General features: G+C 46.6%; 1 protein-coding gene across 1 annotated transcript; it reads left to right on the top strand.

The window, feature by feature from the left end:
- Positions 1–15,339: 15,339 nt before the first annotated feature.
- Positions 15,340–46,632, top strand: ZNF512B (zinc finger protein 512B; the record flags this gene model as incomplete). The annotated part of the gene is made up of 16 exons (XM_081326038.1): positions 15,340–15,463; positions 17,398–17,477; positions 19,850–19,978; positions 21,287–21,465; positions 23,073–23,329; positions 26,257–26,328; positions 27,444–27,599; positions 31,635–31,759; positions 32,889–32,981; positions 34,789–34,890; positions 36,784–36,954; positions 40,267–40,458; positions 41,478–41,579; positions 43,022–43,084; positions 44,647–44,745; positions 45,466–46,632. The coding sequence occupies 16 exons, from the start codon at positions 15,340–15,342 to the stop codon at positions 45,754–45,756; spliced, it is 2,235 nt and encodes a 744-aa protein (XP_081182164.1). The 3' UTR covers positions 45,757–46,632.
- Positions 46,633–71,202: the final 24,570 nt, after the last annotated feature.

Here is a 71,202-nt window from a genome sequence, read left to right as displayed (position 1 = left end):
GGAGGATGAGAGGGAGGGAGGGAGGAAGGAAATGGGAGGAAGGAAGGGGAGGGAGGAAGGGAATGGGAGGAAAGGAGGATGAGAGGGAGGGAGGAAGGAAGGAAGGAAGGAAGGAAGGAAGGAAGGAAAGTTGGCTCTGGAGTCAAGCCAAGCTATGGAAGCCCAACCCAAGTTCACCCTTAGAGTGGACTAACCCTGGCCAAAGCAACCACTGGGGCTTATAGGTCGCCCCTAACCTGTCGTGGGAACGCAACCTCCGACTTCTCCTGCGCTGCCGATCCGAGTTAAGACTATCCGAAGACCCAAGCCCTCCTCTCTCCCACGCGCCTCCCTTTTCCCCAAGATGTGTCTGTGTGGGAAACACCTCCCCTCCTCCTCCTCTTCCGAAACAACCCCCCCCCCTCCCGGGAATCTCTCCCACCGACCACCCCCACCCCACGTCCCCGGGATCCCTTCCCCGGCTCCGGAGGGGCCGATCCCCGCTGGCCGATTAAAATAATACCGCGAGAATTGTCAGCGTCGAGGGCGAAACTGTCAAAGGGAGAAGGAGAGGAGGAGGAGGAGGAAGAAGGGAAGGAGGAAGAAGAAGAAGAGGAGGAGGAGGAGAGAAGGAAAGGAGGAGGAAGGGAGGGGGGTCTCCGCGCATGATCCGGCGCTGCTTTGGCCGGGCGCGTCGCGGCGGCTGCGGGCTGGCTGGGCTCGCGGGAAGCCCCGCGCGTGGAAGAGGAGGAGGAGAGCCGGCCCCGCGCTCGGAGGTAAGCCAGGCCGGCCAGCCGCCCTTGCTCGGCCAGCGTCGGCCCTTCTCCCCCTGCCCGGGCCGCCCGCTTCTCCCTCCCCGGCCCGGCTCGCCTTTGCCTGCCTGCCTGCCTGCCTGGCTGCGTCCCTCGGCGCCTTCCCTTGCAAAGCCGCTCTCCTCCTCCCTTCCTCCCTTCCTCCTTTCCTTCCTTCCTTCCTTCCTTCCTCCCTTCTCTCTGCCATCCCTCCTTCTTCTGCATTAAAAAAAAAAAAGTCGCCATTTTGCTTCATTGCTTTCCCGGGGCGTTTCAGGATCGAGTTGGCCCGCCCGGGTTGCTGCTGCTGCTGCCCCCCCCCCACCACCCCCCCCAACCTCCCTCGCCTCGGCCCGAAGCCCTCTTTTTTTTCCTCCTCCTCCTCCTCCTCCTTCTTCTTCTTTTCACCCACTCGTGTTTTTGTTTTTTTTGGGGGGGGGTTTGCACCGCGAGACACCCCCCTCTCCCGCCGGGGCGGGGTATTTGTGGAGGGGGGGGGCTGCGGGGCTGGTGCGGGCGTGTTTGTTGCAATACGGGGTGCAAGGGGAGGTGGGGGGGGGGTCGGGTTGTTTGTGGGGTGGGGGATGCCCCCCCCTTGTTTTTTTTTTTTTTTTTTTTTTGCAAGGGAGAGAAACTCGGCTTCTCCTCTCTCTCTCTCTCTCTCTCCCCCCCCCCGTTCTCTCTCTCTTTCCCCCCCCCCTCCCAGCTCCGGCCACCTCCGTTTTCCTTTTCGGAGCGTTTGCAAAACGGAGGGGGGGGGAGTTGGGGTTTGAGAAGAAAGGGAAAGGGAAGAAGAAAGCGAAAGTGAGGGTCGGGGAGAGGGGGGGAGAAAGCACTTTTAGGAAAGGTTAGGGAAAAGCCGGGCCCGGGGGGGGGTAGGGAAAGGGAGGGGCTTTCCCTTCCCCTCCCCCCCCCCGGATCGACCACCCGCGTCCCTTTCAGCGACAGGTGGTGGGGGAACTCTCGCCCTCTACTCCTCCCCCCCCGCCGCGCCTGGCACGCGCGTGGAGCCCACCCCCCCAGGAGTGTGTGTGTGTGTGCGTGTGTTGGGGGGGGTTCAGAGGGACTCAGAGACACGCGTGGGCCTGTCTGAGCGGGTCACCTCGAGGTCAGCGGTGGGGGAAAGGCTCTGGCCGAGCAGTGTGGTGTGTGTGTGTGTGGGGGGGTCCCAATCAAGTTTGTCAAAGTTTGGGGAGGAATTGAGACCCTCCGCCTGGGAAGGCAGGAACTGCTGCCCGGGGGTGGGGGGGTGGGGGGGGGTTTGCTGGATATCTTGGTGATGCCCTGCCTGGATATTGGGGTAGCCCCACGGACAGCAGAGGCTAAGGGGGAGGGGCCCGCAGGTAGAGGGGGCTGTCGAGAGCCTTTGCAGGTAGTCCTTGACTTACGACCGCCACCTATGGAGCCCGGCATCTCCGTTGCTAAGCGAGATGGCTGTTGAGGGGGCGGCGCCTCGTAGACGACCCTGTTTTTCGCCCCTGCCTGGATATTGGGGTAGCCCCACAGACAGCAGAGGCTAAGGGGGACGGGCATGCAGGTAGAGGGGGCTGTCGAGAGCCTTTGCAGGTAGTCCTTGACTTACGACCACCACCTATGGAGCCCGGCATCTCCGTTGCTAAGCGAGATGGCTGTTGAGGGGGCGGCGCCTCGTAGACGACCCTGTTTTTCGCCCCTGCCTGGATATTGGGGTAGCCCCACAGACAGCAGAGGCTAAGGGGGACGGGCACGCAGGTAGAGGGGGCTGTCGAGAGCCTTTGCAGGTAGTCCTTGACTTACGACCACCACCTATGGAGCCCGGCATCTCCGTTGCTAAGCGAGATGGCTGTTGAGGGGGCGGCGCCTCGTAGACGACCCTGTTTTTCGCCCCTGCCTGGATATTGGGGTAGCCCCACGGACAGCAGAGGCTAAGAGGGAGGGGCGCGCAGGTAGAGGGGGCTGTCGAGAGCCTTTGCAGGTAGTCCTTGACTTACGACCGCCACCTATGGAGCCCGGCGTCTCCGTTGCTAAGCGAGGCGGTTGTTGAGGGGGCGGCGCCTCGTTGTAGACGGCCCTGTTTTTCGCCACAGGTGTGAAGCAAATGGCTGCAATTGTTAAAAGTGAGTCGGGCGGGTCGTTCAGCAAGTCTGGCTTCCCCCACTGAGTTCGCTGGGTGGAAGCCGGCTGGGAAGGTTAGGAAAGGTGATCCTGTCACTCACACACACACACACACACACACACACACACACACACACGGACAGCGCAGCCGTCGTAAGTACACGCCTGTTGCCAAGCGTCCGAATTCTGATCACGTGACCGTGCGGATGGTGCAACCGTCGTTAAGTGTGAACGCTGGTCATCAATCGCCTTCTTCAATGCCGTTGTAACTTTCAATGGTCACTCGCGTCCGTGTGTCCCCCCCGGATGATGGCATGTTCCCAGGAACGGGGCCGTGGCTTCCTGATTGTAGAGAAAGGCTGCCACGTGAAATTGTGAATGCACCTTGCTTGAAAGCTTCTGGACAGGGAGCATAGAGTCATAGAGCTGGAAGGGGCCTTTGAGGTCATCTAGAGCCACCCTTCTCTGAGGCAGGCAGGGGATGCTCTGGTGGAGTCTGCCCGGCTTGGCAGATTAGGTGACATGAGGTCACTTTGAGGGCTGTGCCATCTTTGGATTCCTGAACAGTTAGTCCGCGACTTACGACCGCAGTTGAGCCCAAATTTTCCATTCTTAAGTGAGACATTTGTTAAGGGAGTTATGCTCCATTTTACGACCTTTCTCGCCACGGTTTTTAAGCGAATCACTGTAGGTGTTAAGCTAGTAACCTGGTTGTTAAGTGAATCTGGCTTCCCCATTGGCTTTGCTTGTCAGAAGGTCACAAGGGGATCACGTGACCCTGGGACGCTGCGACCGTCATAAATAGGAGTCAGTTGCCAAGCGTTTGAATTTTGATCACCCTGGGGATGCTGCAATGGACGCAGGTGTGAAAAAGTGTTAGAAGTCACCTTTTTCAATGCCGTTGTCACTCTGAATCGTCACTAAATGAACTGTTGTAAGTCGAGGACTTCCTATATAGGTAACATGTTCAATGGACAGGAAGTCATGTTGGGGGGGGGGGTCAAGCAAGGGAGAAGAGCGACGAACATCCCTCTCCCCAACTTTCCAGCATATTTATATTTTGGAAATGGGAAAGGAGTTGGCCTGCGTTCACACAACCGGGGACTGGATGGGTTTCAAAAGGGCTTAGCTAGTTTGTGACTCTGTTGCCTGCATTCACACAGTACGGTTAAGCTTGTCAAGTGAGGATCTAGCCAAGACATTTGAACCGCATACTGAGCTAGGTGTTAACCTTGCTTAGGTTTTTGCCTGGCTTTGGATGAATCCAGCTTGCTTACTTTGGTTTAAGGTTCAGTGTGTTGTGTGAATCGAAACACAACTGGAATTACAATATGGATGGCTAGGTAAACTCTCATTCAGTTAACCAGGGAAAATTTATAGGTAAACCCAGCCTGGAAAAATACAGGAAGTCCTCAACTAACAACAGTTCATTTAGAGACTGTTTAAAGTTATAATGGCACTTGAAAATAGTGACTTATGAACATTTTTCACACAACGGTTACAGCAGCCCCAGGGTCGCGTGATCAACATTCAGACACTTGGCAAGTGACTCGTATTTATGACGGTCCCGGGGGGCGGGAATCACGTGATCCCTTTTTGCGACCTTCTGACCAGCAATGGGGGAGCCAGATTCACGTAACAACTGTGTGACTAACTCAACAATGGCTTCCCTTAACGACTGTGGCCGGGAAGGTCATAAAAGGTTGCAAAAGTAGAAAAGAAGTTGGGAAAACGTGTAGATTTTAAACCTGAGATTTTTTTTAATTAGGTATTATGCCAGAAAAGATCGATAAGCAAAGTACATATTTGATTTTACACGGGATAACAGCGGCAAGAATCGTATTTGCACACTATTGGAAAAAGGAAGAAATGGCATCTGAGGAAGAAATAATTTTTTTAAAAAATACTAGAATGTGTAGAAACGGGCAGACTAACTCTGAGGTTGAAAGAAAAAGAAGAAATACTTTCAAACTTGGGACTTGTTTTATCGATGGCTGGACAAAGGAATAAAGGATTAGGAATTAAATTTCTATTAGTGAACGATAAACTCAGACAACATGTTGTTGGTTAAGTGCGATTGAATTGTATGGGGAAATTTTTTTTTTACAAAAAGGGGGGGGAAACCCCTGCACAGCTGTCTTAGCAACGGAAATTTGGGTCTCGATTGTGGTCGTAAGTCGAGGATTACCTGTCCTTATATGGTCTGATTGCCTTTGCCCTTTCGGGAATCAACGAACGGAAAGGCCACTGTGGTTTTCCGTTTCGCAGGCCAAGTGGATTTAAAAGAAACTTGTTCCCAAATTGCTGGGGATCTGTCCAGAAATTCTTGACAAGACTGATGTCTCCGGACTGAAGACAGCAGGAGTGAGGGGGCCGTTGCTGACGTTTAGGGGCTTGGAGGAAAAGACCGGCGGGGAGCATTTAGCACCCTTTCAAAGGAGGAAGGCTTGTGCAGTTCACGTTTGCCCTTAACGCCCGTCGGCAGATGGAGAACAGGAGCGTCGTTAATCCTTTGCAATAGCAACCTGCCGATTGCCCTGGCGGTGGGGAAAGTGGAATTTATCCTCGGCAGCAACCTGATCCCGTTTGCCGCCAAAATTGTTCTGAAAGCCAGCTTGGTCTGCAAGGTAGTCCTCGTCTTAAAAAACGGTCACTTAGTGAGCGTTCAAAGTCAGGGGTCCCCAACCTGTGGGACACGACTCACTGCCAGGTCACAGCTTGGCCACTGGGCCGCGGGAGTGGCTGGCTGGCGCGCAGGTGTGCGTGCGTGCAGAGCCCCGCTCGTCGCGAGGATTGTGGGCACACATGGACCCACCCGCGTGAGCGTTCATTTCACCACAAAACCAGCCCTTCTTTCTCGCCTCGCGCTGCTGCTCCGGGCCATCAATCCCGACACTTTTGGGAACTGTGTTCTAAGTTACGATGAGGCGCTCCAACGTTGTGGTTACAACTTGGTTGTGAAGTTTGGATGCCCTCCCCCATCCATGGTTAGGGGACCGCATTGGGGGTGCTCGGCCGCCGGACTTTGCCGTGTCCCATAGTCACGAAACTGCACCTTCTGTTGTTGTTGCTTACCAAAAGCAGCAGCATTGGTTTGCTTAAGGATTGCGATATTTGCTTAACAACGGTCAACAGAAATAAAATCAGGTTAATCGCCTGCTCAGGCTCCATTATGGTTCTCAACTGAGGACCACCTGTAGGGATTACGGCAGTACACCAGGTAACAGGAGATGGTGAGTTTTAATTCTGGTTTGAGCCAATCACCATCAACGGTGAGTTCTAGTCCCACCTTAAGCATGAAAGCCGGCTGGGTGACTTTGGGCCAATCCCCAGGAGATGGTGAGTTCTAGTCCCGTCTTAGGCGTGAAAGCCGGCTGGGTGACTTTGGACCAATCACCAGGAGATGGTGAGTTCTAGTCCCGCCTTAGGCGTGAAAGCCAGCTGGGTGACTTTGGGCCAGTCACCAGGAAATGGTGAGTTCTAGTCCCGCCTTAGGCGTGAAAGCCGGCTGGGTGACTTTGGACCAATCACCAGGAGATGGTGAGTTCTAGTCCCGCCTTAGGCGTGAAAGCAGGCTGGGTGACTTTGGGCCAATCCCCAGGAGATGGTGAGTTCTAGTCCCGCCTTAGGCGTGAAAGCCGGCTGGGTGACTTTGGGCCAATCCCCAGGAGATGGTGAGTTCTAGTCCCGCCTTAGGCATGAAAGCCGGCTGGGTGACTTTGGGCCAATCACCAGGAGATGGTGAGTTCTAGTCCTGCCTTAGGCGTGAAAGCTGGCTGGGTGACTTTGGGCCAATCACCAGGAAATGGTGAGTTCTAGTCCCGCCTTAGGCGTGAAAGCCGGCTGGGTGACTTTGGGCCAATCACCAGGAGATGGTGAGTTCTAGTCCCGCCTTAGGCGTGAAAGCCGGCTGGGTGACTTTGGGCCAATCACCAGGAGATGGTGAGTTCTAGTCCCGCCTTAGGCGTGAAAGCTGGCTGGGTGACTTTGGGCCAATCCCCAGGAGATGGTGAGTTCTAGTCCCGCCTTAGGTGTGAAATCCAGCTGGGTGACTTTGGGCCAATCCCCAGGAGATGGTGAGTTCTAGTCCAGTTTAAGCAGGTGATTTGGGCCAGTCACTCCCTCTTAGCCCAACCCACCTCACAGGGTTGTTGTGGTGGTGAAAGTAGGAGGCAGAATATATGTTGGATATCCAAATATATGTTGGGTACATATTTGCTGCCTTGAGTTATGTATAAAAAAAATAAGAAAGGTGAGATTTTTTTTCTCCTGTCTTTTTTTAAAAAAATTGAATTCTAATGCTTGCAACAGCAAGATGAGGGAAAGTATCTGTTTTCACTTAATCCTCCTTCCTTAATCCTTGTACCGGGGGCGTAGGAATACAGCTTTTCAAGTTTGGAAGTGGGAGAGGTTTGCTGTAGAAAAATTAACAAAAAAAAACGAACCTCCCTTTGTACAGAAAGAGAAATGTAAAAAGGTTGGTCGATGCTGCGCTGAGGTGAATGCAACAACAAAAAATGTAGGGCAGGGGAATTCTGGGAGTTGAAGTCCGCAAGTCTTTAAATTGCCAAACCTGGACACCCCGGATTATAATAATATAATTATGTATTATTATAACATTGCAACGGGGTTGGGAGAGATTCCTTTGCCTGATGATTCTAATTTGGGGGTGTTTTTTCTTTGCAACTAATTGACTGCCCAGCTGTTTTTTCTTTTTCTTTTGTAAAAGCTTTTATTGATTCCCCCCCCCCATACATTCAGCAATAATTTTTCAACAAACGTGCTGTCTGAGTTTACATTCGCTAATACGGATCCCAATCCTTTTATTCTTTCCTCTCGCCATCGATAAAATAAGTCCCAAGTTTGATAATATCCCGTTTCTTCTTTTTCTTTCAAGTCTCCTAGTTTGGATGCACAAATCTCTGCGCATTCTAGTATTTTTTTTTTAAAAAAATTATTTCTTCAATCTGATGGTGTTTTCCAGAATTGTACAAATAGAACTCTTGCCGCTGTTGTGACATGCAACATCAAATACAAGCTTTGTTTCTTAGCCTTTTCCGGCATTATACATTATTTTTTTTAAAAAAAAAAAGTTCAGGTTTAAAATCTAAATGTTCTCCCAACTTCTTTTCTAGCCAGGTATGTATCTATTCCCAATAACTCTTTACTTTGTCACATGTCCACCAATTATGGTAATAAGTGCCTGGCTTACGTTTACATTTCCGACATCTATCTGACCTTTTTTTTTTAAACAAAATAAAAAGAAACGCTTCCTCACTCAGCTTGTTTGTATGTTGTGTTCATAGACACGCTCTTTCCAACCATGGGGATCTTGCAGCTGGTGCAATAATTCCTTCTCTCTCCCTTTTTCTTCTCCTTCTTCCTTCCTTCCTCCCTCCCCTCCCTCCTTTTCCCTTCCTTCCTTCTTTCCTCCCTCCCTCTTTTTCCCTTCCTTCTTACCCCCTCTCTCCTTCTTCCTTCCCTCCCTCCCTCCCTCCCTCCCTCCCCTTCTTTCTCCCTCCCTCCTTTTCCCTTCCTTCTTTCCCCCCCTTTCTCCTTCTTCCTTCCTTCCCTCCCTCCCTCCCTTTCTCCTTCCTTCCTTCCCTCCCTCCCTCCCTCCTTTTCCCTTCCTTCCTCCCTCCCTCTCTTTCTACTTCCTCCCTTTTCCTTTCCTCCCTTTTTTCACTTCTTCCCTCCCTCCTTTTCCCTCTCTCCCTCCCTCCCTCCTTTTCCCTTCCTTCTTTCCTCCCTCCCTCTTTTTCCCTTCCTTCTTACCCCCCTCTCTCCTTCTTCCTTTCCTCCCTCCCTCCCCTTCTTTCTCCCTCCCTCCATCCTTTTCCCTTCCTTCTTTCCCTCCCTTTCTCCTTCTTCCTTCCTTCCTTCCCTCCCTCCCTCCCTCCCTCCTTTTCCCTTCCTTCCTTCTTTCCTCCCTCTTTTTCCCTTCCTTCTTACCCCCTCTCTCCTTCTTCCTTCCCTCCCTCCCTCCCCTTCTTTCTCCCTCCCTCCCTCCTTTTCCCTTCCTTCTTTCCCCCCCTTTCTCCTTCTTCCTTCCTTCCCTCCCTCCCTTTCTCCTTCCTTCCTTCCTTCCCTCCCTCCCTCCCTCCTTTTCCCTTCCTTCCTCCCTCCCTCTCTTTCTACTTCCTCCCTTTTCCTTTCCTCCCTTTTTCACTTCTTCCCTCCCTCCTTTTCCCTCCCTCCCTCCCTCCTTTTTCACTTCTTCCCTCCCTCCTTTTCCCTCCCTCCCTCCCTCCCTCCCTCCTTTTCCCTTCCTTCTTTCCTCCCTCCCTCTTTTTCCCTTCCTTCTTACCCCCCTCTCCTTCCTTTCCTCCCTCCCTCCCCTTCTTTCTCCCTCCCTCCATCCTTTTCCCTTCCTTCTTTCCCTCCCTTTCTCCTTCTTTCTTCCTTCCCTCCCTCCCTCCCTTTCTCCTTCCTTCCTTCCCTCCCTCCCTCCCTCCTTTTCCCTTCCTTCCTCCCTCCCTCTCTTTCTACTTCCTCCCTTTTCCTTTCCTCCCTTTTTTCACTTCTTCCCTCCCTCCTTTTCCCTCCCTCCCTCCCTCCCTCCTTTTCCCTTCCTTCTTTCCTCCCTCCCTCTTTTTCCCTTCCTTCTTACCCCCCTCTCTCCTTCTTCCTTTCCTCCCTCCCTCCCCTTCTTTCTCCCTCCCTCCATCCTTTTCCCTTCCTTCTTTCCCTCCCTTTCTCCTTCTTTCTTCCTTCCCTCCCTCCCTCCTTTTCCCTTCCTTCCTTCTTTCCTCCCTCCCTCTTTTCCCCTTCCTTCTTACCCCCTCTCTCCTTCTTCCTTTCCTCCCTCCCTCCCTCCCTTCCCTGCTTTCTCCCTCCCTCCATCCTTTTCCCTTCCTTCTTTCCTCCCTTTCTCCTTCTTCCTTCCTTCCCTCCCTCCCTCCTTTTCCCTTCTTTCCTCCCTCCCTCCTTTTCCCTTCCTCCCTCCCTCTCTTTCTACTTCCTCCCTTTTCCTTTCCTCCCTTTTTTCACTTCTTCCCTCCCTCCCTTCTTTTCCCTCCCTCCCTCCTTCCCTTCCTCCCTCCCTCCCTTCTGTGAAACCAGCCAATCCATTCTTTGTACCAACCAGTTCCTAATTTGATCCGTGAAGCCCAGAATCTGAGTTAAAACTAAGCAGTCCGATTTTTCGGACTTTGTGTGAATGGGACGCATGTAAAATAAGGCTAAAGAAAAGTGCTTAAGATTCTGTTACTTTGAAAGCGATGCCTCCTTCCTTGATTTAAACTCTGTTACCATTTCATGTTAAGGTGACCGCACTGAACAATTTGCTAAGTTAATAAAAAGCCAGATGAAATGTGCCAAAACTAAAGCAACGTCTAAAGATTGACTGCATAGCAACAGGAATAGACTGTAAGTAGGAGTGGAGCGCTGGCAATTGTGCGTTATTTTATAGTTAAGTGCAAAATCAAAAATAAAATCCATTTTTTTTATTAAGTACAAAATCAAAAACCTACCGCCGTTATGCACTAGATTCTCCAAGTTGGGTGCAAAACTCCCATCTGGAATCATAGAATCCTAAGGCTGCAAGGGACCTTGGCGGTCCTCTAGTCCAACCCCCTACTCAAGGCAAAGAGACCTTATACCATCCTGGCCAACTGGTTGTCCAGTCTGTTCTTGAAAAACTTCAGTGAGGGACACCCACAACTCCGAGAGGCAAGCCTTTCCAATGATGGTTCCTTGTTCTCAGCCCTGCCTCTGGTTGTAACACTTTACACCCAGGAAGGCAGCCCTGGGCCACAGGACAGAGGTTAAAAAAAATTCAAAATAGTGGCCAGAACCACACGATCACAGCCTCTCCATTTGGGTGGGAAAGAGGCAAGGCTTTGATGACAAGATTGCAGCTGCCATCTTGACTTTTTTGACCGTCCTGCCAGTGTCCCTTAAGGCAGAATGTTATTTTCAAGATGAAGTTGGCTTCCTTCCTTCCTTCCTTTTTTCCTTCCTTCCTTCCTTCCTTCCTTCCTTCCTTCCTTCCTTCCTTCCTTCCTTCCCCTAATCCACTCCTCCTTCCCTCCCTCCCTTCCTTCCTTCCTTCCTTCCTTCCTTCCCAAAAGTAATCCACTCCCTCCTTCCCTTCCTTCCATTTTCCTTGCCATTTTCCTTCCTTCCTTCCTTCCTTCCTTCCTTCCTTCCTTCCTTCCTTCCTTCCTTCCTTCCTTCCTTCCTTCCTTCCTTCCTTCCTTCCTTCCCATTTTCCTTTCTTTTTCCTTCCTTACTCCCTTCCTTCCTCTCTTCCTCTCCTCCCTCTCTTCCATCTCTCTGTTTCTCCTTCCTTCCTTTTTCTCTAATTTTCTCTATTAGAATAATCTCGTTGCAGGTAGTCCTCGACTTGCAACCTTTCGTTTAATAACCATACGACAACCCTGAAAAAAGTGACTTATGAGCATTTTTCACACGACCATTGCAGCATCCCCCCTGGTCACGGTATCAAAATTTGGACTCTTGGCAACTTGACTCGTAGAGTTGGTCCCTTCCAACTCTGTTAACAGGTAGTCCTCGACTTACGACCACAATGGAGCCCAGAATTTCTGTTGCTAAGTGAGACATATGTTAAGTGAGCTTACGACCTTGTTTGCCAGAGTTGTTAAAAGAATCACTGCAGATGTTAAGCTACTAACATGGTCGTTAAATGGATCTGGCTTCCCCATTGAGTTTGCCTGTCAGAAGGTCGCAAAAGGGGATCACATGACCCCGGGACACACTGCGACCGTCATAAATACGAGTCAGTTGCCAAGCGTCTGAATTCTGATCACGTGACCAGGGCGATGCTGCAACGGTCATAAGTGTGAAAAACGGTCATAAGTCCCTTTTTTCTATGCTGAGGTAACTTTGAACGGTCACTAAACGTAATGTTGTAGGTTGAGGACTACCTGGTATTCTGTTAAAACTTTTTTGTGGCAGAGGGACCAAACTCTCAAAATTCCCTAGAAGGTGTTAAAGTTAAACCTCTGCCTCAACTTACAAGGTCTGCAGTATAGGTATAATTCTGGCCGTTCTCGTGCCCTTCTAGTTTGCCATCTCTATGCCCGCTCCAGGAATCAGCTCTAGGAGAAAGGAGTCTGCAGTTTTTGCATAGTTTGGATGCACAAATTTAATAATAATAACAACAACAACAACAATAAAGTTGGAAGGGACCTTGGAGGTCATCTAGTCCAATCCCCTGCTCAGGCAGGAAACCCTATACCATTTCAGACAAGTGGCTGTCCAGTCTCTTCTTAAAAACTTCCAGTGTTGGAGCATTCACCGCTTCTGGAGGCAGGTTGTTCCCCTGGCTAATTGTCCTCACTGTCAGGAAATTTCTCCTTAGTTCCAGGTTGCTTCTCTCCTTGATTAGTTGGCATCCATATTTTTATTTCCCCTGAAATAATTTTACTGCTTGTCTTTGGGTGGCATGAACCTAGTTAAAGGTTTATTTTATTTTATTTTCATCTTTCAGTCTTTAAAACGATGGCTGTGTTCAAACAGTGTCGCCTCAGGTCAGATTGTACCAGATGTATTTCTATTTGTACTTTTTTTTGGGGGGGGAGGGCTTAACTTTTTGTGCAAAACTGGACCGGCTAATTTATTTGCTCAATGTGCAACTTTGGAAAAGGGAGTCAATTCAGAAACCGGGTTAAGACTATTGTGCAAACGTAGGTAATGTTCTCTCTTCTCTGGCCAAGCGCTCACCGTCTGCGGGAAAGGATGCGTTGTGTCGACATATTTAGAATTGAATATTCAAAAAGGAGAATATTTGTAGCTCGGGGGCGAAATGACGGGTCCTTGATGCTCTCTGAGCTTGGATTTTTGTTTCCTTGCAGATCTTTCATTACCTAAACTAGGTAAGCTCATCACTGCGGGAAGGATGGGCGTTTGCTGTCCTTCCATTCTAGCCCTGATGATGTTACCTAGGTTGGTAGTGAAACGTCTGCAAGAAAATGACCCCACAGCTCCCCCCCCTCCTCCTCCTCCTCCTCTCCCCCCCCCTTTCTAGCACTGATGATGTTACCTGGTTAGGGTAATGAAATGTCTGCAAGAAAACAAGCAAACTCAGAGATTACCAGGGACCCCAAAGTCCTCCTCTTCCTCCGCCTCCCCCTCCTCCTCCCCCCCATACCCCCCACTCCCTTCTAGCACTGATGATGTTTCCTAGTTGGGTCATGAAACGTCTGCAAGAAAGCAAGCAAGCTCAGAGAGCACCAGGGACCCCACAGTCCTATTCCTCTTCCTCCTCTTCCTCCTCCTCCTGTCCAAAAGCCCCACTCTCTTCTAGCGCTGATGATGTTCCCTAGTTGGGTCATGAAACGTCTGCAAGAAAACAACCAAGCTCAGAGAGCACCAGGGACCCCCACAATCCTCTTCCTCCTCCTCCTCCTCCTCCTCCTCCTCCTCCTCCTCCTCTCCAAGAGCCCCACTCTTCTAGCACTGATGATGTTATTTATTTTTATTTTTTATTTATTTATTTTAATTCCATTTATATCCCGCCCTTCTCCGAAGACTCAGGGCGGCGTACAAGCTTAGCAGTAGCCTTCATTCTATGTATATGCCTGCTTATTAGGGCTTTCATACACCCCCCAAGCGGCATTATTACAAAGTCATTTTAATTGCCCCCAACAATCTGGGTCCTCATTTTACCTACCTGGGAAGGATGGAAGGCTGAGTCAACCTTGAGCCTGGTGGGACTCGAACCTGCACTAATTGCAGGCAGCTGGTGTTACTTAAGGAGGCATTAGCCCACTGCTCCACCAAGGCTCCACCAAGGTTCCCTAGTTGGGTCATGAAACGTCTGCAACAAAACAACCAAGCTCAGAGAGCACCAAGGACCCCTCAGAATTGAATACAGATAGTCCTCAACTTACAACACTTCACTTATTGACTGAAGTTACGGCATTGGGGAAAAAATGACGGCCTTTTTTCACACTTTGCAGCATCCCCATGTTCACGTGAACAGAATTCAGATTTATATTTATATATATATTTATATTTATTAAACTTACATACCGCCCTTCTCCCGTAGGACTCAGGGCGGTTCACAAGTTTTTTTAAAAACAATACAACAAATTACAAAAATTAAAAACAATTAAAATGATTACATTAACCTTGAATAAATAAAATCCCAATTAGAATCCAATTAAAACCCCAATTAATACTCTCAGTCCAGGCCGGAAAGCTCAAAGAGCCAGGTCTTCAGGTCCCGGCGGGATGAGCGAAGGTCAGGGGCAGTCCTAAGCTCTACGGGCAGCTGGTTCCAAAGGGCCGGTGCACCCACAGAGAAGGCCCTCCCCCTGGGTATTGTCCGCCGGCAATCTTTTACCGGCGGCACCCTGAGAAGACACTCCCTGTGGGAGCGCACAGGACGAAGGGAGCTTGATGCCGGCAGCAGGTGTTCCCTCAGATATCCCGGACCCAAGCCATTTAGGGCTTTATAGGTCATCACCAGCACCTTGAATCTCACCCGGAGGGCAACCGGAAGCCAATGCAGCTCGTGGAGTAGAGGTGTTACGTGGGAGTATCGGGAAACCCCCATCACAACTTACCCGGCCGCATTCTGCACCAGCTGAAGCTTCCGGGTGGTCCTCAAGGGCAGCCCCATGTAGAGAACGTTGCAGTAGCCCAATCGGGAGGTCACGAGCGCATGAGTGACTGTGCGCAGGGCATCTCGGTCCAGGTAGGGCCGCAACTGGCCCACCAGGCGAACCTGGGCAAAGGCCCCCCTGGTCACGGCTCCTATATGGTCTTCAAAACTGAGCCGCGAATCCAGGAGGACGCCCAAGTTGTAAGTTGAGAACTACAGTACCTGTGTATACCTTAGGCCAGGGGTCTTCAAACTTGGCCCTTTAATGACTTGTGGACTTCAACTCCCAGAATTCCTCGCCTTAGCCGTTGCTGGCTGAGGAATTCTGGGAGTTGGAAGTCCACATGTCGTAAAAGGGCCAAGTTTGAAGACCCCCTGCTTGTGGATTTCAACTCCCAGGATTCCTCAGCCAGGCACACTGGCTGAGGAATTCTGGGAGCTGAAGTCCACAAGTCATAAAAGGGCCAGGTTTGATGACCCTTGGCCTTAGGCTTTGCAACTTTCGTGGCTGGAATTCAAGTCCCAGAATTCCCCAGCCAGGCATGCTGGCTGGGGAATTCTGGGAGTTGATGTCCACACATCTTAAAAGCGGCTAAGCTTGAGAAACCCTCCTTCAAAGGGATGCATTAATGCTGACCCACCTATCAAGACTTTTTAGTCTTAAGACACACCAACCTTTCTTGGTTGGGTGTTCAGATGGTCTGGTGGGTGCCACTTTAGAGGAGCAAGATACCTGGTTCTGGTTTAAGATTGATCCAGTGGGGCTGTGACAAGGTTCTGAAGAAGCAGCACTGGGTTAAGGTCCAACTCTTTGATCTCCATCCCAGAAGGTTAAACCCCCCACCCATCTTGTCTGAATGTCCAGGTTCTTTGAGATGACACCCTTTCTTCTTTCTTTCAGCTATGGCAGACCCCTATACCTACAGAGTTGGAAAGAAACTTGCAGGATCCAGCAGGGCCAGCATGGAGAGAGAAAGCAGCAAGGCAGACCTGAAGGTTCATGCAGCCTACGAACAGTCTCACCTGGGTAGGCATTAAGTCTTCCAAGTGGTGTCAAGGGAGGTCAGCATTTGAATCCAGGGATGGGCATTTGCAACCCCCATAAATTTTTACGTGAGACAAGTGGGTCACCAACAAGCAAGTACTGAAGCGCATAACACGGAGGTCCCCAACCTGTGGGTCCCCGACCCACTATTGGTCTGTGGCCTATTCGCAACCGGGCTGTGGGAATGGCTGGCTGGTGCGCCCGTGTGCGCGCCTGCGGGCGCACACAGCCCCACTCGTGCGAGTGTCACGGGCATTTGGGGCCTCACTCGCGCGAGCGTCACATGTGCTCTCGGCCCCACTCGCCCTGCCCCTCCCACAAAAACCGTCCCCTCTTTTCCCCCCTCCCTCCCTGCCGGACCCCCAACCCGAAAAGGTTGGGAACTCTGGCAAAACACCAGCCAGGTCTCTGGAAGGCAAAATCACAAAACTGCTGGAGAAAGAAATGACGTTGGGAAGAATTAGCTGCAAAAGAAAACCAGGCCGTCAAAGAACATGGCGGCTGAACACCATCAATGCTGATACCAGCCAGAATATGTTGTTGTTGGTTGCAAAGTCATGTCCGACCCATCGTGACCCCACAGACAACGTTCCTCCAGGCCTTCCTGTCCTCTAGCATCTTCTGGAGTCCCTTTAAGCTCACGCCTACTGCTTCAGTGACTCCATCCAGCCACCTCATTCTCTGTAGTCCATTCTTCTCTTGCCCTCCATCTTTCCCAGCATGAGGCTCTTCTCCAGTGAGTCCTTCCTTCTCATTAGGTGGCCAAAGTATTTGAGTTTCAACTTCAGGATCTGGCCTTCTAAAGAGCAGTCAGGGTTGATCTCCTCTAGGACTGACCGGTTTGATTGCCTTGCAGTCCAAGGAACTCGCAGGAGTCTTCTCCAGCACCATAGTTCAAAGGCCTCCATTCCTTGGCGCTCAGCCTTTCTTACGGTCCAACTTTCACAGTCATACATTGCAACTGGGAAGACCACAGCCTTGTCTATACACACTTTTATTGGCAGGGTGATGTCTCTGCTTCTTTAGTGTGCTGTCTAGATTTGCCATGGCTTTCCTCCTGAGGAGCAAGCGTCTTTTAATTTCTTGGCTACAGTCCCCATCTGCGGTGATCTTGGAGCCCAGGAAAACAAAATCTGTCACTACCTCCATTTCTTCCCCATCTATTTCCCAGGAATTGAGAGGGCCGGATGCCATGATCTTGGTTTTCTTAATGTTGAGTTTCAAGCCGACTTTTGCACTCTCCTTCTTCACCCGCATCAAGAAGCTCTTTAGCCAGAATGTAGAACAACTCAAAGAAGTACAGGTGGTCCTTGACTTACGAACACAATTCAGCCCAACCTTTTCTGTTGCGAAGTGAGACGGTTGTGGAGTGAACTTTGGCCCATCTTACGACCTTGCTCGCCACCGTTGTTATGGGGAGTCCCTGCAGTTGTTGTTCGTAATACGATTGTTAAGTGAATCTGACTTGGCTTGTCAGAAGGCTGCAAAAGGGGATCACCTGATGCGGGGATACTACCTGTGTGCCTGTTGCCAAGCGTCTGAATTTTGATCATGTGACCGCGGGGATGGTAGAATGGTCATAAGTGTGAAAAACGGTCCCAAGTCACTTTTTTTTCAGTGCCTTTGCTCGCTGTTGTAAGCCGTGGATTAGCTGTAGTGCAAGATCAGCAGATAGGAGAGTCCTGGGCCGTAGAACCGGCAAGGGTCAACAGCACAACTGAATGGGTGTGTCATCACAATTGTCATTCTCAAAACCCTCTTGTGGAACCTCAAGAGAAGGTTGTGTTCCCCAGCCACTTCTTGCCGTGGTGCAGATTGCATTCTCACATGCAAGAAAACCTGTACACATCATTGATCATTGATGCTGGTTTTCAACGGCTTTCTTGTTTCGTTTTGTTTTCTCCCTTTTCTGGCAGGAAACGCAACGAGCGACAAAACAGAAAGCAAACGGAAAGGAAGGCCGAAGGCTGAAAACCAGGCCTTGAAAGATATTCCCGTAAGATTTTAAATTATATTTTCTCTCTTCCCCGGCAACTGGAGGAAAAAAAAAAAAAAGAACGGCCTGGAATGGCTGAGCATTCCTTTTCCCGTAGGATGGCTCAGGAGACGGGGAGTAGGTAGAGTCATAGGGCTGAAAGGGAACCCAGAGGTCTTCTAGTCCAACCCCCTACTTAAAGCAGGGGTCTTTATACCGCCCCAGTTAAACGGTCGTCCAATTTTTTAAAGAGCCTTGGTGGAGCAGTGGGCTAATGCCTCCTTAAGTAACACCAGCTGCCTGCAATTAGTGCAGGTTCGAGTCCCACCAGGCTCAAGGTTGACTCAGCCTTCCATCCTTCCGAGGTAGGTAAAATGAGGACCCAGATTGTTGGGGGCAATTAAGCTGACTTTGTAATAATGCCGCTTGGGGTGTGTGTGAAAGCCCTACTAAGCAGGCATATACATAGAATGAAGGCTATTGCTAAGCACATTGATTTGTGCTTTAGATTGTAAGCCGCCCTGAGTCTTCGGAGAAGGGCGGGATATAAATGGGATTAAAATAAAATAAATAAATAAATAAAATTTTTCCTTGTAAACCTCCAGGTGGTAAGTTCTAATCTCGCCTTAGGCACAAAAGCCTGCTGGGTGATTTGGGGCCAGTCTCCAAAAGACAGTGAATTCTAGTCTTACCTTAGGCATGCAAGCCAGCTGGTAACTTTGGGCCAATCTCAGGAGGAAGGAAGGAAGGAAGGAAGGAAGGAAGGAAGGAAAAAAGGAAGGAAAAGATTGACCACAGTAACCTCCAATGTTCAGAAGAAACACAGACACTTAAGTTTTTTTTTTGTTTTGTTTTTTTTTTGTTTTTTAATCCCATTTATATCCCGCCCTTCTCCGGAGACTCAGGGCGGCTTACAATCTAAGAAGCACAAATCAAATGTGCTTAGCAATAGCCTTCATTCTATGTATGTGCCTGCTTGTTAGGGCTTTCACACACACCCCAAGCGGCATTATTACAAAGTCAGCTTATTGCCCCCAACAATCTGGGTCCTCATTTTACCTACCTCGGAAGGATGGAAGGCTGAGTCAACCTTGAGCCTGGTGGGACTCGAACCTGCACTAATTGCAGGCAGCTGGTGTTACTTAAGGAGGCATCAGCCCACTGCTCCACCAAGGCTCCCACTTGCCCAAACTGTCGTATTCACCCATATGATGGATTCCAATTCCCATTTCCCATTTCCAATTCCAATTCCCATTTCCCCCAGGCAGGATGAGGATGATGGAACTTGTTGTGCACCACTGCTGAGGGAGTCCAGCTGCTTTTAAGCCGCAGCAGAGGAAACACGCTATTTAGATTCATGTGCAATGATTCATTTCATGGATTATGATGAGGCCTTGGATTTCTTAAAGCCTATAGCCGTTGGATGTATTTTTTAAAAAATCTCCTCTTTAACCCATTTTCGTTTATTTGCTCCCTGGTGGAAAAAGCCTGCTTCTCCAGTGGATCTATCACTCATTCCTGGTGACAACTTGAAAACGTGCGGACTTCAACTCCCACAATTCCTCAGTCAGCAAAACAGGCTGAGGAATTCTGGGAGTTGAAGTTCGCACCTTTCCGAGTCATGAGGGTTGAGAAACACTGTCTTTTTATCATTCAAGCCCAGAATCCACCACCCACCCACCCCCTCCCCCGCTAGCATATGTAGACTACAACTCCCAGAATTTGCCCAGCTGTGGAACATCTCAAAAGTTATGAAGATTGAGCTAGGCCGCAGGGGTAGGCAACCTCGGCTCTTTTATGACTCATGGACTTCAACTCCCAGAATTCCTGAGCCAGCATGGGGGAACTATGGCTCCTTCATGTCTCGTGGACTTCAACTCCCAGAATTCCTGAGCCAGCATGAAGGAAGTATGGACCCTTTGTGGCTTGTGGACTTCAACTCCCAGAATTCCTGAGCCAGCATGGGGGAACTATGGCCCCTTCATGACTCGTGGACTTCAACTCCCAGAATTCCTGAGCCTGCATGGCTCAGCTTGGAAACCTCTCCCTTTCCCCTCAGCATGGCTGGCTCAGGAATTCTGGGAGTTGAAGTCCATGAGTCATAAAAGAGCTGAGGTTGCCTACCCCTGAGCTCCTAGGGTGAAGTTTTAGTCGTTCTCTTTCCTCCAGGATTTTAGTTTGCGTAACTTATCTCTGCACGAGTCTCTGTTCTTGGGCTGCCTCTTCCTGTTCCCTGGAACGGAAATATTTACCCTTCATGGCTCGGTGGAAAGCCTTGGGTTAGCTAGAGATGAAGCTGAGGAAGGCACAGCCGCATTATTCTTTAATCTTTCTGCTCCTTTTTTGTCACTTCCCCCCCCCCCCTTCTCATTTTCTGGACTTTCTCCTCTCAGCTGCCTCTGATGAATCAATGGAAGGATGAATTTAAAGCTCACTCCAGGGTGAAGTGCCCTAATTCGGGCTGCTGGCTGGAGTTCCCCAGCATCTATGGCTTGAAATACCACTTCCAGCGGTGCCAGGGGGTAAGCAAACTCAGACCCGCTCTCCTAGTTGGGTGACCGCAACTCGTTGCAACTCTGGGGAGGTGTACAGGTAGTCCTTGATTTACGACCGCAGTTGGGACTGGATTTTCTGTGGCCGAGCAAAGCGGTTCTTAGTGAGACAACCCAATTTTCACCACCCTTTTCTCAAGCCGTGGCAATTTGAAGGCGGGTGGACTTCAACTCCCAGAATTCCTCCGTCAGCTCTGCTGGCGGGGGAATTCTGGGAGTTGAAGTCCATCCGTCGTCAAGTTGGCGAGGTTGAGAAACCCTGCTCTAGAAAGGGGTTTGCTTGGGCTTCAGTCCCCAGAGTTCCCCAGCCAATATTGGGGAACTCTGGGAGTTGAAGTCCACAAACCTTAAAGTTGCCAAGATTGAAAAATGCTGGTCTAGAATAGGCCAAAGGAAAGCTCAGTGGCTTTGACCTGCTTGTTAATCTTCACGTTACCACTAGGTTTTTAACTCATCTCTTTAAGGGTGCTTTATGAATTCATCCTCAAGTAAGGTAGAACGCTATGGATGTCTCATGTTGTTAGCCAAATTGGATTATCACCATTGGACAGCAGAACCGGTGTTTTGTCTACAACAGCTTCCTCCCCCAACCTGGCGGCCATCTAGATATGGAAACTTCAAGTCCCAGAATTCTCAGCAGCAGCAGTAGTGACAGCAGAGGAGAATTCTGGGACTTGAAGTCCACCTGAGGTTACCTAGGTTAAGAGATTTAACCCAATCTAAAAGATGGATATTTTATTTTATTTTATTTTATTTTATTATTTTATTTTATTTTATTTTTTATTTTTTTTATTTTTGCATTGTATTTTATTTTTTATTTTTGTATTGTATTGTATTTTTGTATTGTATTTTATTTTATTTTATTTTATTTATTTATTTATTTTTGTTTTATATTATCTTATTTATATTTCATATTTTCTTAACCACCCATTTCTCTCAGAGAGGGGCTGTGGGCAGTAGACAATGGAATTCATAAAATTACATTAAAGTCAGAATTAAATTAAGATCAGAACGTTTTGAAATTGTAAAAATAACTTTGTAAAATTTCAAAAGGTCACAAATTCCAAAATTGGGGGGAGGGGGTTGTTAGCAGTTATTAATAGAGGCGGGAGCTCGCCGTAGTCGTCCCCACGGAAGTCTGGGCCTCTGTGTTCCTCACCCAAGGCCACACAGCCATGTTTTGACGCCTTTGCAGAAGCCAAGATATATATTGCGTTTTTCCCCCCTCTTTTGCTCTATTTCCACTGCCTTCTTTCCTTTTTCCTCTCCTCCTTCTAGGGCGCCGTTGTTGAGAAACGCACTTTCCCCTGCCTGTACTGTGAAGCTGTCTTCACATCAAAAACCCAGCTGGAAAAACATTGCCTCTGGAACCATTTGGAAAGACCGTTGCCGGCAGCCGGCCCCCCAGCAGAAAACAAAATGCAGAAGGCAACCAGCAAGGGGGCAGGGAAGAAAAGGTAGGGGCCAGGGCCTCTGGAACAAGAGGAGGGGCTAGGCAGGGGAAGCTCCTCCCCCTAACTGCCTGGATCTGGAATGATCACCGGCTGTCAAGCCGTGGTGTAGGTAGGAGAAGGCGCGGTAGAATCTGGGGGCGGAGTCAAAAGAGGTATCAGTCTAGCATCTCTACATAGCCACAAGCAAACTGAATCCAACTCTCCTTGAATTCCATGGACTCTGAGTTATCTCCTAGCAGACGCTAACCCTTAGTTGAGAAGATTCAGTTGATTTGAACCTTCATGGGGATCTGTGGTTGTTGGTTTTTTGCACCTGATAGTTCCAGCCCTAACTTTTACAAGATGGTTTGGCTCAAAAGCAAGCCGAACAAAACAGATTCACCTGAATCTGAAATTCAACTACATTTTTGCGGTTGCCATCTTGAGTTTTTTTGACACTCTCCCCCCCATGCACCTGGTCTCCATTAGCTAAATATTAAGGAGGCGTTGCAGTTCAGCCTCACTTGGGTTTCTGTAGGACAAGAGACTGGACAGTCCCTTGTCTGAGATGGTATAGGTTCTCCTGCTTGAGCAGGGGGCTGGACTAGAAGACCTCCATGGTCCCTTCCAGCTCTGTTCTGTTCTGTTCTTTCTGTTCTGTTCTGTTCTGTATTTCTATTTCTATTCTGTTCTATTCTGTATTTCTATTCTGTTCCATTGTATTCTATTCTGTATTTCTATTCTATTCTATTCTATTCTATTCTATTCTATTCTATTCTATTCTATTCTACTATTCTATTCTATTCTATTCTATTCTATTCTATTCTATTCTATTCTATTCTATTCTATTCTATTCTATTCGATTCTGTATTTCTATTCTATTCTGTTATTCTATTTTATTCCATTCCATTCCATTCCATTCCATTCCATTCTATTCTATTCTATTCTATTCTATTCTATTCTATTCTATTCTATTCTATTCTATTCTATTCTATTCTATTCTTCTATTCGATTCGATTCGATTCGATTCGATTCGATTCTGTATTTCTATTCTATTCTGTTATTCTATTTTATTCCATTCCATTCCATTCCATTCCATTCCATTCTATTCTATTCTATTCTATTCTATTCTATTCTATTCTATTCTATTCTATTCTATTCTATTCTATTCTATTCTATTCTATTCCATTCCATTCCATTCCATTCCATTCCATTCCATTCCATTCCATTCCATTCCATTCTATTCTATTCTGAACTGGGCAATGATGGCCCCTTCACAACTTGTGGACTTCTACTCCCAGAATTCCTGAGCCAGCATGGCTGGATGAGGAATGCTGGGAATTAGTCCACAGATTGTAAAGGAGCCCTGGTTGCCGACCTCTGCTATAGGAGAAGGAGTGGCAGAGGCTGGGGGCGGAGTCAAAAGAGGAACCAGCCTACAATCCCAGCGTAGTCATAGGCAGACTGAGTCCAAACCTTTTGGATTCCATTGACCCGTACCTAACGCTAACCTTAGCTGAGGAGATTCCTGCGAAAGGGCTTTTAGCCATAGAGCAGCTTCACTGGACATGGTTTTTTGCGCCTGCCTCGTGCCCAGCTTGACTTCTCCTTAACTCTGCCTTTTGCCCTAGAGCTGCTGAACGGACCGTGAACCCCTCTCTTCACCCCAAACAAGCAAAGGTGGAGAAGGCAGTCGCCTTGCAGCACCCCGAGAACGGAGAGCATACGGCTGTGAGCCAAGGCATTCGGGTTTTGCAGACCGCTGCGGCTGGCGGCGGGGAAGGGGCTGCAACTCCGCTGGGCCAGACGCCGGGCAGCCGCGGCGCTAAACATCAGGCGAGCAGGCAGGCCTTTAAGCAGGAGGAAGACCCCGAAAGGATGAAGCACAGTAAGATTAGAGCAGCATTTCTCAAACTTTTTTGGGGGGGCGCAGAGGGACCCCTTCCTCTGAGTTTACAATTAGAAGGACGCGTGGTGTGTTGCTTGCGTTGTGGAATGGGACGATCTAAATTCCATTTTTTAATTTTTTTATTGATTTTCTAATGTTAGAATTATATCTTTGAAAAGCAACGTGGCGGCTGAGTTACAATAATTCAGTTACATACAGATATCATTCGTGCAAATCTCAAACTATTACAGTAAATATTTCCTCTCTTTTCCCCTTAATATGTACTGTCTCGTATTTAAATTAATGCACTATTTATTCCATCAGTCAAATGAAAAATAACTTTCTTACATTGATCAAAAAATTTTAGTTTATATGTATCTTGACAGTTTTAACATTCAGTCTTATAGACAATCTGTCACCTAGTGAATTTTTTCCCAATTTTAATTTTCCATCGATATTTAAATTTAACGTGTTTAATATTTTATCATTTCCAAGTTTTAAATGACCCCAGTTCTCTTTGTCACAATTCCTCACAACTTCTGATATATATATATATATATATATATATATATATATATATATATATATATATATATATATATATATATATATATATATATATATATATATATATATATATATATATATATATATATATATATATATATATATGTCAAATGCTTGTTAACTATTTTTAGATTACCTTGCTAGGCCCCAAACATGGGACAAATCTTTATTTCCTGTGTCAGCCTAACCTGAAGGCCATCGACAGGCAGTAGTCACACCGGTGACAGCTCATATTTGTGTAAATTTTAAATTGCTAAAAATATATATATACACACACACACACACACACACACACGTGCATATACATATACATACATACATACATACATACATACATACATATATATATATATATGAATGTAATAAATATGCCTTAACGTAGCGGTAAGAATGAAAATTATTAGCTTACCGTAAATATGATATAGAAGATACAAAGAGGAAGAGAGAGGAAGTACTAAACACTGAAATAAAAGAAATTTTGGTTACGAAATTTAAGATATTTGGAAATTATTAGAAAACAAGAATATTATTTTTTTTTATAAATGAATCTTTATTTATATTTCGTGTTAAAAACACACCATACACCAACAAAGACAAAAAAAAAAACATTTACAATATACAAAAAACGAAGAAATCAGAAAAAATTGAAAACCATTTCAAAAATTTCACAATTTTCACAACTAACAATTATATTCCACTCATTAAGTCTCTTATAACTATTCAACTCCAAAGCTTATTCATTAACAAAGACTATATCACTTCATTTTTGACCAACCTCCAAGCCACCCTCATTTCTTTAATCTTTTATCCATCCAAATATACCATTTATTGTATTATTAATTTGTTGATGTAGATGGTGAGAACTTAAATAGATAAGACGTGTTTCCTGGAACAATCTAAATTCTAAACTGACCAACATCTCTGCATAAGCAGAACTGCCTACCTTTCTTTAGCCAAGGCCATTGCAGGTGATCCTCAACTTACAACAGTTTCATTTAATGACCATTCAGAGTTACAATGGCACTGAAAAAAGTGACTTGTGACCGTTTTTCATCCTTATTAGAAAAAAAAAATCTCCAGGGTCACGTGATCAGAATTCGGACAACTGGTAACTGGCTTCTATTTATGACGGTTGCCCTTACCTGCGGTCATGTGATCCCCTTTTGCGACCTTCTAATGGGGAATCCAGATTCAGTTAACAACCAGATTTCTAATTTAACAGCCGCAGTGATTCACTTAGCAAGGGTGGAAAGAAAGTCCATAAAATGGGGCCAAACTTACTTAACAACTGATTCGCTTAGCAGCAGTCAGTTGGGGCTCAATTGTGGTGATAAACCGAGGACTACCTGTATACCTTTATTGTAAAAGTAAACTCTGCTGGTTGATTTTGCAGTATCTTCCTTATTTGGTGGTGGTGGTGGGGGGGGACATTCCTTGAAATTATCCTGCCTGGGTCACCAGCATTTGGAAGTCTCAGCTCTAAACATTGTGGAAAGATTATGCATTCTCTCTTGGGTTATTTTCCGAACCCAAGATTCTAGTCCTTATGTTAATGAAGACAAATTTGGAATCTGTATGGATACTAACTAGCGAAACCTCAGAAGCTCAAGAAGGCTAAGGAGCTGGAGGGTGAGGGTAGGGAATTCTGCACCCCATTTTAGTAATTGATTTATTGAGTTGCCAAATTTCTACCCAAATGTGATCCAGAGACTTAACAGCCCAAGGAAATGAATTACAATTATTAGAATTATTAGAATTAGAATTAGAGTCAAGCTATTCTCCAAAGCGCCTCTGAAGGCAGGGCAAGAAGCAACAGATGGAAACTCATCAAGGAGAGAAGCAACCTGGAACTAAGGAGAAACTTCCTGACAGTTAGAACAATTAACCAGTGGAACAACCTGCCTCCAGAAGCTGTGAATGCTCCAACACTGGAGGTTTTTAAGAAGAGACTGGACAGCCATTTGTCTGAAACGGTATAGGGTTTCCTGCCTGAGCAGGGGGTTGGACTAGATGACCTCCAAGGTCCCTTGCAACATCACCATCATCATTGAATTAGAATTAGAATTATTTGGCCAAGCGTGATTAGACACACAAGGAATTGGTCACTGTAAAAAGAGTAGAACCATAAAAAAACCCAATAAAAATAGAGAACGGAGAGGGCTGGATAAAAGTCAGGAGAAGTCAAACCGGATTTATTGTATCGAACAATTAAATTTTAACGCAGGTTATTTTGTTCTCTCTTTTCAAGGCCATCAGTTGAGGAATAAATGATGCGAAACCACGTGCTAACTGCAGAAAAGCGACTCAACGCCCAGGGGTTTGACCAAAGTTTTATTTCTGTTTTCTCCTTTTTGAGTTAGGAAGGAAACAGAAAACGCCGAAGAAGTTCACCGGAGAGCAGCCATCTATCTCAGGAACGTTTGGATTAAAAGGTAAAACAAAAGAGGTCTCCGGTTTTTTTCATCCCTCGCCAATAATCCAATAATAATAATAACTCGGTAAACACGGGAACGTTTGAACTCTTTTATCTGCAAAGGTGAGGGGTGGGCTTGGTGCTCTCTGAGCTAGCAGACGTTTTCTTGCAGACGTTTCATTACCCAACTAGGTAACATCATCAGCCCTGATGAAGTCAGGGCTGATGATGCAAGAAAACCACCAAGCTGTTGTTAGCTGCGAAGTTGTGCCCGACCCATCGCGACCCCATGGACAACGTTCCTCCAGGTCTTCCTGTCCTTGACCATCTTCTGGAGTCCATTTAGGCTCACGCCTACTGCTTCAGTGACTCCATCCAGCCACCTCATTCTCCGTCGTCCCTTTCTTCTCTTGCCCTCAACCTTTCCCAGCATTAGGCTCTTCTCCAGTGAGTCCTTCCTTCTCATTAGGTGGCCAAAGTATTTGAGTTTCAACTTCAGGATCTGGCCTTCTAAAGAGCAGTCAGGGTGGATCTCCTCTAGGACTGACTGGTTTGATCGCCTCGCAGTCCAAGGGACTCGCAGGAGTCTTCTCCAGCACCATAGTTCAAAGACCTCTGGCATCTGACCATCTACAATGTAATTGTTGTTGTTGTTAGTTGCAAAGTCATGTCCGACCCATCGCGACCCCACGGACAACGTTCCTCCAGGCCTTCCTGTCCTGTACCATCTTCTGGAGTCCATTTAAGCTCTCGCCTCCTGCTTCAGTGACTCCATCCAGCCACCTCATTCTCTGTCGTCCCCTTCTTCTCTTGCCCTCAATCTTTCCCAGCATTAGGCTCTTCTCCAGTGAGTCCTTCCTTCTCATTAGGTGGCCAAAGTATTTGAGCTTCAACTTCAGGATCTGGCCTTCTAAAGAGCTAAGAGAGCACAAAGGGTGCCACAATCATTGGTGGTCCTCCTCCTCCTCCTCTCCACATCCCACACTCCCTTCTAGCCCTGATAATCTTAACCTAGTTTGGGTTGTGAAACATCTGCAGGAAAACAAGCATGCTCCAAGAGCACCTCGTTTCAACCTGGAGCCAGGAACTGCCCAACGCTCATCCCTTCCAAAATTAATTCCTGCTTTTCACCAGGGCTGGCGAAAGCAGAAGACAAGGCTAAAGCACACCGCGCAAAGAAGCTGGAAGCTTCCCTCCTCGGCAGTAATGCCGAAGATCGTAAGAAAAAGCTGACAGGATCCAGTGTGAAAAAAGAAAGCACCAGCATATCAATAGCTCACTCAGCTGCAGGTAAGATTGACCCGGATGCTCTGTTAGTAGCAATTCCCTTATTTCGCTAGTCAGTGTTTTTTTGAAGCTTGAGCACTTTAAGACTTGTGGACTTCAACTCCCAGAATTCCCTAGCCAGCCATGCTGGCTGGAGAATTCTGGGAGTTGAAGTCCACAATCTTAAAGGAGCCAAGTTTCAGAAACATTGCGTTAAGTTGATGGTAGCTTGTAAACTACCGGTATTTGATTCCCTCCCCCCCCCCGGTAGCTTTTATGGCCCGTGAGCACTTTAACCTTGGTTCTTAACCAGGTTAATCCCCAAATCATAGAATTGTACCGTCAAATGGGCAGCGTTTGGGGATACCCAGTCCTCCCTCCCCAAACCTTTATAAAGATATCTGATTTTAACAGCATTGTGCAGTTACAAGTATTCCTTGACTTACAACCATTTGTTTAGTGACCATTCATAGTTACAACGGCACCGAAAAAAGTGACTTATGACCATTTGTCCCATGATTGTGGCAGCATTCCCCACAATCAAGTGATCAACATTCAGACGCTTGTCGACTGGTTCATATTATTATTATTATTGTTATTGTTATTATTAATCATCATCATCATCATCTCCTGGTACAGCGATATCAATTAACTGTAGAGAACCGAAGCGTACAGTTGACTGATATCACTGTACCAGGAGATGCCAGAGTCAAAGAAAAAGAACTGGGAAAAATTACGAAATACCGCGACCTGGCCATCGAAACTGCACGATTATGGATGAAACGCGTAACAGTGATACTCATTGTCATCGGGGCACTGGGAACTATGTCCAAAAACTTTGCAAAATACATCAAGAAATTGCAGCTTCCATTTTAAGGAGGTAGCTGGTTGATCCCTAAGATGCTGGCAGCAGCCCATGTCAACCGTTAGTGCCAGTCAATTTGAGTGTTCAGTTGACTGAGTCATGTTTTATGAATAAAAGTTTTATATAATAATAATAATAGTTGGAAGGGACCTTGGAAGCTCAGGCAGGAAACCCTATACTATTTCAGACAAATGGCTGTCCAGTCTCTTCTTAAAGACTTCTGGGGTTGGAGCATCCACAACTTCCGGAGGCAGGTTGTTCCACTGGTTAATTGTTCTAACTGTCAGGAAGTTTCTCCTTAGTTCTAGGTTGCTTCTCTCCTTGATTAGTTTCCATCCGTTGCTTCTTGTCCTGCCTTCGGGTGCTTTGGAGGATAGCTTGACTCCCTCTTCTTTGGGGCAGACCCTGAGAGATTGAAAGACTGCTATCATGTCCCCCCTAGTCCTTCTCTTCATTAGACCAGACATACCCAGTTCCGGCAACCGGTCCTTTTATGTTTTAGCCTCCAGGACGGTGGCAGTGTCGTGGGGTCACGTGATCCTCTTTTACGACCTTCTGACAGGCAAATTCGATGGGGAAGCCAGATTCACTTAACCATGTTACTATCTTTAACAACTGCAGTGATTCACTTAACAACTGCGGCACGAAAGGTTGTAAAATGGGGCAGAATTGATTTAACAACTATCTTGCTTAGCAACACAAATTTTGGCCTCGGTTGTGATCGTAAGGCACGGACTATCTGTATCAAAACTTGATAAACTGCTCGACTTCATCCTTATTGAATCCCAGTTCACCTTTTCACCTAAGATGCACCCCATAAAAATATCCAAATATAACAACAGCAGAATTTCTCCCAAGCTGCCTTTCAGGATTGCTGTCTGCTTTTCAGCAGGCCCCAGATGGGTAAAAGGAATTAAACCTGACATCCATGTGGATATATCCTTTACTGTGAATTTTGTCTGCCACTGAAAACTTGGATTATTTTTCTTTTCCTGCCTTGGAAAACTATAAAGTTCCTCGGTTAGCTGGCCCTCCGATTCCCCCCCCCCTTACTGCCTTTTGAAATTTTGGCAAATAATCTGTAGACTTTTAAAAGTCAAAAATATGTTTCTCTGGGACCAGCCCAAAATATATTTCTCTGGAAAATCTCTTACTGAACTGAAGACAGCTGGATTTTCCAAATAAACACACCAGCAACTTCTCCTAGCTAGCCAATTCATTTTCCCAGGTTTTGTATCTGAAACTGATGTCATGAATAACTCCGCAAGCCTACATTGATCCATGGATGGAAGTTAAGCCAACCCCCATATTTAGTGTTGCTATTTCATAATTTCTGTAACTGCTGGCCTGCCATTGATCATTGTGTTTTTCAAGAATGTTGTGATTTAAAGCAGAATTATGTCAAGGGTTTTCTTTCCTTTGCAGGGTTTGTGTTACAGCAGGGGTCTTCAAACTCAGCCCTTTTATGATTCATGGACTTCAACTGCCAGAATTCCTCAGCCAGGCATGCTAGTTGAGGAATTCTGGGAGTTGAAGTCCATGAGTCATAAAAGGGCCCAGTTTGAAGGCCCCTGTGTTAAAGGAATGATTGTTTTGATTTTCAGGTGCTTAAGTGATTTCTAATCCAGCCAGACAATTTGGTTATTGGCTACGTTAACCTAGAAATAAGGAGAAACAGGGGTCTTCAAACTTGGTCCTTTTATGACTTATGGACTTCAACTCCCAGAATTCTTCAGCCAGGCATGCCTGGCTGAGGAATTCTGGGAATTGAAGTCCACAAGTCATAAAAGCGCCAAGTTTGAAGACCCCTGAGGAGAAACTTCCTAATACTGAGGACAATTAACCAGTGGAACAGCTGGCCTCCAGAAGTTGTGGGTACTTCATCATTGGAGGTTTTTAAGAAGAGATTGGGCAGCCACTTGTGAGAAATGGTATAGGGTGTCCTGTTTGAGTAGGGGGTTGGACTAGATGACCTACAAGGTCCCTTCCAATTCTGTTATTTTAAGTTAAATAAGAACTTCAGCTAGTCCTCGATTTATAACAATTCATTTAGTGCCTGTTCAAAGTTACAATGGCACTGAAAAAAATGACTTCTAACTAGTTTTTACACATGACCATTGTAGCATTTCCATGGTCACCAGTTCTAGTCCAGCCTTAGGCATAAAAGCTGGCTGGGTGACTTTGGGCCAATCACCAGGAGACGGTGAGTTCTAGTCCCGTCTTAAGTATGAAAGCCCACTGGGTCTTTGGGCCAATCACCAGGAGACTCTTGAGTTCTAGTCCCGCCTTAAGCATGAAAGCCCACTGGGTCTTTGGGCCAATCACTAGAGATGGTGAGTTCTAGTCCCACCTTAGGCATGAAAACTGGCTGGGTGACTTTGGGCCAGTCACTGTCTCTCGGAACCCAACCCACCTCACAGGGTTGTTATGGGGAAAATAGGAGGAGGAAAGAGTATTAAGTATGTTAGCTGCCTTTAGTTATTTATTAAAATAAGAAAGGCAGGGAAATAAATAAATAGAAACAAACGAGAACGAAAGCAACACTGTACTACATATTGGTCCTGGAAAGTCAAAATGGAGCTCTCGCATTAAACCAAAATGGAGCCCCCTCACTCTTGAGCCTGACCAGCATTCATGGCTTGTCTTTTTAATTTAATTTAATTTTATTTTATTAGATTTATATACCGCCCTTTCCCGAAGGACTCAGGGCGGTTTACAGGGTATTTTAAAATCAAACCAATACAAAATACAAAAGTTAAAAAAAAAACAATTAAAAAAGATTAAATTATCCCTAAAAATAAAACCCCAGTTAAAAATCCTCAGTCCTGGCTGGAAAGCTCGAAGAGCCAGGTCTTCAGGTCCCGGCGGAATGAACGAAGGTCAGGGGCAGTCCTACGCTCCACAGGCAGCTGGTTCCAGAGGGCAGGCGCCCCCACTGAGAAGGCCCTCCCCTTGGGTGTTATCCGCCGGCAATCTTTTACCGGCGGCACCCTGAGAAGACCCTCCCTGTGTGAGCACACTGGACGAAGGGAACTTGATGCTGGCAGCAGGTGTTCCCTCAAATAACCTGGACCCAAGCCATTTAGGGCTTTATAGGTCATCACCAGCACCTTGAATCTCACCCGGAGGGCAACCGGAAGCCAATGCAGCTCGCGGAGTAGAGGTGTTACATGTTACATTTTTCTCTTCTTCAGCAAGCCCTGAGGAGCAGTGGCAGCGGACGATCAACGAGAAGGGAGAGGTCGCTTGCCCAACCTGTGGCATGATCACTCGGAAGACGGTCCTGGGTCTCAAGAAGCACATGGAAGTCTGCCAAAAAGTAGGGAGCTGCACACTCCCCATTAAAAACACCGAGGGACATTTCTGCAGCCGCAGATTGCTTTCAGTGGGCTCACTCTGGCCCAACACCAACTTTTGTCCTGTTCCTTTGTCCTACACCAGGGTTTTTACTCCTGGACCACTGACTCTGAATTCCAGGCCCCTGGAATGGGCATCACAATTGCTGGGTTGCGGCAGTTTAATATACGAGTAGTCCTCGACTTACAACAGCTCATATAGTGACCGTTCAAAGGGACAACGGCCCTGGAAAGAAAAGAGACTTATGACCATTTTTCATACTTATGACCGGGGGTGTGTGTGTCTTCAAACTTGGTCAGTTTGAGACTTGTGGACTTCAACTCCCAGAATTCCTCAGCCAGCGTGCCTGGCTGGGGAATTCTGGGAGTTGAAGTCCACAAGTCATAAAAGGGCCAAGTTTAAAGACCCTTGCTTATGACCGTTGCAGCATCCCCATGGTCTTGTGATTGAAATTCAGTGGGCTTGGCCACTGACTCCTATTTACGACGGTTGTAGTGTCCCGACTTACCACCCCAACTGAGCCCAAAATTTCTGTTGCTAAGTGAGACATTTGTAAAGTGAATTTTTGCCCCATTTTATGACTTTCCTTGCTACTGTTGTTAAGTGAATCGCTGCAGTTGTTAAGTTAATAACACGGTTGTTAAGTAAATCTGGCTTCCCCACTGACTTTAAGGTCAGAAGGCCACAAAAGTGGATCACATGATCCCAGGACAGGGCGACCGTCATAACTATGAGTCACTGCCAAGTGCCTGAATTTTAATCAAGTTGACTGCAATGGTCATAAGTGTGAAAAACAGCCCAAAGTCACTTTTTTCAGTGTCGTCGTAACTTTGAACGGTCCCTAAATGAAGTGCAGTACCTGTATTTTTATTATTTCACTAGGATCATAAACTATTCCCCATTTTGAACAACTCTGAATAGCATTCACGAGTTGGCTTAAAAACAACGAGCGGTTAAGCAAAAAACAGATGTGCAACAGAGTCACGTACCCCAATTAGTAGCGCTAAGTGTAGTTTGATGAAAGGAAAATGAATGGTATCCACTCTAGATTTCTGGGTCTGAAATATATGTATTTTTCTCCTTGGCTTTAGCTGCAGGATGCCTTGAAATGCCAGCACTGTAAAAAACAGTTCAAGTCCAAAGCAGGGCTGAATTATCACACGATGGCAGAGCACATGAACAAGGTATGGAGTTTCTGCACGTGCGTGTGGAAGGCAGGACATGAAGTAACTGGGGGGGGGAAGCTCATCAGAGGGAGATCCAGCCTGGAAATGAGGAATTTTCGGAGAATGAGAATGATTAATAAGTGGGAATTTGGGGAGTTGAAGCCAACATTATCATCAGAGTTGGAAGGGACCTTGGAGGTCTTCTAGTCCAACCCCCTGCGGCTCCGGAGCCGCATGCGGCTCTTTGAGCCGTCTCCTGCGGCTCCCAGCCGCCCGGTGCGCGCGCACCTCTTCGAACGGGCAGTGGTGCGCGCGCACCTCTCCAAATGGAGAGTGGCACCGCCCGTTTGGAGAGGTGCGTGCGCACCTCCCCGAATGGGCGGAGGTGCGCGCGCACCTCCCCAAACCTTTGGAGAGGTGCGCGCGTACCTCCGCGCGAACGGGCCGCGGCGGCGTTCTTTGAGGAAGCTGCCGCGGCCCGTCTGCAAAGCTGCCGAAAGCGGCAGCTTTGCAAATGGGCCACGGCAGCTTCCTGAAAGAGCGACGCCGCGGCCCGTTCCGAGAGGTGCACGCGCACCTCCCCGAATGGGCGGAGCTGCGCGCGCACCTCCCAAAACCTTTGGAGAGGTGCGCGCGTACCTCCGCGCGAACGGGCCACGGCGTCGCTCTTTGAGGACGCTGCCGCGGCCCGTCTGCAAAGCTGCCGAAAGCGGCAGCTTTGCAGACGGGCCGTCGCCGTCGGGCAACCGGGAACCGGTTCCATCTCACTTTTAAAAAAATTGGCAACCGCGTGCATCCGCGCATGCGCAAAAAACCGTTTTGTGCATGCGCAAAATGTTTTTTGCGCGTGCATGGACACACGCACGCGGCTCCCAGTTTTTTTAATTTGTGATGGAACCGGTTCCCGGTGGCTCTTTTCCTTTTTTAGGTTGCCGACCCCTGCCCTATACCATTTCAGACAAATGGCTGTCCAGTCTCTTCTTAAAGACTTCCAGGGTTGGAGCATTCACAGCTTCTGGAGGCAGGTTGTTCCACTGGTTAATTGTTCTAACAGTCAGGAAGTTTCTCCTTAGTTCTAGGTTGCTTCTCTCCTTGATTAGTTTCCATCCGTTGCTTCTTGTCCCGCCTTCGGGTGCTTTGGAGAATAGCTTGACTCCCTCTTCTGTGGGGCAGCCCCTGAGATATTGGAACACCGCTATCATGTCACCCCTCACCCTTCTCTTCGTTAAATTAGACATACCCAATTCCTGACACCATTTTTTCAAACCTTTTAGCCTCCAGTCCCTTAATCATCTTTGTCGCCCTTCTCTGCACTTTTTCTAGAGTCTCAACATCTTTTTTTTAATATCATGGTGACCAAAACTGGATGTACTATTCCAAGTATGGTCTTTCCAAGCCATTTTAAAGAGGTATTAACACTTCCCATTATCTTGAGTCTATCCCTCTGTTGATGCAGCTTAAGATTGTATTGGCTTTTTTGGGGGGCCCGCAGCACACGGCTGGCTCATATTTAAGGGATTGTCCACTGGGACTCCAAGGTCCACACATCTTAAAGATGCAGAGTTGAGAAACACCGCTCCAGTCCAACATTTCTCAGCTGGGACAACCTCTGAGTGACTGGACTTCACTTCCCAGAATTCTCACGAGGAGCTAAGCTGCCTGGGGAATTCTGGGATTTGAAGTCCGTGTACTTGGAAATTGCCGAAAGTTAGGAAATTCAGTTCTAATTTGTGCCTTCGACTCTTAGAGGAGGTTGTTGCAAACCGGTACAGTTGCTATGAATGTCTGATTTTTTTTTTTTTGCCCCCTTATTTCTTCTTTCCAGACTGCTCCTGTGGAAGCCGCTGTCCCACTCAGTGAACTGGGAGACAGGGAAAGGCTGAGGAAAGTGCTAAAGCAGATGGGGAAACTCAAATGCCCAAATGAGGTATTGATTTTGCTGTCTGACAGAATGTTTGCCTGAGCTGTGTGGATGGAAGAGAATATGTGCAGCTGAACTGTGGGGTCCTTGGTGCCCTCTGACTTGGGTGGTTTTATTGCAGACATTTCATGACCCAACTAGGTAACATCATCAGTGCTAGAAGGAAGGAGGAGGAGGACTATGGGGTCCTTAAGTGCTCTCTGAACTTGTGGCTTTCCTGCAAACATTTCATGACCCAACTAGGTAACATCATCAGTGCTAGAAGGAAGGAGGAGGAGGACTATGGGGTCCTTAAGTGCTCTCTGAACTTGGTGGCTTTCCCGCAAACATTTCATGACCCAACTAGGTAACATCATCAGTGTTAGAAGGAAGGAGGAGGAGGACTATGGGGTCCTTAAGTGCTCTCTGAACTTGGTGGCTTTCCCGCAAACATTTCATGACCCAACTAGGTAACATCATCAGTGTTAGAAGGAAGGAGGAGGAGGACTATGGGGTCCTTAAGTGCTCTCTGAACTTGGTGGCTTTCCCGCAAACATTTCATGACCCAACTATGTAACATCATCAGTGCTGGAAGGGTGTGGGGTTTATGGAGAGGAGGAGGATTTTCTTTTGGGGGGGGCGGGGGTTTAATTATTTATTTATTTTAGAATTTTTCCCCTGCCTTTATTATTTTTATAAATAACTCAAGGCGATGAACATACCTATTCCTTCCTCCTCCTGTTTTCCCCATAACAACCCTGTGAGATCAGTTGGGCAGAGAGGGAATGACTGGCCGAAAATCACCCAGCTGGCTTTCGTACCTGAGGCAGAACTAGAACTCACTGTCACCTAGTTTCTAACCTAGTGCCTTAACCATCAAACCAAACCGGCTCTTTGGCCGGGGAGGCCAATTTTGGCCTGCCCTTTGTAAGAGGGCACCGTCACGGCTCTCAAGCCAAACTTGATAACCCAGCTCTCCCTTAAATAGTGGTTGTACCAAATAACCGCTATTCTTGTGTGTGTGTGTGTTTTTTCCTCCTCTGCTATTGCTTAGTGCACGGCTTTTCAACCTTTTCACCCACTGTACCATTTTTAGGATATGGCAACATCCGAGTACCACCAGTCGCCTAGCAAGGTGTCAAAAACTTGATGACCAAAAAAAAAAAAAGAAATAAAAAAGAGATGAAGTACAGGTAGTCTTCGACTTACAACAGTTCGCTTAGTGACTGTTCGAAGTTACAATGGCACTGAAAAAAATGCCCCCCAAGCCACAGCCGAGCAAGACACCTGCCTGCCCACCTGGCAGCGCTCTTCCTCCTGTCCGAGGTTTTCATTGTTGTGAGCATTTCTGTTGAGGATTGGCAGCGGGGGTGGAGTGGGGGGGGTGTTTGGTTTTTATTCCCCCCCCCCTCTGCTGGGTGGTTGCAGCAGGTTTTGGTCACTTCACATGACCCTGGGACACGGTGACCGTCATAAATATGAATCAGGTGCCAAGCATCTGAATGTAAATCACAAGACCCTGGAGATGCTGCAACATTCCAGCCGATCGGCTCTTCTTCTGGGCTCAGCAGAAGCGCCGGGATCAGCACCGAGCTCCAGTTGGAGATTGGCACTGATCCTGGCGCTTCCGCTGAGCCCTGACAGCCCTGCAGCTCCAGCCGTCTCTCGCTCAGGCTTGTGTGGTGCTGCCACCGGTTCAGCTCCTTCCCCTCCCCTCCCCTGCTAACACTTCTCTAGGGTGGTCGCGTACCACCTGCCAGGTGCCAATGTACCCCAGGTGGTACCCGTACCACTGGTTGAAAAGCCCTGGCTTATTATAACACTTTTAGGCTGTTTTAAAGGATTGACCCGGCACCCCGAAAACCTTTCTTTCCTTCCTTGCTGACCTGCAGCCATTTCTTATTTCTTATTTTGCTTCAGGGTTGCGTGGCCACTTTCTCCAGCCTTATGGGGTACCAGTATCACCAGAAGCGATGTGGGAAGCAGCCCTCGGAGATGGAGAAGCCGGTCTTCACCTGCCCGCACTGTGGAAAGGCTTACAAATCTAAAGCTGGACACGACTACCACATCCGCTCCGAGCATCCGGCAATGGTGAGCCTCTGAGCCTCCACCCATGCCCCCCGTTTCCTTCTCACCAAGATTGGGCTTCTGTTTTGGGACCGGAAAAATCCCCTCGTTAAGCAGCATGGTCGTCCCACGAGACAGGATGCGACCTGCTGTTGTGGCCTTTTTTTTTTTTTGCCGCGGGTCGTTAAGTGCGTCAGACGGGCGTTTTAAGGCATAAGGTGGCTGTTAAGCGAATCCAGCTTCCTCCGGGGTCGCAAAATGCAAGTCGCAGCCTGCACGGCTGCAGGAGGCCGCGACGGTCCTTAAATCTGAACCGGGTGCCCGAATTTTGATCACCTCACTGCCGTTGCTAAGCGAAGGATCCAATGGTTGTTAAGCGAATCTGGCTTCCCAAAAGTGATGTTTATGGGAAGCCAGCTGGGAGGTTTGCCCTGGGTTATCACAGGACCTCCCCAAGACGTTGCAACCACCATTTTGATCACAGGACTGCGGGGAGGCTGTCAAGGTGGTAAGAGGACAAGTCGTGAGTCCCTTGATGTCATTCTGTCCCAGCCTACGTGAGTCCTTGTTAACTCACAAGGACAAACCCCTCTTGCAACAAGTAGGCTGGAAATGCAGGAAAAAGAAACCCCTTTTAATAGTATTTACAGACCTGCAAAATGTCCCCAAAGCAAAAGGCAAACAAAACGCGAATTCAAATGGAGAATTGCTCATAGGCAAGGCAATCAGAACATGATCCCATGAAACTTGAGTCCTTTGCAAACGGTTGCCTTCAGCAACCAGCACCGCCCACACCTTCCCTTTTTATTATGCAGCCCCAAGGCGTGGCTTCTCAATGCTTTCTCCTTCGCCCTTGGAGTCGCCCCATTGCCTCCCTCTGTCCTGCTCTTGTTGCCTGTCGGCGTTTGCGAGCATCTGTCAGTCCTCAGAGTTTGACTCAGCTTCCCAGCACAGCTGGGTCTCAACGTGAGCACGAGCGGAAGGGCCAGGCTCTTCATCAGATTGTAAGTCCTGGAGCTCATCAGAGCCTTTCCTCCAACTCTGATGGTTCTCCAGGCCCCTCCTCCTCCTCCTCCTCTGATTCCCTGGACTCAGCTGCCAGGTCCACCGACTGGCACAGAATCACAACAGATTTTAGGACAGTTTGCAGAATCTGGAAACCTCCTTGATGGGTGCAGGTGAAGGAAAGGTTTAGAGCAGTGCTTCCCCCCCCACTTTTGTGCACCAGCAACCGGTTCCACGGAGAGAGGTTTTTCCACGGACCGGAGGGGGGCTGCATCCCACAGATGGGGCTTCACTTCTTTGCGTGGTCCGGTTTCTGGCATTTCATGGCCCATTGCTGGTCCACAGACTGAGGGATGGGGACCACTGCTTTAGAGAGTTCAAGGCCACATAGCTGGAAGTCCCTGTGCTTGGGCAACCCTGCAGTGCACCAAGGCCCACAAGCCCACCCCAGCCCACCCCACTCCCGTCCTTTGAAACTTCTGAAGGTAGAACAGCAATAAAAGTCTGTCAAACTTGAAGCACGCTTTCTGGAGCAACAGTAACTGCTTCTTTGCTTGCCAATGAACTTGTGGCGGGGGTGGGTGGGGGATGGGGAATTAGAATGCAGGCCACAAAGCTAAAGAAGGCAGACCGCGAGAATCAAGGACGATTCACCAGGTGCCTTACCCGACTGGGAGACATTTTCTCATAACAATATAATTGCACCTAATTGGGCAATGTGACCTGCTCATGGATGGGAGGGGAACTTCTGTTCTTTTACTAGTATAGGGCTTTGGGCTGGGTTTTGCTAGAGCTGGTTTTGCTTTCATCTGTGCCGAAATGGTGTACTCAGCAAAGTTTGACATCAAGAGATCAAAATATCTCAAAGGTGTTGGCTTGGTTGGGTTCGTCAGTTGGAACCTTGACCAAGTCCTTAATTACCACCATTTCTTAATTTGTTTCCTTCCTTCCTCACCCTTCTTTTCCGTCTCCATCTCCCTTCCTCTTCCTCCTCCTTTTTCTCCTCTGTCGCCCTTCCTTTCATTCTCCTGCTCCTTTTTTCCCTGTCTCCATCTCCCTTCCTTCCCCTCCTTCCCTTCCATCTGCTTCTCCTCTTCCTTCTCCTCCTCCTCCTCCTCCTCCTCCTCTCTGTCTCCATTTTGTTTCTTCGTTCCTTCCTTTCCTCCTCTGTCTCCTCCTTCTCCCCTTCCTTCTCCTTTTCGTTCTCCTCCTGTCTCCCTCTCCCTCTCTCCTTCCCTCCCTCCCTTCCTTCTCCCTTTCCTACATCCTTCTTTTTGTTGACCTCCTTCTATCTCCCTCTCCCTCTCTCCCACTCCCTCCCTCCCTCTCTCCATTCTCCTTTTCGTTGTCTTCCTTCTGTCTCCCTCTCCCTCTCTCCTTCCCTCCCCTCCTGCTCCCTTCCCTTCATCTTTCTTTTTGTTTACCTCCTTCTATCTCCCTCTCCCTCTCTCCTGCTCTCCATTCTCCTTTTCGTTCTCCTCCTCCTGTCTCCCTCTCCCTCTCTCCTTACCTCTCTCCCTTCCTTCTCCCTTTCCTTCATCCTTTTTGTTTACCTCCTTCTATCCCTCTCTCCCGCTCCCTCCCTCACTCTCTCCCTTCTCCTTTTCGTTGTCTTCCTTCTGTCTCCCTCTCTCCTTCCCTCTCCTCCTGCTCCCTTCCCTTCATCTTTCTTTTTTTACCTCCTATCTCCCTCTCCCTCCCTCCCTCTCTCCATTCTCCTTTTCGTTGTCCTCCTTCTGTCTCCCTCTCTCCTTCCCTCCCCTCCTGCTCCCTTCCCTTCATCTTTCTTTTTGTTTACCTCCTTCTATCTCTCTCTCTCCTGCTCTCCATTCTCCTTTTCGTTGTCCTCCTCCTGTCTCCCTCTCTCCTTCCCTCCCTTCCTTCTCCCTTCCCTTCATCCTTCTTTTTTACCTGCTTCTATCTCCATCTCCCTCTCTCCCGCTTCCTCCTTCCCTCCCTTCTTCTTTTCATTTTCCTCCTTCTGTCTCCCTCCCTTCCTCCCTCCTCCCGTCCCTTCATTCCTCATTTTGTTTACCTTCTTATCTCCCTCTCCTTCCCTCCCTCCCTTCATTCTCCTTTTCATTTTCCTCCTTGTATCTCCATCTCCCTCTCTTCCTTCCTCCCTCCCTCCCTCCCTCCCTCCTTCCTCCCCTCCTTCGCCTTCTCCTTTTCTTCCTACTCTTTCTCCTCCTCCTTCCCCTTCTCCCCTCCCTATCTTCCTACCTTGCTTCTCCTCCTCCTCCTCCTCTCCTCTTTCATCTCCCTGCCTCTTTCCCCTCCTTCCTCCCTTCCAGCATCTGCCTTCATCACAGACCGCTTTTCTCTCCTCAGCCCCCAGAGCAGCCAGAGGTGAAACCCGAACCCAGCCCCGTGGTAGATTTCGAGAGGACCCCGAGCGGCCGCATCCGGCGCACCTCCGCCCAGGTGGCCGTCTTCCACTTGCAGGAAATAGCGGAGGACGAGCTGGCCAAGGACTGGACCAAGCGGCGGATGAAGGACGACCTGGTCCCCGAAACGAAGCAAGTGAGTGACTGGGAGCCCCGAGAGCTTCTCAAAGATGGCGGAGGGTGGGGGAGGGGGTCGGAGAATTGGGGTGTTTGGGGGGGAAGGCTTGGCTTGAGGATTGTCGCATGCTTTTTATCGGTTAGATCGGGTAGGCAACCTTGGCTCTTTTATGACCTGTGGACTTCAGCTCCCAGAATTCCTGAGCCAGCACGGGGGAACTATGGCCCCTTCATGACTCGTGGACTTCAACTCCCAGAATTCCTGAGCCAGCATGGGGGAACTATGGCCCCCTCGTGACTCATGGACTTCAACTCCCAGGATTCCTGAGCCAGCATGGCTCAGTTTGGAAACCTCTCCCTTTCCCCTCAGCGTGGCTGGCTCAGGAATTCTGGGAGTTGAAGTCCACGAGTCATAAAAGAGCCAAGGTTGCCTACCCGCTGGGTTAGATTTATATCCTGCCTTTCTCCAAGAGCCCAAAATGGCTCCCGTGGGGATTTCTCTTCACTGATCCTCACAACGACCCTGTAATGTGGGCTGAGAGAGAGAGAGAGAGAGAAATTGACTAGATATTCCCAATTCCAGCAACCGTTCCTTATATATTTTAGCCTCCAGTCCCCTGATCATCCTTCTGGCTCTTCTCTGCACTCTTTCCAGAGTCTCAAGGGTCACATGACCCTGGGATGCATGCGTGTTGGTTGCCAAGCGCCCGAATTTTGGTCAGGTGACCCTGTCACAAGTCCGAGGATCAGTCATAAGTCACGTTTTAACTGCCGTTGCTCCTCTGCCCTCCTCTCCTTGTTTGCACTTTCGCTTTCCGTTGTTAATTGTTGCTCGCATTCATTTGGATTCACGTTTTTAAAACATTCCCTAAAATTACTTTTTTTTTCCGTTGTGGGGAGGAAAGGCATGTAAATGCTCTCTACCTGTTGAACCTCTTGGAGTGGGGGAGGGGAGAGGAGGGTAAGGAGCCGTTAGCCGCCTTCTTCCTCGCACTTGTGAATAGCATTCTGACTGTTGTGACTGCTGAATGTTGGCAGCTAAATTACACTCGGCCTGGACTTCCCAAATTGAACCCGAGTCTTCTGGAGGCCTGGAAGAATGAAGTCAAAGAAAAAGGACACATCAATTGCCCAAATGACGTGAGTGCGTTGTGTTTTGATGTCTGGAAATCCCTCGATTTGTCTTGGATGGGATTTGAGGAAGATGGGAGTCACAAACAGACTATATAGGTCAGGGGTCTTCAAACGTGGCCCTTTTATGACTTGTGGACTTCAACTCCCAGAATTCCTCAGCCAGGGTGCCTGGCTGAGGAATTCTGGGAGTTGAAGTCCACAAGCAGGGGGTCTTCAAACTTGGCCCTTTTATGACTTGTGGACTTCAACTCCCAGAATTCCTCAGCCAGGCATCCTAAAAAGTCCTTAAAAGGGCCAGGTTTGAAGACCCGTGCTATAGGTAGTCCTGGACCACAACGGAGCCCCCAGATTGCTGCTGCTAAGTGAGTTTTGTCTCATTTTTACGAGGAGGTGTGCCACAGGTGTTAAGCGAATCACTTGCAGATGTTAAGTTAGGAATGTGATTATTAAGTGAACCCAGCTTCCCCCTTGACTTTGCTTGTCAGGTCACAAAAAGGGGTCACGGGTCCCCGTGACAATGCGACCATCATACATATAAAACAGTGGCCAGGCATCTGGATTTTCAGCAATGAAAAACGGCTATAAGTCGCTTTTTCCCCCCAGTGTTGTTCTAACTTCAAACAGTCACTGAAGTAATGGTGTACATTGAGGATGATTTGTACCTAGCTTGAAAACCACCAAGTTCAGAGAGCACCAAGGACCCCACAGTCCTCCTCCTCCTCCTCCTCCTCCTGCTCCTCCTCCTCCTCTCTCCATACACCCCAGTCCCTTCTAGCATTGATGATGTTACCTAGTTGGGTAATGAAAGAAAGCCACCAAGCTCAGAGAGCACCAAGTAGCCCATAGTCCTCCTCCTCCTCCTCCTCCTCCTCCTCCTCTTCCTTTATTCCTCAAACCCCACTCTCTTCTAGCACTGATGATGTTACCTAGTTGAGTAATGAAAAAAAACAACCAAGCTCAGAGAGCACCAAGAAGCCCACAGTCATTGTCCTCCTCCTCCTCCTCCTCCTCCTCCTCCTCCTCCTCCTCCTAATTTATCCTCCTCCTCCTCCTCCCTGCAAACCCGCCTCCCTTCTAGCACTGATGATGTTACCTAGTTGGGTAATGAAAGAAAGCCACCAAGCTCAGAGAGCACTAAGTAGCCCATAGTTGTCCTCCTCCTCCTCTTCCTCTTCCTCCTCCTCCTCCTCCTCCTCCTCCTCTCTCCCCCCCGGCAAACCTCACTCCCTTCTAGCACTGATGATATTAACCTAGTTGGTATTGAAACATCTGCAGGAAAGTGACCAAGCTCAGAGAGCACCAAGGACCCCTCATTTCAACCCCAAGCTACAAATATTCTCCTTCCCAACCTTTGGGAAGGTGGGCTGCAGCCTCTAGGAACGATGCCGAGGGTTGGGGGGAGGCAGGTTCCCCAGTTCCTCACTCAGCCTCTCTATTTTCCCTTCCAGTGCTGTGCAGCCATTTACTGCAGCGTGTCCGGCCTAAAAGCCCACCTGGCCAACTGCAACAAGGTAATGGAGCACCACAGTCCATCTCCATCTCTCTCTCTCTCTCTCTCTCTCTCTCTCTCTCTCTCTCTCTCTCTCTCTCTCTCTCTCTCTCTCTCTCTCTCTCTCTCTCTCTCTCTCTTGTCTGAATTGTCGATTTCTTTGTTGGGGTGCAACAGTGGGCCTGCCAAATCCTCAGCAGACTGTAAGCCAGGGATGGGTAAAGATGGCGCAACATTTGGGCTGACGCCAGTGTTTACCAAGGCCACGCAACAGCTTTTCTTAGAAAGACGTCTGGTTCTCACACAATTTGCAGAGGCTGCACTAAGAATGGGGTGTCTTTCATGTGACCTCCAGACCTGTGGAAGGTACCTGAGAGAACTGTGGCCTCTGGACCCTCCAAAAATAGTATAGAATAGAATAGAATAGAATAGAATAGAATAGAATAGAATAGAATAGGACTTCCGATTTGCCATCGCAGCCGCTGCGGCCGCTGGAAGGCAAGCTCCGTCTTCCGCATTCGGTTTTGCTTTGGTGGGGGACCCTCAAAAGGGTCAAAAGTCACCCTGTAGGGGAGACGAGCAAGAAGGAGACCCCTGCTTGATCGCAGGAAGGTGGCAGACCTTCCGCTCGATTCGGGGCAGCCCTCCAAACCAGCAGAGGAAAGACCGGCCATAGTAATATGGCTCGTCACTAGGCTGCAGACAGCCGAAGTCAAACTCACCACCAAGCACTTCGAAAACAACGCGGATGAAACTGGGTGAGATCCGATCTTCTCTTTATTCTAAGTACTTTCTTTTCCTGTAAAAGCTGCCCAAAGTATCTTTCCCCCTGTGAGGAGAGAGGAAAGGGAATTTCTGTCCCACCCTCTTAAGAATAGCAGCGACTGACTACCCAGGGGAATTAAAGCACTAAAAGAACAATTTTGTGACATCTTATGGCGAAGTTTGGTATTACAACTTGTGATTTCCTGAAAGAGACTTGGCTCGAAGCCCAGACTTTAGATAAGACTCTTTTGACCTTGGCACCACCTGTGAAAAACTCAGCTGTAAAGAGAACACCTGGGCGGCATAACTGGCCTACTTGAACTATGAATGTAAACCTTTACTGACTTTCAGAGTTATATGTGGGGAATTGCCTTCCTATCTCTTTATTTAAGGAACATTGGTTACCATATGAGATGATGAAATAGCTTGGACTACAAAATCTTGCTTGACAAATGACTTCTACTATAAAACACATGAATCAGAGGTCCCATACCTAGTTATAAAATTATTTTTAACGTCTGATTTTAAAGTCCTCAACAACACATTATTAAAAGAGCATGCATGAAGACCAGGAAAAGATCCTCAGCACGCCGTCTGAGGAATTTTGGGAGTTGAAGTCCACAAGTCACAAAAGGGCCCAGTTTGAAGACCCCTGACCTACACCATTTCAGACAAATGGCTGTCCAGCCTCTTCTTGAAAATCTCCAGTGATGAGGCAGAGTGGTTCCACTGATTTTAATTGTTCTCACTATCAGGAAATTTCTCCTCAGTTCTAGGTTGGTTCTGCCAAAATTAACATGGCTGGTCTTTGATTTACAGGGCGGCCATTTGGTGGGCAAATATCGTTGTCTTCTGTGTCAGAAGGAGTTTAGCTCAGAAAGTGGAGTCAAATACCACATCACCAAGACACACTCAGAGGTAAGTATCTACTTTTCGGGAGTTGTTTGTTGCTGCAAAGTTACCTCTAGCGGTTAAAGCACCAGGCTAGAAAGCGTGAGACGATGAGTTCTGGTCCTGCATTAGGCATGAAAGGCAGCTGGGTGACTTTAGGCCAATCACCAGGAGATGTGAGTTCTAGTCCTGCCTTAGTCATGAAAACCAGCTGGGTGACTGGTCCAATCACCAGGAGACGGTGAGTTCCTGTCCGCCTCAGGCATGAAAGGCAGCTGGGTGACTTTAGGCCAATCACCAGGAGACGGTGAGTTCTAGTCCTGCCTTAGTCATGAAAACCGGCTGGGTGACTGGTCCAATCACCAGGAGGCGGTGAGTTCCAGTCCCGCCTAATGCATGAAAGGCAGCTGGGTGACTTTAGGCCAATCACCAGGAGACGGTGAGTTCTAGCCCCGCCTCAGTCATGAAAACCGGCCGGGTGACTGGTCCAATCACCAGGAGACGGTGAGTTCCAGTCCCACCTCCAGTCCCCCCATGCTGGCTCAGGAATTCTGGGAGTTGAAGTCCACGAGTCATAAAAGAGCCAAGGTTCCCGACCCCTGGTTTAAATGGTCACTGAATGAACTGTCATAATTCTACCTGTATAGTGCCAACATCGTTTAAACCTGCTTGGTGTGAATGCCGGCGACATGTGCCAATCAAACCTTCTTTGCCTCCCTCCCTTCCCTTCCCATCCCCGAAACCCAGAACTGGTTCCACACCTCAGCGGATTCTTCCAAGAAAAAGAAAATCAAAGAAGAGGGGACCCCCGGCCACGAAGAGCAAAAGCCTAGCCCCGATGGGAAGAAACGAGGCCGGAAGCCGAAGGAAAGGCATCCCGAATTTTTCCCTAAAGACTCGGAGAGCATCCTGGAAAACGCTAACCACAAGAAAGCCACAGGGCCGTGGCCGTTGGCAAACTGCATCCTGGATGAGAAAGATAGAGGTAACAAACCTTTCCACGCCAAGAAAGCGGGGGCTAATAAAATGGCGGAATAACAAGCCGAAGGGGTCAGGAAAAATAGATAAATAAACCACAAAAAAAACCACAACCTCTTTAAAGATTAGTTTACAGGGTGAGGGGTGACCAGGATGCTCCTCCGTTGGCTCAGCCCCTCCCGTTCTGCTCCTCTCTCTTCTTTTTTTTTAAAAAAAAAAAGAAAAAGAAAAAAGTGACAAACCACTTTAAGGCATGGACACAAGCAGTGGGTTTGTATTTTCGGAGACGAACTCAGCCTTCTGGCGCGATTCTTCCATCCGTACCCTGCCTGGGTTGTATATAAGGCCAGCCCCCGTGGGCAGAAGACGTCCGCGGACCGGTTTCTTCGAAAGAGACGCTGCAGGAACAGGAAAGAGCGAAGTGCAATAGGGGAACCAAGTTAAGCTTTTTTTTTCTTCTTCTTCTTCTCTGTTTTTTGTGGATTCTTTTTCCAGTAGCGGTGGTGTGTTAGAAAAACAGAGCGTGTCGGGAGTTCCCGGGGAACGGAAAACAAATATTGTGGTTGTGGTTGCAAACCCAGCTTACTTTTTTTTTTTAAATAATTTTGATAGGAAATGCATTTTACAAAAAAAAAGTACCTGAGATTGTTTGACAATGAACAGTCGGTGGGGTGGGGGTTGGGTTTATGATGACGCTGATGAAATACCCTGATTTTGATTTATTTTTTTTTTAAAAAAAAAATTTTTTATGGTCCAACCAGAAATAAATCGAGAGGCCGATGCCCCTGCCTGCAATTTGGATAACACAAACTTTGGGAAGGTTTAGGGAAAACTAGTATTTGGAGAAAGGAGATGCTTGGGGAAGTTCTCTTAAAGAGGGAGGTTTAATTGGGGAAAATAGGACCTTTCCTTGAAACTTTTTTTTTTTTAGTTCTGCTTTGAAAAGCAAATATTTGTAAAAAAAAAAAAAATTCTTAAAATATCCCAAGAAGAACGATCTGGCTAAATCGTTCTAATGAATGAAGGAATTAATCTTGTCATTTTATTTTCCCGTAGTGCATAGGTGTCCAACCTTGACAATTTTAAGACCTCTGAACAACTCCCAGAATTCCCTAGCCTGCCATGCTGGCTGAGGAGTTCTGGGAGTTGAAGTCCCCAGGTCTTAAGGTTGCCAAATTTGGACACACACACACACACACACACCCCGCCATAGTGCTTGGAAACGCAGTGGTGTGGGATTGTGAAATTTGTTATAAGTTGCTGAGATGTATATTACATGGATGCAATGTCCTTGAACCTCACCATCAATTAATGCCCAGCATTTAATTCAAAGCCAGGGATGGGTGAATTTGCGCATTCGGCCTTTTGTTTATATATATTTTTTTCATTTGTGTAGATCTGTCTGGCTGAGATTTCCCCCCACCCCCTTTTCGAGTTTGCACTAAAATCGGTATGCACTTGAGTGCACGTTTCTCCGAGCATAAACTTTTTGCATTTTTCCTATCATCCTGTGTCGTTCCAGTTATCGCAAGTGTGTCCTTGTACATTATTTCAGGAATGCAGAGGTTATTGTATAGTCTTCTCCCTTAAAAACAACAGCAGCAGTGAACTGCTTAGCAAAATTTTTGAAGGTGTGACTTTGAAATGAGAATAAAATTTCAGTCCTCGTATTACTTCAGCTACCCCAAATTAGAAAGAGAGCATTTAAATGCCCCATCTTTAATCTGATCTGCCTTTCACATATACCAGTGTTTGTATATCTGACAATGTAGACATAGGAATTTGTTTACAAAAAGCTGGCTGGCATTTACCCAAAGAATTCACTTTCTGCTTTTTTTTCCCCCCTAAAGCATTAAAATTTAGCTGACTGAGACATTTATCTCCAAGTCACCAAGTGGCGATAGTCCTACATTTGAGCTGCATAAAATTAAGGAATTTTTCTCCTGGCAAAACCACAGCTAGACTGTAAAATACGGGTAATCCTCGGTTAACCACAGTCCAGGGGGTCCTCGACTTACGACCACAATTGGACCCGAAATTTCTCTTGTTAAGTCACATGACTTGGGACCCAGCAATGGTCATAAGTATGAGTCAGTGGCCAAACATCTGGATTTTGATCACATGACCATGTGATCACCGCCCTGAGTCCTTCGGGAGAAGGGCGGTATACAAATAAAATTAATAAATAAATTAAGTGTGAAAGACTGCTTGTCAGAAGGTCACAAAAGCTGATCCCAGAATCCCAGGACACCTCAACTGTCATAAATATGAACCAAATTTTGATCACGTGACGGGGGGTGGGGGGGTGGGGAAGAAACATTTCAGTGATCACTAAGTGTGAAAAACGGACATAAGCCACTTTTTTCCAGTGCCTTTGCAACTTTGAACGGTCCCTAAATGAAGTGTTGTAAGTCTTCCTGAAATGGTTACCAAGCAACCCAATTGTGAAGTGCAAGCGCACTGACTTACAACAACTGTTTCAGTTGCCGCCATTAAATGAATCCCACACACACTCACAGCGTGCCGCCGTTACCTGATCACAATTTTCGACTTCCTGCTGGCTTTCCCATTGACTTTGCAAGATGCTGCAGTGGCATACCTGTAATTACGAGCTGGCTGACCAATGCTTGACTCACGTTCACGAGACCGTGGAGACCCCTGTTCAACGCTGTTGTGATTTTGAATGGTCATTGAACAGGCCTTTGTTAACCGAGGACTTAACCCAAGCTTTCCAATTGGGACACAGCAGATCCCTTCCTTTCTGAACAATTTGCTCCAGGAAACCAGCCTTTTTCAATCCTCTTCTTGTTTGATTTTATCTAGTTTTCAAATCGCCTTTCTTTTTCCTTTCCCCCCACCCTTTTCTTTCAACCCTGTATCCCGCCCGGAGACCCTCCGTACCGGGCGGGATCTAAATAAATAAATCTTACACCAGCCAACGCTGGGATCTTTGGATCATGTAAAAATAAACACATGAGCAAATAAAAAAAAACGTGGGAGAAAAAAGAGGTAACGTTTGTCCCCCGCTTCACAAATCTTTGCAAAAACCATTCTTCTCCCAGTGGACCCCTTAGCCTTTCTGTCATGTGAACCTCCACATCTAGGGTACGGTGGCATCACAATAATGTTGGTGCAAGCTATGCACACGTTTTAGGTGGCAAAGCTATGGAATTGCTTGGATTCGGTCTTCGAGAAAGGTTTTAAGGTCAGCCCAGAACGCAAATATAGCATTTAAGTCAGTAGGGGACTGGAGGCTAAAACATATGAAGGACGGTTGCAGGAATTTGGGTAGGCCCAGTTTAATGAAAAGAAGGACCAGGGGGTGACATGATAGCAGTCTTCCAATATCCCAGGGGCTGCCACAAAGAGGAGGGGGTGGGGTGGGCAACCTATTTTCCAAAGCACTTGAAGGCAGGACAAGAAGTAGCAATCGCAATAGCACTTAGACTTATATGCCGCTTTGCGGTGCTTTACAGCCCTCTCTTAAGCGGTTTACAGAGTCAACCTATTGGCCCCCAACAATCTTGGATTCCTCATTTTACCGACCTCGGAAGGACGGAAGGCTGAGTCAGCCTTCAGCCGGTGAGGATCCAACGGCCAAACTGCAGGAAAGCCGGCCGTCAGTGCGCTCCGGCACGGGGGCTCACGATGGATGGAAACTCTTCAAGGAGAGAGAAGCAACCTAGAACTAAGGAGAAATTTCCTGACAGAATAATTAACTAGTGGAAGGACTTGCCTCCGGAACTTCTGGGTCCTCCCAATACCGGAGGTTTTTAAGAGACCGGACAGTCCCTCGTCTGAAATGGCCTAGGGCAGTGATGGCGAACCTTTTAGAGACCGAGTGCCCAAATTGCAACCCAAAACCTACTTAGGTATCATCGGATGTCGGCTGGGCGTGGCCCGTTGAGTGGGCATGGCCCGTTGGGTGGGCGTGGCTGCAGTGGTAACGGCAGACTGGGTGGGACTAAAAAGTTCAATCCATCAATTCCAACTTTGTGAGATCTTTTTTTTCCCCGCGAGAAGTTGAAATTGATTGATTGATTGAACCTCTTTTTTTTGCACATGGCGGCGGAGGCCTAAAGCGAAAAGGTTTTATAAAACCCAGCTGAAGGCCTAGGACTGGGGCGATGGCGCGCGGGCCCACAGAAAGCGCTCTGCATGCCACCTTTGGCACCCGTGCCATAGGTTCGCCACCACGGGTATAGGCTCTCCTGCTTGAGCAAGGGGGTTGGACTAGAAGACCTCCAGGGTCCATCTAAATGATTGTCTTTCAGCTTTTATCTCCATCCCTAAGAGGTGGGTAGTACTTATTTTTGGGCATCAAGCAAGACACAACTGTATCTGCTAGTTGGTCTGGTTCGAGAAGCAGAATAACAGAGTTGGGAGGGACTTCGGAGGTCTTCTAGTCCAACCCGCTGTTCAAGCTGGAGACACTAGATCATTTCAGACAAGGGACTGTCTGGTCTCTTCTTAAAAACCTCCGGTGTTGGCGCACCCACAAGCTCTGGAGGCAAGTCCTTCCAGTCCTTCCTCTGTGGTTCTGTTATTTTGTCTCCTGTGCTTTAAAGCAGCTGCTTCTTTTCCTTGGTTAGGGCAGCAACTAACCTGGGAAAAGACGCAGCTGCTTTAAAGCTGATTTAAGGTGTTGTTGGAACTGATGCTACAGTTTATGCTCCCATCCCATGAACCCTAAAGCACTTTTTTTTAAAAAAAAAACCAAGCACAGTTACCTATTGCAACCAGGGCCAACCTCGGGGTAGCTCTTGGCAAGAGGTTGTTGCATGGCTTGACGTCGTCTTCCAAAAGTTACTCAAGGGAGTAGACGTCCCAGTCTGTCAACAATCGTTTGGAGTCCGGCAGCAAACATGTTTGATAATAATATAATTCAATAAGTCTGAAGCTCTTCAGCTGGGATGGCAAACGCACGCTGGCTAGGAATCCTGATAGTTGCCCCCCCAATATATATATATATATTTGTTAGAGATGGACAGCTCTATAAATTGATTAAATAAATGCATAACGTCATAAGGACGTTGGGCTGGGAGAAGAAGCGAAGGGGTTGAAAGAATAAGCATTTTTTCTGGCCAAGAACGTGTCTTGAATCTCCCGGCCTTTGGGCCTCTGCCTTCGATCCCCTGCCTTCGTAGGGCTGGTTTAATCGCTGTGGGGTCCTGGGTGGTCTCCGACGTTGGCTGTTTCCTTGCAGACATTTCATGACCCAACTAGGTAACGTCATCAGTGTTTGAAGGGAGGTTTTTCTTTCTGTACATACAAGGGTCTTGCCCTGTCAACGTTGGTGGGTGTGTTCTCGGTATTCCTTAATTATGCTGTTGTTTACTGTTAGCTTATTGGTCTGAGTAAATACGTAAGAACACTCCCACCAACGTGCACAGAGCAAGCCGCTTGTGTATAAGCAGAGAGCAAAACCCTTCCCCTTTCTAGTCCTGATGATGTGACTTAGTTGGGTCATGAAACGTCTGCAAGAGAACCCCCAAGCTCGGAGAGCACCAAAGGACCCCACAGTTCAGTGCTGAGCTACAAATATTCTCTTATAATGGTTGAGTATTTGTGCGAACTTGGTGTGTGGCCCTCAACCTGTTGACCTTTTAGTGAAGTTTAGCCATATAGACCGTGGTGAGAGCCATAACTGAATTTTCTATCAACAACTGTGTCTGCGCTGAGAAAATGGTGCTGATCTTCTCCTCTCTGGTGCAAAGAAGTCGCAATGCGAGTATCTTCCGGTCAATGAGGCCCATGTCAGGGCCAAAAAAAGGCCATCTAGAAGTCCACCTTGGCACGATCCTCTTAAGTGCAAATAAGGCAGCTGGCAGGGGCTACCAACTTTTCCTAAGGGCCAATCTTAGGCCACAGCGTGGCTTCCCTCTAAAACAGGCCGTCTCCAACCTTGGCAGCTTTAAAGGCTTGTGGACTTCGACTCCCAGAATTCCCCAGCTAGCCCAGAATTCTGGGAGCTGAAGTCCACAAGTCTTAAAAGTTGCCAAGGTTGGAGACGGCCTGCTCTAAAAGAGAGATGGGGGTTGCTGGAATTCCATCAGATGTGGTGCGGAGAGCCGTTTTCATTGCACTAAACTTCCCACGCCCTCTTCAGAACTCTCTGCTCCAGGTTATAAATGGAACAATTCCAGTCATGGTCTGTGTCACAGTTAAATTAAAAAAAAAATGACACTTCTCAATTTGACCATGCTAACTAAGGAAAAAAATTCATGAAGGTTAGAAACAATTAATCAGTGGAACGGCTTGCCTCCAGAAGTTGTGAATGCTCCAACACTGGAGGTTTTTAAGAAGAGACCGGACAGCCATTTGTCTGAAATTTATTTATTTATTTATTATTGGGACTTATATGCCGCCCTATCTCCCGAAAGACTCAGGGCGGCTAACAACAATAACATACAATAATACAGAAGTTAAAAGAAAATTAAATCAATGGCCCCTGTAGAATAAATTAAAATTAAAATAAGTTAAAATTACAGTTAAAAATTAAAAACATAATTAAAATCCCTGTCAGTCCAGGTCAGCCAGGTGGAAAAGGAGTGTTTTGAGGCCGCGGCGAAAGGACTGGAGATCTGGGGCCATCCGAAGCTCGGGGGGGAGCTGGTTCCATAGGAATGGTATAGGGTTTCCTGCCTGAGCAGGGGGTTGAACTAGATGACCTCCAGGGTCCCTTCCAACTCTCTGATTCTGTTACTCTGTTAATTTGCCATGGCAAAACCAACTAAGAACTCAAGTCTTAGTTGAACTTGTTGACTCCTGAAGCCTTTGACTTACGACTGAGCCCAAAATTTCCGTTGCTAAGCGAGACACTTATGAAGTGAGTTTTGCCCTGTTTTGCAACCTTCCTTGCCACCGTTGTAAGTGAATCACTGCAGTTGTTGAGTTAGTAACACGGTGGTTAAGTGAATCTGGCCTTCCCCATTGACTTCGCTTGCCGGAAGGTCGCAAAAGGGGATCCCTTGATCCCAGGGATGCTGCGACCGTCATAAATACGAACCGGTTGCCGAGCGTCTGAATTTTGATCACCTGACTGTGGGGAGGCTGTGACGGTTGTAAGTGTGAACAACGGTCGCAAGTCACTTTTTCTGGTGCCGTTGCAACTGTGAACGGTGGTGAAATGAAAGGCTATCCGTCGATCTCTACCTGTATTGTGATGGAACTTTTAAGATGCGTTCTGGAGAAATATTTCTCAAACTTGATGGACTTCAACTCCCAGAAGTCCCCAGCCAGCAAGCTGAGAATTGACGTCCGCCCATCTGAAAGTTGCCGACTTTGAGAGAGAAAAAAACTACTCTAGTCCAGAGGTCCCCAACTTTGGGGGCACCAGGGACCGGTTCCGTGGAGAGAGGTTTTTCCACAGACCGGAGGATGCGTGGTTTTGTGTGCTGCCCACGTCCCGCAGATGGGGCTTTGTTTGTTTGTGCGGACCGGTTGCTGGCATGCCACGGATTGGTACTTGTCCACGGACCGGGGGTTGGGGACCCCTGCTCTAGACTCTTCTTTGTACCGAACCGTTTCTTTCCATGTTTTGTGTGAAGCAAATTATTGGGCCAGACCAGGGGTGACATGCCAACTAGAATGTTCATGAAGTAGCCGAATAAAATGCATGGGAATATCACCTCCTCCTGGAATTCCCAACCAACCCCAGATTGGGAAGATGGCCAGACGAAAAGTTGGCTTTTAGTATTCAAGTTGGCCAAGTCTGCTTAAGTGGAAGACCCACCATTGGCAGTTGACCCGGCGTACATTTTATCTCTGTGGGTAGAGTTGAGCTAGTGGAGTTCTTGCTGCTCTCTTTGAGTTTGGTTGTTTGCTTGCAGACGCTTCATGACCCAACTAGGTAACATCATCAGTCATACCAGGTCACATCATCAGGCAATGAAGATGCTACCTGGCTGGGTCATGAAAGAACCAAGGATCCCATAGTCCTCCGCCTCCTCCCTTTCCTCCTCCTCCTCCTCCACCACCACCACCTCCTCCTCCTCCTCCTTCTCCCTTCTAGCACTGATGATGTTGCCTAGTTGGGTAATGAAATGTCTGCAAGAAAACAACCAAGCTCAGAAAGAACCAAGGATCCCATAGTCCTCCTCCTCCTCCTCCTTCTGTTGTTGTTAGCTGCGAAGTCGTGTCCGACCCATCGCGACCCCATGGACAACGTTCCTCCAGGCCTTCCTCTCCTCCACCATCTTCTGGAGTCCATTTAGGCTCACGCCTACTGCTTCAGTGACTCCATCCAGCCACCTCATTCTCTGTCGTCCCCTTCTTCTCTTGCCCTCCACCTTTCCCAGCATTAGGCTCTTCTCCAGTGAGTCCTTCCTCCTCATTAGGTGGCCAAAGTATTTGAGTTTTAGCTTCAGAATCTGGCCTTCTAAAGAGCAGTCAGGGTTGATCTCTTCTAGGACTGACCGGTTTGATCACCAAGGAGGCAGGATTCTGGAGGCAAAAAATGTCCAATAATAGGATGTTGTCAACAAATAATTTGGGTTCCAAGACCAGGCCCTGCCTCAGTCATATATGGGGTCTCTAGTAGTGATGGGCTGTACTGAGAAGGAGAGAAAAATATGGGCAGCAGGAGCCTTATAAGCTTATTAAAGGTTAACCTTGGTTTACTGGAGTTGGATAGACATCATTCGAATTTAACGGAGAGCTAGGTGGGTTGGACTGGATGACCTCACAGATCCTTCCTCATCCATACTAAAGATTCCTTATGATGCAAAGTCACTCTGTGTGCACCTGACAGCTTTTAGCAGCAACCAAAGTGAGGGTGAAATTGTGCTTTGTGGTTTTAAAGATGGAAATAATGGCAGTCTATTAGGTTTTCTTTTAAAAAAATTCAGAATTTTGTTGTTGTTGTTGTTTCCCCAATCGATAAAACATCCCTGTGTTTTTTTTACTGCGTAGAAAAGAGAGATGCTGGCAAAGACATATCTTCGGCCCTAGAGAGTTGCAAACACCAGGGACATTTTTAGCCCTTGCTTTTTTTTCTTTTTTTTTTCTTTTCTTTTTTTTGCAACAACACCGAGGCATAAAATCTTGTCACGGTTCTTTTTCTCTGTTTACTGCCTGTGGATTTGAATGCTTGTTGGAAAAGCACAAAGATTGCTCTTGTTCTCCAACCCACAGAGAGGAAGCAGGAAATCTTTATATACGCCTGCGGCGAAGCGAAAGGATATTAAAATAAAATAAAATAACCGTTTCCTGATCCTTCCCATTGGAACAAGTCATTCTATCCAGCTTAATGCGAAATGCCGGGTTGCGTTCACGCAACATCCTTAGCCAGGCCCAGGTCCATTCAGGACTTTGTAGCTGCAGATACTCAGTTTGCTAAACCTGGTTTGGGTTAACTTTGATTACAAATAACCCTTGACTTACGGCCATAATGGAGCCTTGAATTCCTATATGGTAAGTCATGATGGTCGTACGTCGAGGCACCTGTGTGACCCACGGGATTCTGCGACTTTTTGTGGCAGTGATTAAGCAAACAGAGCGGTCGTAAAGCAAACTCAGTGGCCGTAAAGCGAGTCCATTCATTCCTATGGGCGTATTTTGTCAGAAACCAGTGAAAAAAGGCCAGAAACTGCCCCCAAAGATTGTAAATTGTGATGGTGCAACCGTGAATGTGTGGTATGTACTGCAGTCAAAACTTTTGAACCAGGTCATAAGTACAGTACCAGCTGGGAATCCACTGTCTTGGTCGCCAAGATATAAAAAAGATGTTGAGACTCTAGAAAGAGTGCAGAGAAGAGCAACAAAGATGATCAGGGGACTGAGGGCTAAAACATAACAAGGAACGGTTGCTAGAATTGGGAATATCTAGTCTAATGAAGAGAAGAATGAGGGGTGATACGATGAGGGGCTGCCCCAAAGAAGAGGGAGTCAAGCTATTTTCCAAAGCGCCTGAAGGCAGGACAAGAAGCAATGGATAGAAGCTAATCAAGGAGAGAAGCAACCTAGAACTAAGGAGAAGTTTTCTGACAGTTAGAACAATTAATCAGTGGAATAACTTGCCCAATGCTGGAGATTTTTAAGAAGAGATTGGTCACTTTGCCTGACATGATATAGGGCAGGGGTGTCAAACTCAATTTCATTGAGGGCTACATCAGCATTGTGGTTGCCCTCGGGGGGCTGGGTGGGTATGGCCAGGGTGGGCGCAGCTGGAGTGCGTATGGCCTACTGGGTGGGCATGGCCAGTTCTACATCATTGGCATCAAGGGTGCCTATGGGGGCCTGGGCAGGAGTGGGACAGATCTGGGGGTCTCTGGCAGAAGGAGGGTCTCTGGGCCAGGGCCAAGGCAGTGGGGGCCGTTCCCTCACTGTTTCCAGGATGGCTTCGGGGGCCACATGAAACCACTTCGCGGGCCGGATCTGGCCCCCGGGCCTTGTGTTTGACATGTCTGGTATAGGGTCTACTGCTTGAGCAGGGGGCTGGACTAAAAGATCTCCAAGGTCCCTTCTGTTATTCTGTTATTGTCACTTTAAATAGCCACTACTTAAGCCAGAGGTCCCCAACTTTTTGGGCTCCAGGGACCGGTTCCGTGGAGAGAGGTTTTTCTGTGGACCGGAGGGTGTGTGGTTTTGTGTGCTGCCTGCATCCCACGGATGGGCTTTGCTTGTTTGTGCGGACCGGTTGCTGGCATGCCATGGCCTGGTACCGGTCCATGGCCTGGGGGGTTGGGGACCCGTGATGTAAACGATCGTTGAGTGAGGGCTACCTATATCAGGGGTAGGCAACCTGGGCTCTTTTATGACTGGTGGACTCCAACTCCCAGAATTCCTGAGCCAGCATGGGGGAACTATGGCCCCCTCATGACTCGTGGACTTCAACTCCCAGAATTCCTGAGCCAGCATGGGGGAGCTATGGCCCCCTCATGACTCGTGGACTTCAACTCCCAGAATTCCTGAGCCAGCATGGGGGAACTATGGCCCCTTCATGACTTGTGGACTTCAACTCCCAGAATTCCTGAACCAGCCACGCTGAGGGGAAAGGGAGAGGTTTCCAAGCTGAGCCATGCCGGCTCAGGAATTCTGGGAGTTGAAGTCCACGAGTCATAAAAGAGCCAAGGTTGCCTATTCCTGAGGTAATGCTTAACTAATACACTGAAATGCCCTCTTGGACTTCAACTCCCAGAATTCCTGAGCCAGCCATGCTGAGGGGAAAGGGAGAGGTTTCCAAGCTGAGCCATACTGGCTCAGGAATTCTGGGAGTTGAAGTCCACGAGTCATAAAAGAGCCAAGGTTGCCTACCGCTGACCTATATGTTTCCTCAGCATGGCTGGCTGGGGAATTTTGGGAGTGGAAGTTGCCAAGCTTGGAAACCCCAGAGCATATAATGTAGAATAATAAGGTTGGAAGGGACCTTGGAGATCTTCTAGTCCAGCCCTCTTCTCAAGTAGGTAGTCCTAAACATATTGAATTAAACTCCCATGATCCTGCCATGCTGGTTTTAGACGAAAGACACCCAAGTTAGAGAAACTGCACTCAGATACTTGTGGGTGCTCCAACACTGGAGGTTTTTTAACAAGAGATTGGGCAACCATTTCTCTAAAATGGTATAGGGGTTCTTGCTCAAGCAGAGGGTTGGACTAGAAGACCTCCGAGGTCCCTTCCAACTCTGTTATTCTGCTTCTTGAATGACACCAACTAGCAGATACAGTTGTGTCTTGCTTGATGCCCAAAATAAGTACTACCCGCCTCTTAGGGATGGAGATAAAGGCTGAAAGACAATCATTTTGATGGACCTGCCCAAACAGGTAGCACTTTGATAGCAGTTGAGGTCTATGTGACTAATTTGCCTGAAATTCAATCTGTTCTCGAGGGTGCGTGGCATATTCTCCAGAGGATACCTCATTTACTGATGTGTGGGATACCATGGCAACTGCTGCCTCTTAAGAGTTGCAAGCATCTTTTTTTTATTAACTGCCTGTGGAATTTAACCACTTGGATTGTGTCGTGTGATTTGAGCTATTCTATTCTATTCTATTCTATTCTATTCTATTCTATTCTATTCTATTCTATTCTATTCTATTCTATTCTATTCTATTCTATTCCAATCTTTCTATTCTATTCTATTCTATTCTATTCTATTCTATTCTATTCTATTCTATTCTATTCTATTCTATTCTATTCTTTTCTATTCTTTCTTTTCTATTCTATTCTATTCTATAATCTTTCTTTTGTATTCTATTCTATTCTACAATCTATTCTATTCTATTCTATTCTATTCTATTCTATTCTACAATCTTTCTATTCTATTCTATTCTATTCTATTCTATTCTACAATCTTTCTATTCTATTCTACAACCATTCTATTCTATTCTATTCTATTCTATTCTATTCTATTCTATTCTATTCTATTCTATTCTATTCTACAACTATTCTATTCTATTCTATTCTATTCTATTCTATTCTATTCTATTCTATTCTATTCTACAATCTTTCTATTCTATTCTATTCTATTCTATTCTACAATCTTTCTATTCTATTCTACAACCATTCTATTCTATTCTATTCTATTCTATTCTATTCTATTCTATTCTATTCTATTCTATTCTACAACCATTCTATTCTATTCTACAATCATTCTATTCTATTCTATTCTATTCTATTCTATTCTATTCTATTCTATTCTATTCTATTCTATTCTATTCTATTCTATTCTATTCTATTCTACAACCATTCTATTCTATTCTACAATCATTCTATTCTATTCTATTCTATTCTATTCTATTCTATTCTATTCTATTCTATTCTATTCTATTCTATTCTCCATTCCTTCCAAAATTAACAATGACAGTCTTAGCATGGTGTCAAACTTTAACCTATTGGTTTTTGGTACATGGTAATGTTGTGCAATGAGCCAGGTCCCAAGGCAAAAAAACTGCTTTGTGATCTGTGGGGAGTGCAAATACCTCCTTGAAACATTATATTTTCCTCCAGAGTCGCACAACTGCCTTCTGTGCAATTAAAGACAGTTTAGGCTAAAGGATTTGCAGACCGCTCAGTCCTTTGTCATTGTGTTGACTTTGGAATCTGAAGCTGGTAGTTCAGAGTATTGTACAAAACTGGAAAAAGGACTAATTCACAAGCAGTCAGTTATGTGGCATCCACATGATTGCTTCATTTTCCTGGATAATTGAAACTATCTGTTTTCAAAATGCCATTGTCCTCTTCTTTTAATCAATGCATTTGAAAAAAAGATTAGCTACCCTGAATTAAGGGATTACAAGGTCATAAAAAGGATTGTTGTGTTTTTTTTTACTTTTATCAGCTTGGAGGCAAACCAATATATCAATAATTTCATCCCTGCAGAAATAACAATTATTAAAACTTGTCAGTGAGGGTGGATTTATTGCTGGTTCTATGAGACCTATGTTAAAACAGTAGTTGTGTAAAGACACATGAGGCGGTTCTTGGCTTATTAGAGCAAGTGCATTCGCACAACTGTTTTTCCCATTATGTGATTGTGATTCCCAGTCCTGTTAGTGAATTAATTTGCATGGTGATCATCAGTCAAGGTAGAATCTTTTAAAATGCTATTGAATTCTTGCTGAAACTTTAGAGTGATTTATTTTTATAAGAAGTTTCCAAAGCTCTGTTTGAATTAAACTCTTTAAATTCGAGCTGAAAATGTACAGGCGTAATCTGTCACATGGATTAGCCTCCCTGTGGATCTCCAGCAGATGTTAATCAAAAAAACAAACAACAAAGAAGCAGACATCTCATGCAGGGAAATAAGTGTGATGGAATGTAGTCTGGATTCCCTGGAGGGAGGGGCTGCATTCCAGAGGACCAAGCAATTACTTGGTCCAGGCAGTTTGTGTGAGAGAAAGAGGGTGAAGAAGGCTCCTCCCTAACAGTTCCCAGAGTACACGCTTTATGGGGATGTGAGCATGCTTTAATTTGGCAAGATTCTGTCTATGGGTGATGAACAATAAAGAAAATCTGCTAGGAAGAATCACATTGTGTCTTTCTTGATTTTGGGAGCTTCCTTTCTTCCTTCCTTCCTTCCTTCCTTCCTTCCTTCCTTCCTTCCTTCCTTCCTTCCTTCCTTCCTTCCTTCCTTCCTTCCTTTCTCCCTCTCTTTCTCCCTCCCTCCTGTTTTTATTTTATTTTATTTTAATTTTAATTCCATTTATATCCCGCCCTTCTCCGAAGACTCAGAGTGGCTTACAAGCTTAGCAGTAGCCTTCATTCTATGTATATGCCTGCTTATTAGGGCTTTCACACACACACCCCAAGCGGCATTATTACAAAGTCAGCTTAATTGCCCCCAACAATCTGGGTCCTCATTTTACCTACCTCGGAAGGATGGAAGGCTGAGTCAACCTTGAGCCTGGTGGGATGCGAACCTGCACTAATTGCAGGCAGCTGGTGGAGCTTCCTTCCTCCCTCCCTCCGTCCCTTCTCTGGATTCCCAGAAGGGAGAGACTGAATTCCAGAGAAGCAAGAGACAACTCACTCCTGATAGAGAAAGAGGGTGAAGAAGGCTCATCCCTAACAGTTCCCAGTGTACATCCTTTATGGGGATGTCAGCATGCTTTAATTTATGGGTGATGAACAATAAAGAAAATATGTTAGGAAAATCACATTGTGTCTTTCTTGATTTTGGGACCTTCCTTCCTTCCTTCCTTCCTTCCTTCCTTCCTTCCTTCCTTCCTTCCTTCCTTCCTTCCTTCCTTCCTTCCTTCCTTCCTTCCTTTCTCCCTCCCTCCTGTGTTGGGAGCTTTCTTCCTCTCTCCCTCCCTTCTCTGGATTCCCAGAAGGGAGAGACTGCATTCTAGAGAAGCAAGAGACAACTCAGTCCTGATGGTTTGTGTGAGAGAATGAGGGTGAAGAAGGCTCCTCCCTAACGGTTCCCAGAGTACATGCCTCATAGGGTAATAGCAGGTTTTAGTTTGGCAAGATTCTGTCTGTGGGACAGGAACAATAAAAGATACCTGAAGAAACACAGTGTCTCTTTCGGTTCCTGGAGCCTTACCAAAAACAGGATAAAAGCCAAGTTTCTTCAAGTTACGACAGTAGTTTTTCTAAGACAGAGGTCCCCAACCTTTTGGGCACCAGGGACCGGTTCCGTGGAGAGAGGTTTTTCCGCGGGCCGGAAGGTGTGTGGTTTTGTGTGCTACCTGCATCCCGCGGATGGGGCTTTGCTTGTTTGTGTGGCCCGGTTGCTGGCATGCCGCGGCCCGCTACCAGTCCACGGATCGGAGGTTTGGGGACCCCTGCTCTAAGACACGTCCACATCTATTGCTGCGGAAACGTCCTTTCGTAAATGACGGAAATCTCTTCTTGTATCTGGGTGAAGGTTTTAAGGTGTCTTGACAATCAGCTCATTTATCGAACTTGCGAACGTGGGCGGAGCTTGCCAATCCAGTTGGGCATCCCCTGATTCTAGGCGGAATCAGGTGACTTGTAGCCAAATCCTTCCCAGGTTGGGAACGTCAGTAGCATAGAAATCCGTCTGGCCAATATGCAGATGGTGAAAATATGCGTTTCTTGCGTCCGTCAGACTGAATGGGTTGACTTTGGCTCTCGCCACGCACGCACGCACACAAACTTTGAGGTGAGGAAGCGCCAAGCTAAGTCTTTTAGCATTCGCCACCTCCTTCGTGGGAACCAGTCAGCTTAGAAGGCAGAGGAGTTGTGATTCAAGATGGGGAAATGAGGTCCCGTCTTCCTGTAGGTTTCCGGGGGTCCCCTCCACAGAGACCCCCAGTGTCACTTCTTGGATGCTGTAATTGTTCTGATCGAGAATCCAAAGCTTGGGATCACGTAAGGGGCAGGGGGGGGGCGTGCCTGTGATAGAGTGGGAAGAGATATCACGATTCAACAGGATTTGGATTTTGGTACAAGAGTATTTATTTAAATCTGCCTGGCCAGGCTGTAAAAGTCCCCCCAATATTGATTTATATACATCTGCCATCTTCCTTCTTTCCTTCCTTCCTCATCAAGATCGTCCTTGCTTCCTCCCTCCCTCCCCTCCCTTTCTCTCCTCCCTCCTTTCCCTTCCCTTCCCTTCCCCCTCACCGAAATTTTCTTCCTTTCCTCCCCTCCTTCCCTACCTCCTTATTCCTTCCTTCCTTCTTTCCTCCCTCCCTCCCTTCCTCTCCCCCTTCTCTTCCTTTTCCTTCCTTTCCCATCGAAATCTTCCTCCAACCCTCTCTCTCTCCTTCTCTCCCTCTTTCCTTATTTCCTTCCTCCTCCTTCCTTCCTTCCTTCCTTCCTTCCTTCTTTCCACAATGGTTTACTTCCTTCCTTCCTCATTCTCTTTCCTTCCTTTCTTCCTCAATATTTTCCTTCCTTCCTTCCTTCTTTCCTCAATGTTTTACGTCCTTCCTTCCTCGTTCTTTCCTCTTTCCTTCCTCTTTATTAATATTTTCCTTCCTTCCTTCCTTCTTTCCTCAATGTTTTACGTCCTTCCTTCCTCGTTGTTCTTTCCTCTTTCCTTCCTCTTTCTTCCTCAATATTTTCCTTCCTTCCTTCCTTCTTTCCTCAATGTTTTACTTCCTTCCTTCCTCATTGTTCTTTCCTCTTTCCTTCCTCTTTATTCATCAATATTTTCCTTCCTTCCTTCCTTCTTTCCTCAATGTTTTACTTCCTTCCTTCCTCGTTGCTCTTTCCTCTTTCTTTCCTCTTTATTATATTTTCCTTCCTTCCTTCTTTCCTCAATGTTTTACTTCCTTCCTTCCTCGTTGTTCTTTCCTCTTTCCTTCCTCTTTCTTCAATATTTTCCTTCCTTCCTTCCTTCTTTCCTCAATGTTTTACTTCCTTCCTTCCTCGTTGTTCTTTCCTCTTTCCTTCCTCTTTCTTCCTCAATATTTCCCTTCCTTCCTTCCTTCTTTCCTCAATGTTTTACGTCCTTCCTTCCTCGTTGTTCTTTCCTCTTTCCTTCCTCTTTATTAATATTTTCCTTCCTTCCTTCCTTCTTTCCTCAATGTTTTACTTCCTTCCTTCCTCGTTGTTCTTTCCTCTTTCCTTCCTCTTTCTTCCTCAATATTTCCCTTCCTTCCTTCCTTCTTTCCTCAATGTTTTACGTCCTTCCTTCCTCGTTGTTCTTTCCTCTTTCCTTCCTCTTTATTAATATTTTCCTTCCTTCCTTCCTTCTTTCCTCAATGTTTTACTTCCTTCCTTCCTCATTGTTCTTTCCTCTTTCCTTCCTCTTTCTTCCTCAATATTTTCCTTCCTTCCTTCCTTCTTTCCTAAATGTTTTACTTCCTTCCTTCCTCATTGTTCTTTCCTCTTTCCTTCCTCTTTCTTCCTCAATATTTTCCTTCCTTCCTTCCTTCTTTCCTCAATGTTTTACTTCCTTCCTTCCTTCCTCGTTGTTCTTTCCTTTTTCCTTCCTCTTTCTTCCTCAATATTTTCCTTCCTTCCTTCTTTCCTCAATGTTTCACTTCCTTCCTTCCTTCCTCGTTATTTCCTCTTTCCTTCCTCTTTATTCATCAATATCTCCCTCCCTCCCTCCTTTCGGTGGGATATTGATTCCAGAGTATCTCCAGTCATCTCTTTCTTTCCTCCCCGATGCCAACATTAACGCATTTAAGTGTATTTTGGAAAAAATTTATATTAAAAAAAGGGTTTTCAATCTTATCACTTGTAATCATATAAATAAATAAATATATAAATATAAATATATATTAAGAAGTGTTTATTTGCAAAAAAAAAAGGAGAGAGAGAGGGGAAAAAAGCAAAAAAACCCTGTTTTAAATGTAAACTATCTTATAAACTCCTGATTTGTGATGATCTGTCTTTTTTTTTTTTGGTAATCATTGGGGGGGGGGAAATCTCCGCTAGAGTACTGTAATAAATAAATAAATATTAATATCAGCACCACTGAAGCCCTTGATGGGACAAATCTATGTACTGTATGTATTAAAAAAGAAAAACCACAGCTGTATCAAATAAATGTTTATTGACTTTTTTTTGTACTTTGGCCTGAGTGTCTTTTCTGGGAAAACAGGGACGGAAAAATAACTTCTGCTTTTTAATCCCGCTCTCGATACGTTCAAAGCACTTCTGCCCTTCAAGCACAAATCAGACACTCTACTGTCTGTTTGATCGTGACTTATCAAATAAAATAAATAAGGCGATTTAGTGTCACGATTCCCTACCTATCAGTCCCGCGTTATTTATCCCGAATGCATACCAGTAGGCCTCGGCTTACGACCATCTGTTGAGCAACGGTTAGAAGTTACAACAGCACTCAAAAAGGGACTTACAACCGGTCCTCGCACTTATGACCGTCACAGCATTCCCCATGGTCCTGTTATCAAAATTTGGGTGCTTGGCACCTGGCATGTATTTACAATGGTTGCAGTATCCTGGACTCATGTAATGGCTGTTTGCGGCGATTTCCAGCCTGCCTCCAACAAGCAAACTCAAGGGGAGTAGCCGGACTCACTTAACAGGAGTGATTCACTTAATGACAGTGGCAAGAAAGGTTGCAAAATGGGCTACCTTTCACTTTGCTTAGTAATGGGAATTCGGATCCCAGAGCTGTGGCCATAAGTCGAGAACAACTTGTACGAATCAAAAGAATCGGGAGAGTTGCTTTTTAAAACACAGGTAGTCCTCACACTTATGACCACAACTGTGCCCAGAATTTATGTTGCTTTTGCTAAGGGAGTCTTGCCCCATGTTACGGCTTTTCTTTCCACAGTTGCTAAGCGAATCGCTGCAGTTGTTAAATGAGTAACACGGTTGCTAAGTGAATCTGCCTTCCCCGTGGACGTAGCTTGTCAGAAGGGGACTACGCGACCCCAGGACACTGCCACCATCATAATTATGAGTTAGTTGGCAAGCATCTGAATTTTGATCACGTGACCATGGGGATGCAGCAACGGTCGTTAGCTGTGAAAGTCATAAGTCACTTTTTTCGGTGCCACTGTAACTTCGTACAGTCCTTCAATGAAATGTTGTAAGTCGAGGACTACCTGTATGGCTGAGGCCGCTTGGAGGTTTATCTGTGCCCTTGCGGTTAGCTGAGTAGTGCAAAAAGGGTGTGGAGCCTTCTTAAAACTGCTGAAACCTCCAAGCGGCCTCAACGATTCTCAGAAAGAGTACAAACAACCAGATGACTGCAAGGAATATACCGTATTTTTCGGACCATAAGACGCACTTTTTTCCCCCAAAAGTGGGGGGGAAAACGAGGGTGCGTCTTATGGTCCGAAGGTGATCCGTATGGCCAGCCCCAACCTCCGCAAGTGGAAAGTAAGGGAGATTGCCAGGAGCACGAATCGGCACGTGCTGAGAAACGCCAATCTCACGCTCCTGCATTCTCCCTCGCTCGGTTTCAGCTTCCCTTGCTACAAGAGAAAGCAGGCTGAAACCGAGCGAGGGAGTTTGCAGGAGCGCGAGATCGGCGGATTCGCATTTCTGGCAATCTCCCTCACTCCATTTCAGCTTGCTTTCTGCAAGAGAAAGCCGGGCTGCAGGGCCGCCTCCGCGGGTACTGCTCTAATGCAGAGAGGGAAGGACAAAGAGGGAGGGAAGGAAGGAAGGAAGGAAGGAAGGAAGGAAGGAAGGAAGGAAGGAAGGGACAATGGGAGAGGGAGGGAGAGAAAGAGAGAGGGAGAGAGAGAGAAGGAGAAAGATTTTTTTTCTTGTTTTCCTGCTCTAAAAACTGGGTGCGTCTTATGGTCCGGTGCATCTTATGGTCTGAAAAATACGGTAAATCCTTCCATCCTCTACCATCCAGTCAGAGCTGAAGAAGCTTCTCGGAGGAGAAGCGAAACGTCTTCAATGGAAAAAAAAAGTCCAGTTTTGAAAAAAGCCCCTTTGGGACAGCCACGACGGGATGGCTGAGAATCTCCCCATAGACATTTATCCAAATCTCTCTCTTTCTGCTGTAAATACCAAGAAATCGCAGCCAGTCACCCCACCAAGTTAAGACGCATGAAAATAATCCCCCTTTCCACCCCCTAAAAGTACTTAACAATCACGCGGATTTGTCCGTCTTGACGTTCTGGCATGTTTAAAAACGTGGGAAAGTGTTTGCTTTTCTTAGTCACAAGTGCCGGATCCATCGTAAATTCATTTCTAATGGATCAGTGAATGATTGCATTTCGCAATGTGAGGCAAGTTTTTTTTATTTATTTTATTTATTTATTCGGTTTCTATACTTATTTATTATTTATTTATTTATTAAATTTTTATACCGCCCTTCTCCTGAAGGACTCAGGGCGGTTGTACAGGGCGATAAATATCGAAATATAAATACAAAAGTTTAAAAAGAATTAAATAATTATGCCCAATATAATACAACAATTAAAACTATGTTAAAACCAAATCCAAACCCCAAACCCATCAGACCAGGCCGGATTGTTCAAATAGATAGGTTTTTAAATCGCGTCGGTAGGAGCGAAGGTCGGGGGCCATCCGGAGCTCAACCGGCAAGCGACTCAGGGCGGTTTACAAGGCAAAGTTTAAAAACAATACAATATAAAAATTAAATTAAATTAAATTAAGTCTAGCTGCAAAAAAAATTAAAATCACAATTTAAAAACATTAAACCCCTCAGTCCAGACCAGATAGCTCAAAGAGCCAGGTTTTTAGGTCCCGGCGAAATGAACGAAGGTCGGGGGGGGGGGGTAGTTTTTTTAAAAAAAACAAACAAACAACCACAGTAATATTCACACCCACAGTGTAAATGTGTCTGCTCAGGGTTGTGTTTACACAAAACTCGACTACCCCTAAGGCAATGGATTACAAGGCGCAAATACAAGAGGATTAAATTCTTCTGAAGTGGGTGAGGCTTACAAGTCTCTCTGGCAAGGATCCTTGTGGTGGTAAACCCTGTGGCCTTTTTCAAAGAATCTTAACCACGTAGCTATATGCACATAGTCCTCGACTTACAACCGTTCATTGAGTGACCATTCAAAGTTACAGCAGCAATGGAAAAAGGGGCTTATGACCATTTTTCACACTTAATGATTGTTGTGCTATCCCCATGGTCACGTGACCAAAATCCAGACACTTGCCAAATGACTCATATTTATGACCGTCACAGCATCCTGGGATCACGTGATCCCCTTTTGTAATTTCTGGCAAGCAAAATGTACAGGGAAGTCTACAGATCCAGTTAACAACTGTGTTACTAACTTAACCACTGCAATGATTCATTTAACAATTGCGGCAAGAAAGGTATGTGGAAATTATCTAACTCCCTATTCAAATGAATTACAGGTAGTCCTCAACTTACGACTGCAGTTCAGGCCAAGCTTTGTTTATTTTATTTATTTATTTATTTAATTTCTATACCGCCCTTCTCCCGAAGGACTCAGGGCGGTGTACAGGGCAATAAAATGCAATAAAAAAATACAATATACAAAAGTTAAGATAAGAATTAAATAGAGTAGCCCAATTGCAGTGAAAATTAATTAAAATTACAATTAAAATACCCCAAACCCATCAGACCAGGGCGGATTGCTAAGCAAGACAATTGTTAAGTGAGTTTTGGCTCATTTTATGACCCACCTTGCCACAGTTGTTAAATGAATGACTGCAGCTGTTAATAACACAGTTGTAAAATGAATCTCTGTCAGAAGGTCACTGTCAGTGTTTGCAGCATTGACATTGATTTGTCTCATTCATCGGAACCATGACAGCTGCAAAAGGGGATCACATGACCTTGGGACAATGCAGCCATCATAAATATGGGTCAGTGGCCAAGCGTCTGAAATTTGATCATGTGGACATGGGGATGCCGCAACAGTTGTTAAGTGAAAAACGTTCATATGTCACTTTTTCAGTGTCATCATAACAGTCACAAAATGAATTCAGCGCAAAAACAGACAAGTTAATCAAAAAAAGCAGACCCTAAAATTTCCATTGAGAACTGTTCAGCTCTGGTGTCAAGGATGAAACTTTGGCAGCTACGTGCCGCTGCATTTCAACTTGTCTTTAGATTAAGGAGGGGGAGGCGTTACTTTCAAGTGAGTTAGATGGAGAAACGAAACTGCTTCGATTCAGCTGAAGACCATGAGAGCCTGAAGCCTTGTCAAGGACAGCAGAATAGGTGTGGATTTGAAGCAGACGGTTCCCATAACAAAGTGAACTTGTCGATAGGAATTACGTAAAACGTTGGGAGTTTAAGTCTATGAATTGGGGTTGGAACCTCAGAGTTAGTTTTACTTCAACATAACCATACAGTGGATTTAATAAACTGTAAGATTTTCAGAAACAGAATCGACCTGGAGTTTTCTTTGGATTCTTGAGCTGGATGCTGACACTGGGTTTGCTTAATGACCATGGTGTTCACTTAACCACTGTAGCAAAAAGGTCATAAAACAGGGTACCTTCATGGCCTGCTTGGTGACTGTGACGTCTGTTATTGAGCCTGCAGTTCCAAATCTTGCTCGATATATATATATATATATATATATATATATCTTTGGTCATTCGGGTTTTTCCCCACGTAGAATTGAAGGTATAAGAGCAACGTTTCGACGAAATCTCATCTGTCATCCTCAGGCTGGTGGCTTCAGCTTCGTTCTTCTGGGAGAACCTATATATATGTAGGTCTTGGCGTATTTGGGTCTTTTCCCATGTAAGATTGAGAGTGTCTTGGCGACATTTCGATGACGTCCCACTCGTCATCTTCAGGCTGGTGTCTTCGCACGAAGCCGTCAAAACGTAACCAAGACACACACGGGACAAATCTTATTTCCTGTTTTAGCCTAGCCCAAGGCCATCTACAGGCAGTAGCCACAGCAGTGGCAGCTCATATTTGTGTAAATTTTTTGGCTTGCTAACAAAGAATAAAGGGAGACAGATATGATCATTTCAAACTTATTTGTTCTCATCAGTCAGCCATACCCTTCTGAGATTCGAACCTGGGCCAACTGCGTCTTAAGCCTAGGGGTTAAAACAACTGCTTAAGACGCAGTCGGATCCTTCCTCTCGTATCATCCATCTCGTGGGAAAAAGGAAGTTAGGACCCTTTTGTTTATTGCTGTCTACCGTGACAAAAGCCAGATGCTAGCCCCCCCTTTTGTTTCCCCAGTTCAAAAGGCTTCTCCTTTCCTTTGAAATGCCTATTGCCGGTTCAATACACATCTATCCTCTTCTCTTCGGGAGATGGCAGAATCCATGGGATATGTTTGAAACATTCCATTTATGAATATGATATAAATGGATTCTGACACAATCCATGGGAGCAAGCAATACAGAATTAGTCCGGGGGTGCATAGGAATGGATTGGGAATATTGTTTTGCACACGGCAAGAAATTAAGACGCTATTTTATTATCGTTCATAATTCTCTTCGGGCCACTAGGTGGCCCTGATGTAATGCAGCTTTTCTACAAGCTAACGCAGGTAGTCTCAACTTATAACCGTTCATTTAGTGACCATTCAAAGTGTGGAAAATGGAAAATATTGGCTGTTGTTCTTCTATGCAAGGTTTAGGCCCAGCTGAACTAAATCAGGCCTCATGGAAAAAATATTGAACCATGTGTATTGTGAATGTTAGACTTTGTGCTGAATTGTGATAAAGGGAACTTCGGTTGCTTAAAACTTGGAAAGAATATATATATATTAAATGTTAAAGTTAAATATTGATGGGAAACTAAAAATTGGGGAAAACTAATTAGGACATTGATTGTCTATAAAGACTGAATGTTAAAATAACAAGAATATGTATAAGCCAAAAATTATTGATAAATGTAAGAATGTCATTTTTAGAGAGAGTTAATATTAAGGGGAAACGAGAGGAAATATTCAAGATACCTGTATGTCACTGTATTATCAATTAACTCAGCCGCCACGTTGCTTTTTCAAATACTTCAATGCAAAACTAGAAAATCAATAAAACATTTATTAAAAAGAAAGAAAGAAAGAAAAAGTATCGAACCAAAGTCTGCGCTAGGCTTCGTTTTCCAGTTTGCACTTTACTTAATAGGATTTTGCTAAGCTTGCTTGTTTCAAGCAGTGCTTTTTTTGTAAAAAAAGAAAAGAAAAAGGTGCCGGAACTCACACATGTCATACAACCTGCCTTGCCTACCCTACAAGGTTCCATCCAAAAAAGGTGCCGGAACTCCGTTCTGGGTGTTCTATGAGAAAAAAAGCCCTGGTTTCAAGTATATTTAGAACATAAGGATTGGAACTGTAAGAAGCTGATGGATGGGGGTATATGTGGAAAGTTATGTTCAGCAGAAAGTCAGCAGAAAGAAGTGTGAGAATGCTGAACATTTGTTTGCAGTTTTAGGATAGGAAAGGGTATCAGAGATTGGGACCGGGGCTGATTGATTTGCCACTGGCCTATAGCTGTCCTTATGGAACTGCTATGTCACTGGACCTCTATGCCAGGGGTAGGCAACCTTGGCTCTTTTATGACTCGTGGACTTCAACTCCCAGAATTCCTGAGCCAGCCATGCTGAGGGGAAAGGCAGAGGTTTCCAAGCTGAGCCATGCTGGCTCAGGAATTCTGGGAGTTGAAGTCCATGAGTCATAAAAGAGCCAAGGTTACCTATCCCTGAGGTAATGCTTAACTAATACACTGAAATGGCCTAGATCAGGGCTAGGCCACCTTGGCTCTTTTATGACTCGTGGACTTCAACTCCCAGAATTCCTGAGCCAGCCATGCTGAGGGGAAAGGCAGAGGTTTCCAAGCTTAGCCATGTTGGCTCAGGAATTCTGGGAGTTGAAGTCTACGAGTCATAAAAGAGCCAAGGTTGCCTACCCCTGCTCTATGCAATGGGTTTTTAATGTAAACAACAACAACAACAATAATAATAATAGTAATTAGTCCAACCCCCTGCTCAGGCAGGAAACCCTATACCAGGGATGTCAAACCGCCGGCCCAGAGGCCGGATGCATCACCGGTAAACCACACCCACCCCATTTGCCGGCAATGGCGGAAAAAAAGCTCCGATACGTCAGGTGACGTCGCAGGTTTGACATGTCTGCCCTATACCATTTCAGACAAATGGCTGTCCAGTCTCTTCTTAAAAACGTCCAACAGTTTAAAAAGACCCTTTCAGTCACCAGCTTCTCCGACAATTCTCTGTTTATTTGCTACGCCAGGGGTCTCCAAGCTTGGCAACTTTAAGACTTGTGGACGTCAACTCCCAGAATTCCCCAGCTGGGAGGTGAAGTCCACAAGCCCTGTTCTATGCCCAAACCCCTTGGAAAAGGCCACCAGAATGACTTGAGTAAGAAGAATGCAAAGTGAAGATCCCCCTTACTTTAATAGATCTTGCAACCCCCCCCCGACCCCTTAATTTGGGGGCAGCTCTCTTTAAAAAGCCCTTAGTGACCCCGATGCTATTAATGGCTCCCTTGGACATCTGCCCGGTGTGCCAGAGAGACATGTGCCAACAAGCAGGCAGTCTTCAGCTCTGCAGCTTGCGTGAAACACTCGTCATTGACAGGGGCAAATTCTACCATCTGTTCAGCTTTGCCCTGCCAGTTGGTGCCAGGGGTGCCAGCTTGGAAACTGGCATGTTGGCGGGGGGGGGGAACTTTCTTGTTTTCTGCAATCAAGATTAGGAAATCTCTT

This window comes from Vipera berus (assembly GCF_964194415.1).
Source record: "Vipera berus genome assembly, chromosome: 3".
Lineage (NCBI taxonomy): Eukaryota > Metazoa > Chordata > Lepidosauria > Squamata > Viperidae > Vipera > Vipera berus.
The sequence above is the reverse complement of the archived record's forward strand: the minus strand, read 5'-3'. Positions and strand labels throughout refer to the sequence as shown.